This window comes from Chrysemys picta, chromosome 9 (genome assembly GCF_011386835.1).
Source record: "Chrysemys picta bellii isolate R12L10 chromosome 9, ASM1138683v2, whole genome shotgun sequence".
NCBI lineage: Eukaryota > Metazoa > Chordata > Testudines > Emydidae > Chrysemys > Chrysemys picta.
This window is the reverse complement of record NC_088799.1, coordinates 82,658,297-82,730,385: the sequence shown is the minus strand read 5'-3', so window position 1 is coordinate 82,730,385 and position 72,089 is coordinate 82,658,297. Positions and strand designations below refer to the sequence as shown.

Genomic DNA, 72,089 nt, shown 5'->3' with positions numbered 1-72,089 from the left:
TTCCACGGGGCAGGCAGCGCGGGGGGGGGTGTTGTTTCTGTGGGGTGGGCAGCGCTGGGAGGGGGTGTTGTGTTTCGGGGGTGGCTGGGTGTTGCTTGGGGGGGATTCGGTGGTGCTGGGGGGGGGGTTCGGCGGGGCCCGGGGGGTTTGGCCCTTAGCTGTTTTCTTTGGAGTAATATGGCCCTCGCCACTTTACGAGTTGTGCAGGCCTGCTCTAGCTATTATCTTTGGAAAATCATGGGAGACGGGAGAGATTCCAGAAGACTGGAAAAGGGCAAATATAGTGCCCATCTATAAAAAGGGAAATAAAAACAACCCAGGAAACTACAGACCAGTTAGCTTAACTTCTGTGCCAGGGAAGATAATGGAGCAAGTAATTAAGGAAATCATCTGCAAACACTTGGAAGGTGGTAAGGTGCTAGGGAACAACCAGCATGGATTTGTAAAGAACAAATCATGTCAAACCAATCTGATAGCTTTCTTTGATAGGATAACGAGTCTTGTAGATAAAGGAGAAGCTGTGGATGTGGTATACCTAGACTTTAGTAAGGCATTTGATACGGTCTCGCATGATATTCTTATCGTTAAACTAGGCAAATACAATTTAGATGGAGCTACTATAAGATGGGTGCATAAGTGGCTGGATAACCGTATTCAGAGAGTTGTTATCAATGGTTCCCAATCCTGCTGGAAAGGCATAACGAGTGGGGTTCCGCAGGGGTCTGTTTTGGGACCGGCTCTGTTCAATATCTTCATTAATGACTTAGATATTGGCATAGAAAGTACGCTTATTAAGTTTGCGGATGATACCAAACTGGGAGGGATTGCAACTGCTTTGGAGGACAGGGTCATAATTCAAAATGATCTGGACAAATTGGAGAAATGGTCTGAGGTAAACAGGATAAAGTTTAACAAAGACAAATGCAAAGTGCTCCACTTAGGAAGAAAAAATCAGTTTCACACATACAGAATGGGAAGAGACTGTCTAGGAAGGAGTACGGCAGAAAGGGATCTAGGGGTTATAGTGGACCACAAGCTAAATATGAGTCAACAGTGTGATGCTGTTGCAAAAAAAGCAAACATGATTCTGGGATGTATTAACAGGTGTGTTGTGAGCAAGACACGAGAAATCATTCTTCTGCTCTACTCTGCTCTGGTTAGGCCTCAGCTGGAGTATTGTGTCCAGTTCTGGGCACCGCATTTCAAGAAAGATGTGGAGAAATTGGAAAGGGTCCAGAGAAGAGCAACAAGAATGATTAAAGGTCTTGAGAACATGACCTATGAAGGAAGGCTGAAAGAATTGGGTTTGTTTAGTTTGGAAAAGAGAAGACTGAAAGGGGACATGATAGCAGTTTTCAGGTATCTAAAAGGGTGTCATAAGGAGGAAGGAGAAAACTTGTTCACCTTAGCCTCTAAGGATAGAACAAGAAGCAATGGACTTAAACTGCAGCAAGGGAGGTCTAGGTTGGACATTAGGAAAAAGTTCCTAACTGTCAGGGTGATTAAACACTGGAATAAATTGCCTAGGGAGGTTGTGGAATCTCCATCTCTGGAGACATTTAAGAGTAGGTTAGATAAATGTCTATCAGGGATGGTCTAGACAGTATTTGGTCCTGCCATGCGGGCAGGGGACTGGCCTTGATGACCTCTCGAGGTCCCTTCCAGTCCTAGAATCTATGAATCTATGAAAGTGCTTTTCATTTCAAAAGACCTCAAAGTGCTTCATAAGCTTCAGACACAGAGCACCGCTGAAATACTGCCACTGCTGGGGTGGAATGCAAGTACAACAGCTGTGGGGCTAGAGGGAGAGTTTCATCAAAAGAGGATATGGGGTCCACTAGTGGTTAGTTCAGAGAAAACTGGAGTTGGGACACCTAGATTCTGTTCTTGACTCTGTCACGACCACAAGGGATTATGGTGTGACTTTAGGCAAATCATGTAACCTCAATTTGCCAGAGTATCTACCTCACATGATTGCAGTACGGTTTAATTAATTAATGTTTGTAATGTGGCTTGAATTCCTTGGATGAAGCGGGCTGTATATAAATGCAAAATATTATTAGTTATTTTTAATGCAAAAGCAAACCTGCCTCTTACAAATCTGCCTCCTGGTATCTTTAATGTCCAAAGCCCCAATTCTGCGAACACTTAACACACACATGCTTTACTGTTGATTTACTCACAGTAGTAAAGTTAAGCATGTACATAAGTGTTTGTAGGATCACGGCCCACAACTATATGCTCTTTAGTGTAGGGGCCATGCCTTCAAATACAAAACCGAGCACAATGGGGCTTGATCTTGACAGATGCCACCGGCAGCCAAACTCCCCCACCCCCTCCTCCTCCCAGCTGTTTGGCAGCACTTAGGACTTTCCAGGAGGGAGTGGGAGGAGCAGGGACGCAGCACGCTCAGGGGAGGAGGCGGAGAAGAGGCAGGGCGGGGAGGGGACTTGGGGGAAAGGTGGTGGGACAAGGGCAATGCAGGGGCAGGGGCAGGGGGTGGGCGAGCACCCACCGGGCAGAGGGGAAGTCAGAAGCTATGCTCTCAGCTTTCATTTAAAAGAAAAAGAAGCAAAATAGGTTGTTTCTAGCTCTTATAGTTGCAAAGCAACACTTGAAAATATGAATCCTAAAGGTTCAAAAACCATAAAGCAAACAAAAAGAACTCAAATCATATTAATTTTAAAAATATCATTATTTTGGGGGACCTGACTCATGAGTTTGAACAGGTGAGGTTGGCAACATTATTGCCATCTGACAGCTCTTCAGGGATGTATGTGCAATGAGTTAGTGAGTCAAAAACCAGTTCTTTGTGGACAAGTGACACATCACAATTAGAATGAGTTGTTTTCCTTGTTGACAGTCTCAGTAGACAGGTCAAATATTTATAGTTCCATGGATACTGAACTCCGCTCCCAACCCTAGAAGTGGTCCCTTCAAGTCATGGCTGAGGCACATTGTCAGGGCAGGGTGTGAGAATTTTGAATGGCTGTTACCTGTCCTGTATAGATATTGTGGCTACATAGGAATGAAGCTCTCTGTTTATCCACAAAATCTATACAGCACAGGCAGTGGCTGTACAACTTCTTACATACTGTTGTTGTCCACTCCACCAGCCAAGGCCCAAATGTGAACATAACACATGACAAAGACTCGGAATGAAGGACACAGCAAATTATTTTTGCAAGAAATGTAAAATACAGTGAAACACCTTCCCTCGGTGTAAATAACGCTTTCATAACTTCAGTGTCATGATTCTCTATTTCTGAAGTAAATAATTTTCAACAATAAAAATCAAATTTTATATGGAACGTAGGTAGCTTTGGGACCGAAGTGAGGGACATTTGAGAGGCATGTCACCAATCCACAATAGTCATTCTTTCGAGAGGATGGATTGTCCAGTGGTTAGGGTGTAACCTGGGCAGATCTGAATTCAATTCCCTGCCCTGCCACAGACTTCCCATGTGACCTTTGGCAAGTCATTTGGTCTCTGTGCCTCAATTTCCCATTTGTAAAATGGGATTTTCCTATTTCCCTTCCTCACAAAAGTGTTGACAGTGGCCTTGTCGTCACTGCTGGAAAGAGGGATTTTTTTTTTGCCTCCATAATTAATGTGTGTGGTAAAAACACAGTGGAAGTCACAGAATGTATTAGGTAAGGCAGTGGTATGGTGCTGAGGTTGACTAGTTTACTTTGTGGTAAAACTAATATGCCTTGTCTTCACTGGGTTTTCACCTCGGGATAGTTCATGTGCATTAGTTACCCTGAGATAAAAACATACCTTTTGTTATCAGTTAAGACCTGAGAGATGCTCAGATGCTATGGCGATGGGAGCCATATAAGTACCTGAAATAAATGTGAGATATAATTAAATCAACATAAATACAAAAATAAAATACACGTTAATGGGGCAAAAATCACTTATGAACCCCAACTAAAAATGTATAAAAATGCAGCCTGTTTCTTAGCTTTTAATGAATAAATATAAATAGTAATGAGGGGTTTGTTTTGCATAGCTAGTCACATTAGTGGGAAAGATTGTATTGTTATGTTCTCATTTAAAGTAGGATATATGACTCAGAACTAAGAAAGATTTGAATAAATGATTTGAAATCATACTATTTTCCATTAACCATGCCTATTTTACCTGCCTCCGCCTATTACTGTTTTAAGATAATCATTTGCTTCATAACCATAGTTTCCATTATGTTCAGTAGATTAACTGTTTATAATTTAGTGTTTTCCTGCTGAAGCAGAATTACAGCTCAAATTCCCGGGTTAGTAATCTTAAGCAGTTCGGTGCTTAGTTCTGCCCAGCTGAACATCACTTCCCCTCCTCCTTTGATTATACAATCATGTTGGTTTTATGATTCCAGGACCTTCATTTTCATAGAGTACAGTAGTTTGTACCAATACTCCAGAATCACAAACTAGCTAGGGAGCAAGTCAGCAAGATAGAGGGACAAGAGAAAATTGTTCTTGATTAGCTTTGGAAGGACACCTAGTGGTTTTAGTTGGGTAACACCAAAGGACCCTGATCGAATCAATACGAGTTTTTTCATGAGGTTGATGGATTTCCACTCCATACGGCTAAATGCAGTGCCTTGCATAATGACAAGTTTCAGAGTAGTATCCGTGTTAGTCTGTATCCGCAAAAAGAACAGGAGTACTTGTGGCACCTTAGAGACTAACAAATTTATTAGAGCATAAGCTTTCGTGGACTACAGCCCACTTCTTCGGATGCATGCATTTGTGACGGAGCAGGGAGCAGGGCAGATTTGACCTGGGAATGTTGCAGGGGGGTTGCAGTGGGGATGTGGGACTTCCCTTGAAGGAAGCTACCTGAGCTGTAACCTGAGCCAGGAACGGGGGTGGGGAGAATTAACACCTTCTGCCCGGGAGACTGAACAAAGGAGAGGAGCAGCGGGAGGGGCTGGGAGTTTAGTTTCGGTTGGGGCTGGGTGGTGCAACGCAGGGAACCCCAAGCTGGGGTCTAAGCTCCCTGAACCTCCCAGAGGGACCTAATTGAGGGGGTCCGGTCGTACCTACACGCTCTGCTTGAGACTGTGTTCCTGTCCTTAAATAAACCTTCTGCTTTACTGGCTGGCTGAGAGTCGCAGTGAATCTCGGGAAGAGGGGTGCAGGGCCCTAACTCCCCCACAATCCGCTACAGCATTTACAGACCATTTTGCTGAGTGGTTGTTTGTAGGCTTAGTTCCATTGTGCTCCAGCTGGCTTTGATGTTTGTGCTCAAGAATAGAGATTTCAAAACCTGTTGGCAAGTTCCCCAGACTATCCAAAATATTTACCAAGCTGCTGACTTCTCATTGCTATTGTATTTTATGTCTTCATCATTTGTTATGTGTTGCCATACCAGGCTCTGAGTCCCTTTGCAGTGAGGGAGCCCTTTATAAATAAAATGTATTATTAGTAACCCTTAAGTATCAAACAAAACACCCGTTCTCAACCAATAGTACATCCCTGATTGATTTTTCCAGGTTCAAATCATTCAGTTCCGCTTACCAGACCTGTAAAATGCTCCAGCCACTTCCTTAGAGCTTTTTAGTCATTAAAAGAAATGCTCTGTCATATTTTCCCTGGAAAAAAAATGACGTGGAGGATGTTACAAGGACACAAGCTGTCACAGCCAACTTAGTCCTAGCAGGTTTTTCACAAAAGCTAAGATCAAAAGAAATCTTTATTTGATTGTTTTGAGCCAATCGAGAGTGCAGTTTTACAAATACAAACTCCTTCACAGTGCTCATCAATCCAGAATATCACAGCATCAAGACATGAAACAGACTTCCGTGATTTTTCCTGTCAAAGCTGAGAGAAAAAGTAAAGAGATGCACAAATGATGAAAATATGCTAGCTGGAGTCCTTAGATTCTTTCCATTTTAATAATCTGCTCTGTTATTAGTAACGTAGGAAGGAAATGTTTATGTACAATAAATCATTTTAAAGCGAATGTTGTTCATTTGCAAAAAAACAAGCCAATCTATTATAAGAACATAAGAAAGGCCGTACCGGGTCAGACCAAAGGTCCATCTAGCCCAGTATCCTGTCTACCGACAGTGGCCAATGCTAGGTGCCCCAGAGGGAGTGAACCTAACAGGCAATCATCAAGTGATCTCTCTCCTGCCATCCATCTCCATCCTCTGACAGACAGAGGCTAGGGACACCATTCCTTACCCTTATGGACAAGTACAGATCATGGTTGGAAGATGTTACTGACAGGTCATTTGCCATCAGCTTTTTGACTAAGTCTTTTTTCCAAATTATAAAGATTTATGTTCATTATGGTAACTTTAAGGCTATTTTATTTGCATTACTCTCATTTGTTGTAAACCCACCTAATCATTCTAATTTCCACAGGAGTAATCAAAGGTGCGTAGAGGCAGCGGGGACAAGAAGGGGGAGTGTGGGAAAGATCTGGGGGATGCAACAGAGACAGTAAGCAAGTAAATGAGTCAGTGTGTGGACGGAGGGTGTCTGAGAGCGGCTGAAACTTCATAGACGAGCTGAAGGCTGGGTACAGACATAAGCAGCATGAACCAGAAATTTGCACACAAGGACGGGGAATAAAATATTAAAATAGCTCAATGCAGTCACAGGAAAGAGACCCTCCTGGAGATGCAACTTGCCATCCACTTTGCTCAGCAGTAAAATGGGCCATCTCACAAAATAGTAGGCAATAGATAGCAGAGATTCCGAAAGGCTTTAAGTATCAGAGGGGTAGCCGTGTTAGTCTGGATCTGTAAAAAGCGAGAGATAATGAAGTTAGTTCAATCAGGGAGGATGAGGCCCTCTTCTAGCAGTTTGACAAATTTGACACCATCAGCTCAGGATTAAACAAAGACTGTGAATGGCTAGCCAACTACAAAAGCAGTTTCTCCTCCCTTGGTGTTCACACTTCAATTGCTAGAAGAGGGCCTCATCTTCCCTGATTGAACTAACCTCATTATCTCTAGACTGATTCTTGCCTGCATATTTATACCTGCCTCTGGAAATTTCCACTACATGCATCTGACGAAGTGGGTATTCACCCATGAAAGCTTATGCTCCAATACGTCTTTTAGTCTATAAGGTGCCACAGGACTCTGTCGCTTTTTACTAAAGGCTTCAGTGGGCCTGAAGGGTTCTCAGTGCCTCAGCCCTTCGTCAGGGTAGATATTATGCCTTCTCAGGTAACACAATGCATCAGAAGAAAAGGCCCCAAACAGTAGTGCAAAGGATGAACGTAGTGATCCAGAGACCAGGCTGCATGTGGTTGAGTAGGTACATGCGTATCTGTTCCAAAGGAGCAGCTTGCAGCATTCTGATCAGAACCACAGGAGTAGGGCAGAAGGCTTTGCTGTCTGTGCTCAAGAACAGAGATTTCAAAACCTGCCAGCAAGCTCCCCACGCTACCCAAACTCCACTCACCAAAAGTTTCCATACCTCCTCCTCTGGATGGTCAGGGTTCTGCTGTCTACAGTACAGATGACTACAGCTGGGCCAACTTTTTTCATCAAAACTTTTTTTTTTGTGGGGGGGGGGGACAAAAAATGGCTTCTTGACCAAAGCAAATACTGTCATGAAAACTCAGTCAGTGAACTGATCTCCATTGCGTTTTGAAGTGTGGCTACATAGTCCAAGCCAGAGACTGGGTGTCTGGACTCCTAGCTTTGACACTGCTTCACTGTGCGACTTCAGACCAATCACTCAACTGCCTATTCCTCAATTTCCCCCTTCTATAGAATGGGGCTAATAATACCTCGCAAGGGTGTTGTGAGGCTTACATCTGTTACGAAGCCCACTGAGATCTCCAAATGAAAGGTACAGGAGAAGGGGAAAGGATTATTGCTAGCTGAAAAGTGGCTTGCTTGTCTCTGAATGTGAAAGACTCTCAGTGCAAACCTCAAATACTGTAGTTTGTTTTAAGTTAAGATTTCTCCAAACCTCACTTGAACCTCTTAGAACCATAAAATCAGACTAGAAATCTCTGGAATAGGAACAGGAGTACTTGTGGCACCTTAGAGACTAACAAATTTATTAGAGCATAAGCTTTCGTGGACTACAGCCCACGAGATATCTAGTACTGCCAGTTGGACCAGAAATAGCAGAGAACAGCTTCTCTCATGGTAGCTCAGCCCTTGTATGATCGGAGCTGTCTAGAAACTGGATGTTCAAAAGCAGATGGAAGTGAAAAGTTCTCATCTTTCTGGGTTTGGGCTGGCTTTTCAGATCAGCTCCTATTTTATCCAAAATGGTTAGCACATTCCTCTGTAGCTCCTCTTGTCAGGTTTGGTACTGATTTGGCCTCTTTGTTTGAGTACAACTTATTGAACCCCCTGAATTAGTCCTTCCTTGCTGAAGAACCGCCTACAATAGTTCTCACTTGTTTACATACAAATTATTGTTTTCCCAGAGATTTGACTTCTTTAGATCCACACAGTTTGGAGCTAGGCCAAAAGAGTGAGAACTGCTCCTAATCATGAAACTCACATTAATTAACATATATGTGCAGCTGTTAGTGGAGCCACCAGCTGGTACTTGTTTGGTTTGATTACTTTGAAAATGAAATTTTTCATCCATTCAGGTATTAACAAATTACATTTCCCTTCATGTTCTAATCCAGCCCAGGTTAGCAGGGACTGAAAGTCATTATCCTCTGATTGGCCTTCAACACTGGTTCTCCACTTGTAAGGTAACCCCCTTCTTTTCATGTGCCAATATATATTTATGCCAGTATCTGTAATTTTCACTCCATGCATCTGAAGAAGTGTGTTTTTTACCCACGAAAGCTTATGCCCAAATGAATCTGTTAGTCTTTAAGGTGCCACCAGACTCCTCATTATTATTCTCTGATGGCTGTTCAGTGGCCTATGTGTTATGAGAGGATAGACACACAGGAAGGTGTCCACATCACAAAAAGCACCATAGTATGCACTCTTGTAGGCATTCTCCAGAGAGAAGCCAAGGACCCAGTGCGTGATGGAGACTCCACTATGGTTGCTTGTACATCTCAATAAGGAATGGACATAACTTTGCCCTCACATATTGTAATGATGCTGGTTCTGGCGGGACCCAACTGAGAGTGCCAATTCAGGACTAATTGCTTAAAGCTGGGCAGTTATAGCCCAAGGATGGGGGTTTTCCACCTCTAAGGCAAACCAAACCGGCCAGACAAAGAGGACTTTGGTCTCACCCCACTGGCTAACCACAAGTCACACAAGCAATTCCCGTAGACACTCCAGTTTCCCACTATTACCACCAGTGCCACTCATCATGGGGACGAATGGTTATGAAAACCAATACCCCAGTAAAAGAAAAAAGGTTCTCTCGATCCCAAAGGACCAAGCCCCAGACCCAGATCAGATCTTACCCACAAATCACGCAGTTGCCAATCCTTTAGAATCTAAAAACTAAAGGTTTATTCATAAAAGGAAAAAGATATAGATGGAAGCTAGAATTGGTTAAATGGAATCAATTACTGTACATACAGTAATGGCAAAGTTCTTGGTTCAGGCTTGTAGCAGTGATAGAATAAACTGCAGGTTCAAATCAAGTCTCTGGAGTACATCCATAGCTGGGATGGGTCATCAGTCCTTTGTGTAAAGCTTCCATTTGTAGTAAAGTCCCTCCAGAGGTATGAAGCAGGATTGAAGACCAGATGGAGATGAGGCATCAGCCTTTTATAGTCTTTTCCAGGTGTAAGAACACCTCTTTGTTCTTACTGTGGAAAATTACAGCAAAATGGAGTCTAGAGTCACATGGGTAAGTTCCTGCATACTTTGCTGAGTTACAAGGCATATCTGCCCTCTCTCAATGCGTCAATTGTATAGCTGATGGTTCATAATGGGCCATCAAGCAGGCTAGGCAGAGCTAACACCAACTTGTCTGGGATGTCACCCAGAAGCATAGCATAAGTTTGAAATACAGACAGTCTAGAGCCAATATTCATAACTTCAACTACAAAACTGATACACACATATAGACAGCATAATCATAACTAGCAAACCATAACCTTGTCTTAGACACCTCATTTGACCCCCTTTATACAAGATTTGGTGCCACTACAGGACCTTGGTTGCAACAATGATCTATATTATGTAAAATTTACATAAATGTTCAAGTCAATAACATGACACATATGTATGAACAGCTCCCCATGACTTCAGTGGGAGTTATGTGCCTGTATTGGACGCAAAATCGGGTTGTAGATGTGTAACATGTGTGTGCTGAAGCTAACTTCTTGACTTTTGAGTATTAAAAGTTGTAACCTTAACATTGGAGTAACATTTAGTATTTAATTTCCCTATTTAATTTTTAAAAAGAAGATGAAGACATCATGTTTTTTCCTGATTTCACTCTACACCTTCACACTTGCACAGCTGAGACCGCGTGGGACTCCCTAGTGAAAATGTAACACAAAACCATGCTCGTGAAACTACTGGTTGTATTAACATCAGTATGATCTAATCTATCTACCTATGGTATTGCTATCATGTCTGTCAAGGTGTTATCTAAGCCCCACTTAGTATGCATTTAAATGATTCCATAGTTTCAAATAGTATAATAGTAATATAACACCTGGATCTTTTATAGCACTTTTCATCAGTGGATCTCAAAGTGCTTTACCAAGATGTAAGTATAATTATCCCCATTTGTACAGATGGGGAAATGGAGGCACATAGCAGTGGAATGACTTGTCCAAGGCCACCCAGCAGGCCACTGGCAAATCCCAGGATAGGATCCAGGTCTCCTCAGTCCCTGCCAGTGTCTGTCCATTGGGCCACACTCTCTCCAGTATTCTTATAATACTGTTATTGTTGTTATTAGTTTCAATTATTTGTAACTCTACATTTATGTAAATTTTACTACTTGTGCATAAAGCTGATTTTACAGCTCTTCTATTTGTTTTCATGAGCCTAGAGACCAACCTTTAGTGGTGACTTAGAAACCTAGAAGGTCCCAACTTGTAAAGTTCAGCAACTTTTGAGTTATGTCCATGCAACTTAAAAAAAAAAAAAATAATGTCTTTGCAGCAGAAAAAGGCTATGTTATTCACACTCATACAATTCAGAATAATTTACTCAAACTCCCCCACCAAATTCACTTCTGGCTAAGACTAAACATGGAAAATTTCAGCTCAACCTTTTTTATTTGGAAAGTTCTGCTCACGTAGAGCAGAGAGGCTAGAATACTTCCTGGGGTTTTATACTTTGCCTGTCACTGTACAATCTGAGGGCCAACAAAAGTCTGAAGGAAATCACAGCACTAGATCCTCAGCTGCTGTAAATTGGCCCATGGCAGTCAACAGAGCAACGTTGACGTACAGTAACTCCTCACTTAAAGTCGTCCCGGTTAACATTGTTTCGTTGTTATGTTGCTGATCAGTTTAAAGTTGGGCAATGGTCCCTTCTAACGTCATTTGGCAGCCGCCTGCTTTGTCCACTGCTTGCAGAAAGAGCAGCCCATTGCAGCTAGCTGGTGGGGGCTTGGAACTAGGGTGGACCGGCAGCCCGCCTACTCTATCAGCTCCCCCTATCAGCTCCCTGCTCCCTTAAGTTCCCTGTGCTGCAACTGCCCAGCAGGCTAGCAATCGGCAGTTCAACTGTCCCTCCCCCACTGCCATGTACTGCTCCTGTCCTCTGCCTTAGAGCTACTCCCAGAGACTCCTGCTTGCAGGGGGGCAAAGGGGGACTAATGTCAGGGTGTCCTTCTCCCCCCTGCTCCTGCACCCCACTTACCCCTTCTCCATATAGAACAGGGAGGGGACACGAACGGAGAGAGACAGAAAGAACTTGGGGCAGCAGCTGCTGCCTCAACTTCCTGATCCACTTAAAAAGACAATGCACTTAAGAGTGGGTCAGCTTTCTTAAAGGGGCAATGTGCATCTCTCTCTCTCTCACACACAAGGTGTGTGTCTGTCTCTCTCTCCTATGCTGTCTCCCCTCCCTCGTGTTCATGCTGCCTTGTGTGAGAGGCTACATTAACAACAACGTGTTAACCCTTGAGGGCTCAGCCGAGTGCTAGTTCATCATTTAGCAGCAAGGCATTCCCTGGGAAATATCTCTCCCTCTTCCACCCTCTAACTTCACCACCTCAACCAAGTGTCACAATCATCATAGCTGTGAAGAGTATTAAATTGTTTGTTTAAAACATATACTGTGTGTATATCTATATAATATATAGTTTTTTGTCTGGTGAAAAAAATTTCCCTGGAACCTAACCCCCCATTTACATTAATTCTTATGGGGAAATTGGATTCACTTAACATTGTCTCGCTTAAAGTCGCATTTTTCAGGAACGTAACTACAACGTTAAGTGAGGAGTTACTGTACACTAAGGATCTGACTCTTAGTGTTTGCTGATGCTTATTTCAGTGCAAAAAGGGGACAAAACACAGCCACCTAGCATGATGCTAGGTTGAGTATTGACCATGCAAGTACCTGATGTGCAGCATGGGATTGCAAACTACTTCTTTCTATCTGCTCACCTGAAGCATTGTCCTGGAGAGAGCAAAACACAACAAGGTACTCTCAGTCCCCGATTCTAAAAGGTATATAGGCTCCTAACTTCCATCTTGTAAGGCCCTAATCTTCGAACTACCTGGCTACAACAAATATTATTGTAAGGGCCTACTGTCCCCTATGCAAGAAAATCCTGAATGTGAGAAAGGAAATGCAATGAATTCCTACTAGTAAAGTTTTCTTAAAATTGTCCTGTAAGTGGGATTGGACTCCCTTCTCCCCAAGGACATAGGCAGGGGTTTGACCCATTAAGGCCACAGGTCTCTTGCCATCTACCGAGGGCCTGTGCCTCCTTACTAACCTCCCAACCAACACCTTTCTTTGTTTTTCCTTACTGACCACTGTTCCTGAAACCACCACCACCTTCTTCATTAGGAGACGGAGCTGTCACTGGACACTGGTTCAGTCCCCACAAGGTAATACTGACAAAGTCAGCATTATCTTGTGCTGGGACACCCTATGGAGTTGAGGAGACAGAACAAAGTGCAAGACCAGATAGGAGCTTCTATACAGGTGAAATGGGTCCTGAGCTGCAGATGTATTGGGGACAATCCACCCTAGGGCATTGAGAAGAATGGGCAACTGCTTGTATGTGCTACTAAACCATGTAATTACAAAGTGACCACAAATTTAAAAATCCCCACTGTAAAATTAATCTTCCCAGGACATCAATAGGTATATTCACTCAGACTGAGATAACTCAATTCACAGTCTGAACAGCATTATTGCCCTCAATGACACCAATACATCACCAAGCCTATCAGAAGACTTAGCATCACAAAAGGATCACCATGCAGTTTGTGAGCACAGTGTGACAGTGTTACCTGCTACCAGCAGGTGGCCAAGAAACACGTCTCAGTAGGAATTTGTCTGGCCTTAACAGCAAGTTGAAAGATACTGCTGCCGGGTTTAGGGTGACCAGACAGCAAGTGAGAAAAATCGGGACAGGGGTGGGGAGTAATAGGAGCCTATACAAGAAAAAGACCCAAAAATCGGGACTGTCTCTATAAAATCGGGACAGCTGGTCACCCTAGCTGGGTTTCTCCTTGGCACTGGCAGCAATTGGTATTAACAGAGTACAGAATATGCACTCATCTATTTGAGTGGCTCTTTATGACGGCATGGCCGGGATTGGTTTACAGTGTGCAAAGAAAACAAATGGCAAATGGCACAGTAGTTAAGACCAGGACTTCAGTGTACAAACAAACTGAAGCCAGTAACTAGGTGAATAAGTTATATCTTAAGTCATTATCCCACTACTCAACAACAGACTGCTTCATAAAATCTAAAAATGGGCAAGACCTATTAGACCATCCAGCCCATATCCCAGACAACACACAATTGTTCCTTGCAGTATATTTTCTAGTGGGTTTTTTTGTCCAGTCTAATTTTAAATAGGCCAAGCTAGGAGGCTCCTATTGTTTCCCCTCGGAGATCCTTTCACAGCCTAATAGATGTTGAGTAATAGATTCCATAACCCTTGAAATAACAATTAGATTGTAAGCCTATAAATAATGCAAAACTTTGTTCTGTTCCTGTCTGTGTTTTGCAAACAAATATAATCTTACTGAAGCCCACACCAGAGGGACATTTTGCATAATATTTCAGTAAAGACTAGGAGCAAGTGAAGTTGTTTATATCTTACAGAAAACACAACTCAGGGAAACTGAAGAGAGCTGCTATACATCCTGAGGATCTGATGGCATCATAAACCACTCTTGCAGTTACCATGATGATTTGTATTGTAGGTATCTTGAGAGCTTTCCGTTGTGTCTATCTTACCCAGTACTTAATTAACAGTGAGGTTTGGGATACAAATATAATACAACACGAACATAAGAGATATCCTGCCAAATCCGGACACAGAATAAAAGCCCTAAAAGTCAAGACATTAAACTGCCAGGTAAGTGCACAAGCATCTGACTGTGAATGAAGAACAGTGACACCTTGTGGTTCTGAATCTACGGGGAGTGCCCCTTGCAGATTTGGCAGGGGTGTTCTGTCAGACTCTAGACCACTTAAGCAATAATATTTGTATTAAAACATAGCCCAGCATTTCCTAAACCCATTCACTCCTCAGTTCTTTGCTACTATGTGCATGATGTGCCACATACAGCATGCACCTCTCAAGGGTTAAATACAGCTTCACTGTACATATTTAAAGGCAGCAATACAAAATCAAGTGTATAGCAACCACCTGCTGTTTGCAACATCTGTTAAGAGTGTAATGGGTATCTGCATATAATGCCAGCTCTGAGCATTTACCTATTTAACACATTTCCAATAGCATCATTCACCGTCCCCACAGGAGGAACCAACCAGGCAACTTTCACTTATTTAGCTTATAAAGCAGTTAGGAAATCGCCTCATCACAACATTTTGCAACAATGATTTCTAACTCTGACATCTGGGAGCTGTTATTGTTAGTTCATGCACCAGGGAAGGTGCAGTTTGAGGCTAAGAAGTCTTCAGTGTTTGATTACACACACTGCAGAGCTGGAAGCCTCATGAAATAGGGCATATAGTGGATGATAGAGTTTACAACCAAACTGTAAGATCTTTGGGGTAGGGATTTTGTGTTCTGTGTTTGTACAGTGCCTAGCACAATGGGGTCCTGGGTGTTACAGCAATAAACAACAGTCTGCCAGGTAGTTTTCAGTTAGATCATTTAACCCACCTATGTCCTCTTTAAAATAAACATCTTTGTTCCATCATACAGTGTCTCACCAAGTAACTTTGTAATCTTATTGATATTCCCTGTTTCTTCCCCCTGCTATCCCCCTACTCTTTCATTACCCTGCCTTGTTGTGTCTGTCTACAGTTAGTTTGGGAGCTCACTGGAGCAGATACTCTGTTGTTTGGGAAGCACCCAGCACGTTTGGGCATGGTTAAAATCATTAATAATGTCTGGGCATCATATCATGGTTTTTTTGCTTGCGTGGGCTCCTAAGAGAAAGTATTCTTAACCAGAAAGCAAGCAATCCAAATGCATCACTGGCACAAATGTACACTCAAAGGAGCACTTTAATGTGGACATGCCAGTTGTATTACTGGTGTGCTGGAGATTAACATTCCAGCTTTCTCTTTTGCAGCCAAGGCCAGAGAGAACAGACTTTACTGTTGCGAGTTGTGATTACATCTACAGCGTGGTATAGCTCTGTGCACATAGCCAGTCTGTGCTAAAATATCCTTCTTATATTTGTGTCTCAATCCTCACCTCCTTCAACCCCTCCTGACTCACTTGTTTGTGTCATCCACCTATGGTGTCTTCTAGACTTTGGGGTATGGACTGTAATTGACTATGTTTTTGTACAGCCCCTAGCACAATGTGGCTTCAGACTAAGTGACTGGGTAATATAAAAGATGAAAGGCTTTACTGGTGGTGTCCAGCATCTAAGAATAATTGCATCACAGGGAACTGTAAGTACTTCCACCCATGAGCAAAACAGCTGTATGTTCATGTCAACAGAACTTCTGCCAGTCGTGATGGCTGGGCACTATGCGATGAATCCAGATAATGTTATAGGTGTCTGAGCTGATAACTTGTGGGGGGCGGGGGGTAGTTCAGTAGTTTTAGTTCCCTATTTCAGTCAGTTGTTGGCTTAGTAGCAGACCCAGCTTAAAGACAGCTACACTGGAAATTCCACTCAGATAGCTCAAAGCGCTGTTTCAGTTAGGATTCTGGGGTGTGGGGACACAAACTTTTTAAGTGGTGTCTCGGACTGTTTGCTAACATAGGTAACCACTTTCGCTATGCTTGACTTACACCGCATTTAGAAAGCAAGGCAAGGGTCTAACAAAATACCTCAGACAGATAGATCCACTCTTTGTGAGACGAGCGTTTGGTTTAAATATTGGTGACATTCGAGGTTTTCTCTGCAAGTAGAGAGGGATCTGAACTTCCCCAAACACTGCCACGGTTGCATCCAGGGTGTGAGCCTGGGCCCAGCTCACATTTTAAAGAGTGGGAATCAGGAAAGATAGGTGGAGGGGGGGTGGATAAGCACCCAGAAATCCAGGCACTGGGCTAAGACACCTGGATCTGCAGCACATTTGGGATAAAAGAGGCTCTCAGGAGATTTCAGGGCTTGTTTCTTCCACTCAAGCCGGAAGTAGCATGGAAGTGGCCGCTCGCCAGATAATCCAACATCTCCACTTTCCATTCTCAACCAGACCCTGGAAGTGCAGAGGCAGCATTGCAGCAAAAGTAGTGGCGGGGGGGGGGGGAAGAGTGTTAATATAATTGTTTCTAGCATCAGGAAAGGTTCCTTTTGGTCCAGGTCTGGTTTGAAGTGGAGCCAGCTTTTAATATTATCAGAACTGCTTGTCCAATGCCATGTACTCTGCACCGACCTCTCTCAGAGTACATCTACACTGGAGCTGGAGTAATTTCTAGCTACGGTAGGGTATCCATGCTAGCTCTGATAAAGCCAGCACCTAAAAACCGAAGTGTAGTCAAGGCAGCATAAGCGGTATAACAGGCTAGCCCCCCGAGTACGTATCTAAGGTTTCAGATGAAATTGTACTCAGGGTGGCTAGCCCACCCTACAGCTTGCACCATCACAGCGACGCTTCTATTTTTTTACTATGGTAGCTTAGTCAAAGCTAATTCAGGGATGTGTACCTGAGCTGGAAATTACATCCTCTGCTCCAGAGCAGACATCACCTCAATGAGTCATGGTGCACTGGTCTGCTTGGCACCTCTAATTATGAGGCTGGGTTAGGACATTATTCATAAGTCTCCATTTTCCAGCAGTTCAGTACTCAAGCATCAAAGTTCAATCAGAGCTGACACAGCATGTGGCCTGACTGTGAATTAAATCTAAGGCCTCGTCTACACTAGAAAAGCACAATTGAATGAAGTCAATTAAAATAGTAATGATAAAAAAAAAACTAGCTAAACTATTGCACTCTTCTATCATAGACAAAGCCTCATGAACTAAGGTTCACTAGAAATGGGAAGGAAAAGCTCCCCTCTCCCATGGTATTAGATGCTTTTGTTTTTCACAACACACATTTAATGGCTGTATTATCAAGTGGAATTTTGTAGGTCCTATTCTAAAGAGTTGCCCCTAGTTCATAACATTTAGAGATTTAATAGCTAAAGTTTTTATTGGTAAGTTGTTACTGCACATAGCACTTAGCACAAAGACAGCTTTTCATCTTAAAAGCATTACCCAATCCTCACAACCAGCCCTGCGAGGTAGGTAAGTAAAGGAAGCAGTGTTTCTAGTGGCTAGAGTACTGGACTATGACTCAGGAGACCGGGACAGGGCTACGCAAAGAGCACTTTGCTGGTATAGGTATACTAGACTGGCAAAGTACTCCTAGGGCGGACACCGCGCATATCATCCCCTTGCCAGCGTAGCTTATTCCAGTTTACCCACCCAAACGTAAAAAGCTCTACTGGTAAAAGTGCAGTTTGGCTGGTATAACTATGTTCACAATAGGGGCTTTTGACAGCAGAACGTGTAGGTCACAAATCACACCTCGTCACGCCCCTGGCCAACACAGCTATGCTAGCAGAAGTGAGTAGTGTAGACATGTCAATGGAGTCTCTTCTCGGCTCTGCCACTGCCTTGCCAAGTGACCTTGGGTAAGTCACTTCACCACTTTGTGCCCCGAGGATAATGATACTTACTGACTTTTGTAAAGCCCCTAGAGAGCTAAAATGTTGTACAAGAGCTAGGCAGGAATGACAGTCACGTGCCCAACTAATATAGTGCCAAATTTGGATTTACATACCGCACCAAGAGGGCTTCCAGTCTCTTCCACTAACAATGAAATAGTATTTTACCAAACAGGCCTGAATAATTTAATCACAACAATAACATACTTTTAAAAAAAATTGTAGATTCATATGCACACAACAGGTTGGACAAAAATTCTCTCCCCTTAATCCTGCCTTGAACCATCTTTAAGGAGAAGATTGAACGGTGTGTTTGAGTCTTTAAAAAGTTACATATGGGAGGGGAGGAGGGCTCAGGGGACTGCATATGAAACAGCCTTTTGCCTCTAGGTCACCATTTCAAATCCAGCCCAGGATTGGAAGGTATTACCAGTTGATGGCTGTTCTATGGACTATGATTACTGTCTATATTACTAATCATTTGCTCAGTGCTATACAGCTAGTGAAATAGTTGTCCTTATCAGGTACTGATTAGCCCCCTGTTTATCAGTCTCAGCAGAGACCAAAGATTGAATGGCCACCTTCTGACCCCCATGGGAATCACAAAGGGTATGTCTTCACGACCCGCCGGATCGGCGGGCAGTGATCGATCCAGCAGGGATCGATTTATTGTGTCTAGTCTAGACGCAATAAATCGACCCCCAAGCACTCTCCCGTTGACTCTACCTGTGCCTCTCGCGGTGCTGGAGTACAGGAGTCGACGGGAGAGCGCTTGGGGGTCGATTTATCACATCTAGACTAGATGCGATAAATCGATCCCTGCTGGATCAATCACTGCCCACCAATCCAGCGGGTAGTGAAGACATATCCTTTGTAGGGTGTTCCAAGGGCTCCAATCTCCAGCTCTGACAAACTTCACCAGCTCTGAATTCACCCACACACAATTCTGATGTAAATCACAAGTCTAGATGCAGCTTTTAGTCCCAGCTCGGAAAGGCTGAGGTGCACTTTTATAGCTTTCCAGGAAAGAGGTATTTAAAAAAAACCAAGACAGCTAACTATGTGCAACTAAAGCCACAACACAGAGCAAAGACCAACACTCTTTATCCTATTGTACCTCCTGTCCTCTCCCCCATAAAAATAGGAGAGAAAACCAGCCTTGCCTTTCAGGTTCTGACATAGACATACAGACATTTTTTGAATTTGATTGTAACAAATAAGGTGTAAGAGGATTAAGTTATGAGGGTATAACACCAAAATGATATAAAAAACTTAAACCAGATTTTTTTCAAACATTCTCTGGTCCATTCAATGCACTGCTAGAGGCAAGTTCTTTTCCATCTTCATCTATGTTATCACCTTTTACCATTTTGTCTGGTTTGTTCCAATAAAGCAAAGCTGCCTTTTGGAGACGTAATTTAAGCAAACACACACACACAGCAAGTAATGATGACTGAATCATTGCTACCATGTACTGCATAATTGCTACTCCACAATGGCTCTTTATTGAGGTGGTCAACTCATTACATAGAACTTTGTCTTCAAAACTGTTGCTCTGATCTTCCCTTAAGAGTGATGTTTGAGGTAGTTCACTAGCACAGGTGGGATCCCCAGTTGATCTATGGCACATGCGCTGTTGGTCAGTTTCAGAAGCTTCCTGACAGCCAGCCTCGACTGAGACATCAAGGATTTTGGATGAGCTGCACAAGAAGGGGGAAGGGGGGAAAAATGACTGTAAACTTTCAGGACATTCAAAACCTACCTTAAGCAAAGAGATCACCTAGAATGAGTCTCTCTCACAGCACACTCCTCATGCACTGTAATATATATTCTGCTTGGCTTTTGACCAGCCATAAAGGGGCTGACAACTGCAACATTTTAAATGAATAAATTGCATTGCAATGCCACCTGGCACCTGGGAGCCATATCGATGGGCGTATCATGGATGATGATAGATACTGTTTCACAGTGGCATTCCCGAAGGCAGATGGGCTTGTGTGGTTCAGGTTACATAATGCAAACTGGCTCCGTGTTGTGAATTTTAATAAACTAGAGCAATCTGATCGTCCGTGACAACGACATTTTGCTCTAGATGGGTAAAATTCAAATGCTGCTGGGATACATCCTTTGGCCACATTCTCTCCCCCCCATTCCCCCAGTCATATGGTCACACACCTATAAGCTCACTGAGGCGTCTGCCTGGCATTAAGGTACTGCATCTCCATTCCACTCTATACACAGGCGGCAACTTGTCTGGAAACCATCTTCTTGTTGTAGCTTTTCCCCTTTCAGTTTTTTCCTCAAAGGCAGGGGCATGGGACAAGCTCCTTGCTGTGACTGGGCTACTCAACATGTTAAATGATGAGTTTAGCTATGGGGGTTTCACAAGGGCTGTACCTATACTGACAATTTTAGGGCAGTCTCCCACTAGTACAAGTGCAGCTCTGTGGGATAAGCACAACAGTGGGAGAACCAGCCACTAGCACTACCACTGGCATCACCTAACTTTGCTGAGAGCATGTTAGGTTGGTAAAAGTACCAGAGCCCTGTCTACATGAGTCCTCCCACACTTGCTACCAATAGTGGAGCTGCACTGGTGGCAAATTCTGTTCAGAAGCACTTTGAGGAGAACATCAAGAGGATGAAGTTAATATGTCTAGCCATCCTCTTCTCCTCCACCCCCATCTTCCATCCCTCTCCTCCCACATTCTCTTTCAGATTCTGGAAGACCAAATACTAATTGTTCCTATGCATATTTCTACTCCTCCTGCTGCCCCCTCCACAAGACACTAATTGATCCAATGTCTGTACCAAACTGCTGATATCACCGTACCTGTTCCCCCACTTTGGCATCTGATAATAACAGGAGGTGGGAAGGAAGGAGAATCCCAAGTATCAGTTTGATTTGATTCCTGGCCATAGTGACTTTGATCATCTTTTCTTCCCTCAAGACTCACCCTTACTCCTTGCTGCGGTAACATTTTCTGCAGTCAACTCAGTTGGGTTGTGGCAGTGGAAATTTTCAGACCAGGCTATATTGATGAAGGAGAGGAAGGTAACCTTCCTTTGTTTTAGGTACTCCATGTACTGAAGATTTGGTGGTGGGAGAAGGAAGGGAGGGAGTTAAACAGCTTTGAATGCAGAGGAGTCTTGTGGTGAAGCTACTACAGGCTCATTAGCTCTTAATATGAAAACTCTAGGTCAGTGGCTCTCAAACTTTTTTACTGGTGACCCCTGTCACATAGCAAGCCTCTGTGTGCGACCCCCCTTATAAATTAAAAACACTTATTATATATTTAACACCATTATAAATGCTGGAGGCAAAGTGGGGTTTGGGGTGGAGGTTGACAGCTCGCGACCCCCTGAGGGGTCCCGACCCCCAGTTTGAGAACCCCTGCTCTAGGTGATGGTGAGATGGAGTCTTGTGTGATCTACACTGACAGCTATGTCACCAATGGCCTTATCTCTAAACCGTACCTTCTTTAGCAGCAGGGGAGGGATAGCTCAGTGGTTTGAGCATTGGCCTACTAAACCCAGGGTTGTGAGTTCAATCCTTGAGGGGGCCATTTAGGGATCTGGGGCAAAAATCTGTCTGGGGATTGGTCCTACTCTGAGCAGGGGGCTGGACTAAATGACCTCCTGAGGTCCCTTCCAACCCTGACATTCTATGAAGTTTCTGAGAAGCTCTTGGGAAAAGCAAGCAACATTGTATTTTAACCTGATCAACCAATAGGCAGCTAGTAGATTTAGCATCAGTTCATTTTTTTATCCTGAAGAATGCAACTACTTCTGGGGTGAAAAGTAGCAGTTACTAGCTGCCAGCAACACCACCCAACAGGTTAGGACAGGAAGTGAAAAAATACTGTGCCCAACTGAAACTCCAAGGACATTCAGGCTAGCAAAAAGCCCTTACTCAAACTGATCTCAAGTTGCTTTTTTGGAAATTGGCGTACTACCCAAGTGATGTACTATCAAAGCTGTAAGGCTAGTGCGAGTTTCCAAATCTATGGCAGTGCATACAAGTTACCTCTTTCCCTGATCAGCAGCGCCAATGCCTCACTATTCGGCGAGATCTTATCTCCTGCGATGTTTGGTAAGTACACATTGGCTCCAAAATCAATGAGCAGTTTTATGAATTCACTCCCACAACCATGTCTCAGGCAGATTTCAAGCACAGTCTTGGGCTGCTTGATTCGCGCGATCATTTTCTTATCAGTGCAGTTGTAATTGGGATCTGCTCCATAAAGCAGCAGTATTTTAAAACACTCCAGATGTCCATAGACCGCTGAGAGATATAAAGGGCCAGAACAAGCTGCAGAGTTGGCAGCCCACTCTGGGACTCTTGCTTTAACATTGACTTCTGCCCCATAGTCTAAGAGTTCTTGCAGAATGCTGACATCTCCATCTCTAGAGGCTGTGAGCAGTGGAGAACAGTTATTGTAGATGCTGCCGGAAGGACTGGCCCCTGCCTCCAATAGTGCTTTAACACAATCTAGGTGGCCATTACTAACAGCAGTGAATAGCGGAGTTTGCGCTTTCACATCTAGACTGTCCACTTCTGCTCCATGGGCCAAGAGAACTTCTAAACTTCTCAGATGGCCCTTTGAAGCTGCTAGGCGAAGTGGGGTCCCAGGTACCCCCCAACCACTTCTGCTGTTAATAAATGTTTTGTATCTGTCTTGGCACAAGAGTTCATCAAGAGTTTGATAATCATCCTGGGACACTGCTTGGTTCAGATCTTGTCTTTCTCCATTATCGTCTTCATTTTCTCTGGGCTGGAGCATGGAGAAGATTTTGGTTATATCCATTAGATTCATTTTTGATTTGTCTCTTAAGTATAACTCTCATCATGAACTGTGTAAAGCATGAGATCTATGGAACAAGAAACAGGATTAGGAACTAGTTCTAAAACCAGCTTCATTCTCCGCTCCGGGGAATCTCAGACTCAAGTGGAGAAGCATAAGGACAAAATAATTGATTACCTTATAGTCATTCCTTTCTCAGACAAACACTTACATTTATTCCCACACTGATAGGTCAGAGGAAAACCACAAAGTTTTACGACAAAAAGATCTGGACCAATGCTCCAATATGAGCATGGGCTATGAAACCTCAATCTACCTACACCCATGTAGGTATTCAGAAAGCAATAATCACTGTGGCACCTACTACTAATTCTTATCTTGGTTTTGTATGGATTTTTTGAGGGTGAAGGAAGAGGGTACTGGATTAGGCATGGAGCTAGGATTCACAAGACTTGGCTTCAGTACCCTCTTGTTGTATGGCTCTGGGGAAGTCACTTAAGGCTAGATTTTTGGAAGAGTTCAGCATCCAACTACTAAATGAGGCAGCTACATTTACAAAAGTGCTCAGAACTCACCAGCTCCCATTTTTCTTAATGGAAGTTGTTGGGTGCTGAACAATTTTGAAAATCTGCCCCTTAAGCTCATCGTGGCTCAGCAAAGACCATCTGTAAAATGGGAATAATAATGCTTAGCCAACAGCTACTTTTGCAAAGCACTTTGGGATCTAGATAATGTTCTCAAGAAAGCTTAGGAGCTGGCAGTGTTACTGACATTTACAGGTACACTAGACAACCAACCTGGACATTTTTTCTGTCTTGCAATTTTTAAGTGACTGGAATAGCCATGTTGTATTATTATTACTATTATTTAAAAGAGAATTGTAGCATTAATTAAAAATGAAATTCTAATTAAGCATTTTCAGAAAGGATAGTAAGGGATTTTCTGAATTAAATATACAAGCAGCTGAATCTCTTACAGCAGGGGTTCTCAACCTTTTTTTCCCTGAGGCCTCCCCAACATGCTATAAAAACTCCATGGCCCACTTGTGCCACAACAACTCATTTTCTGCATATAAAAGCCAGGGCCGGCGTTAAAAGGGTAGAAAGCAGGGCAATTTCCCGGGGCCCCACACCACAGGGCACACCATGAAACTAAGTTGCTCAGGCTTCAGCCCCAGGTGGCGGGGCTCAGGGTCCTGGGCTTCATCCCCATGCAATGGGACTTCAGCTTTCCGCCCACTAGGCCCCAGTGTGTCTAACACTGGTCCTGCTTGACAGACCCACAAAACTTGCTGGGGACCCTGGACCACTGTTTGAGAGCTACTGTTTTACAGAGCAGGTTTTTCCTATCCCTGAGCAGGGCAGCAGAACCAAGCTGCATTTACATTTGTCTTATGGGCAGGGGAAATATCTGACAATTGTTTCTATTACACAGAAGCGGTCATGGAATATGGAGATTTGCCATATGGGATCAGTCCATTGATCCAGTTAGTCTGGTATCTAGCCTCTGCCCTGGCCAATTCCTAATGCTTCTGAGGAATGTGAAATCCCCCACAATGCACCTGACCAGCTGTGAAATGCTATAACTTAGGGAAGGGCAGAAGGAATTCTTGACACATTCCAATCCAAAAGCATCTAGAATTTCCTCTAACAGAAGATGCGTCAGTAACAGCTCTATCCATTCCTTCTCCTAAATGATTCCTGCAAATACTTTTATTAGGAGCTGAAATTCTCTATTTGTCAAGTTAGCTGCATTATGCAACTAGTCTATTCCTGCAAACACATGACAAGAACGATGCTAACAATTGGATGATACCCACTAGCTTTGTATTAAGAAGTGTATCTACTTAGATGTAAACAACTGGAGACTGGGGGGGAAGGTTAGCACCCCCCAGCCAAATAATTAGGGATTGTAATAGTAAAGGAAATGCTGAGTTCGGAACAGAAGCTCATTTATCTCACTTTATTAAAAGCAGACAAACTTAGTTATGATCCAAAACTATGCATTAAAATGACATTCAACAGCTGTCATTTTATTATTTTTAACTAAAGCTCCAATAAAAAAAACTAGTCTATGCCCCGATCTAAGGAGGTTCCCATGTACCATTCCATCTTAGCAGCTACATTTTCTGATTTGGTTGAATAAGTTTTGTGGCAGTTTGTGAATACATGAATCTGTTGCGTCTGTATCTTCTAAACTTGTTTCAAACAAACAATTACCCTAAGTTAATACAGCAATGAAGCCTTGGCACTCTAGAGGAGAAACAGCATAAAATTATACACAACTGATTTTTTTAAACATAGGACTTGATTTGAAAGGAATGCACAGCTATACTTAAAGGAAAAGATATTGAAAACAAAGGATAGCTGTAATATTTACTAATAAATCAATGTATTAGAAGAGTGTGCAAAAGCATCCATGCAGTGACACTTTGATAGTGTAAATACTGTAGTGAGAAATATATATTTCATATAATTACTGATCAGAATAGCCAAAAATGAGATAATCGTCTATACATTGAAGCAAAACATGCGCATGTTTGATCTTCAGATAGAAAGAGTTCAGTCACAGTTAATAGAGTATAATACCAATACTACATATACTTACATATTTAAAGCTGTGGTTACCAAGTTACTTGAAAGTTGCCAAAGCTGCCTGGCCATTATTATGTTGCTGTCTTACCTCTGTGAGGTAGTTGATGCTCACCTAGTGCCGTGAAGCAGGCAGCTTGTCCCAGTGCTAATTCTCTTTCACCTTTGAAAAAAAGAGAGAAACGATCTTCCCAGGAGGAGAAACCTCACGCAGGAATGGGGCACCAGCTCTGTAGAACTGGAGCAACGCAGGTCGTCAGGCACACAGCTGAAATGCCACTAGCAGGGATAAAGGCCAGGGCTCGAGCTAATTTTAGCCCCACAGGCGTTTTATCTTACTACTTCCATTCTTGGAAAGTTCTCACTGAGAAGGGTAAATTTAGAGGGGTGGGATGGTGATGCTTTTAGGGGATGGGGGGACAATCAGGCAGATGCTGTGGAGGGTTGGAACCAAGATATGAGCACAGACCAGACACACACAATACATTTGTTTCATTACATCCCCTCCAAAGTCAGTAAATTTTATGCAGACTTACTTGAGTATATTTCTTAACAACTAGATTGCTGGTCAGTTTCCTGCCCTGGACTTACACCATACTTACTACTGTGTTAGTTACACCCACACTGGCAGTTTTTGCGATCTCTAAATCTTGCTCCATGCTTTCCTACCATTCAACCCTATGTTCTCTCAGCCTCTAATCTCCCCTCTCCCCCAACACCTTTTGCACCTTCAGAGCAACGTGCCACTGATTTCAAAGCTTTCAGTTTGTTTTATTATTAACCTGTGGAGAAACTGAGCTGACAATTGGCCTGCCCTCATTTCTAAAAGGAGAATGCTGTGGCTGTGTGTGTGTGTGTGTGTTTATAAGAGGAAGTTTTCATGATGCTTTACTGAAGATGGTTTTCAGACATATGGACCAGTATACACCCTCCTTCCCAACCACCTCTTTGGTATTACAAAATTAAGCAGCATACAACAAGGCAAAAATCTCCAGTACTTTGGGAGGAGGAGGATCAGCAGTGTTTGGACCGTGTTATCAAAAGCTGTCAGCAGGCAGGAGTGTAATTTTATCTTAGCCAGTTCATTTTAAACCTTTTGAGGTGGGGGAGTAATTGTCTGACAGTCTGAAGTAGCATTATCAGAGCTATGAGATAGCAAGAAAAAAAACAAATTATCCAGGAAAAAGATCTCCAATGCAAGAAGTAAATCAAGGGGTACTCTGATAAGGAAGGCTTTTTTTCTTTTAATCCTTCAACAAGCGGCATAGTCAGAATTAGTTTGTGCAACGCTTTGAAAATTGTTAAGTGCTATGCAACACTAAGAATTATTACTACAGGAAATTTGAAATTCACTGAAAAATTTGTAGACTTTCAGTCTATTTGGAATTTCACTAACTCCAAATATGATATAAAGCAGATTCTATTGCTTGGAAAGGACTACTTTCCCAAAGCTCAGGAATATTGTGAACAAAATTGATTGGGAGGAAAAATAGAAATAAAAATGTGAATGAAAATTGGGAGTTGTTTAAGAAGAGTTTCTTGTATGGCCAAGAAGCTATGATTCCACATCAGGAAAGAGGATAACTTGGGCTATAAGCATATCCTGGTTCAATGGTGAAGTAAAGTCAGAAATTAGAAATAAAAAAGCAACATAAATGGGAAAAAAGGGAAATGGATAGCAATCAATACAAATAAGTTATGAAGATTAGAAAATTGATAAGGAAAGCTAAAGAGATCAGGGGAAAAAACATATATAGCTGGCAGCACGAAGTACATCAAAGAGTTTAAGTATATAAGGAACAAAAGAAATTCTAGCAATGGTAGAGGCCCATTATAAGTAAAGATGATTAATTTTTAATATATCTTGGAATACTGGGAAAATTCCAGAAGACTGGAAGAGTGCTAATGTTGTGTCAATATGCAAAAAGGGCAAGTGGAATGACCTCGGTAATTATAGTCTCATTAGTCTGACATCATTCTAGGACAAAACAACAAAAAAGCTTATATAGGATTTAAATTGATAAAGAATTAAAGGATGGGAATATACTTAATGCCAGTCAACATGGTTTATGGAAAATAGTTTTTGTCAAACAAACCTGACTTCATTCATTGAAATTACAAGTTTATTTGATAAAGGTAACTGTGTAGATCTAATATACTTGGACTTTTTTAAGGTGTTTGACTTAGTACAGCACCACATTCTGATTAAAATATTAGCACCGTACTAAATCAATAAAGCAAATGTTAAAGGGATTAAGAACTGGCTAATTCACAGATCTCAAAAAGTAGCATCATTGGGGAATCATCACTGAATAGGAGTGTTTCTAATGGGGTTCTGCAGGAACTGGTACTACGCCTGATGCTGTTCACATTTCCACCAATGATCATGAGGTAAACATAAAAGCATTAATAAAATTTGCAGATGACACTAGTTCATTTATCCATACAAAATAAGAGTTGGTCTTGCTTGCACTGAAAGCAAGTGGAAAACTAACACACCTTAGCAATTCTACAGTCTTATTTCATACACTTCCCCATTTTCCCCTTGCCGGATATTAATTTTCCCCGTATCCTGCCTTTTTGATGCTCAACTTAGATTGCAAGTGCCTCGTCCCAGGGGCTGTCCTTAATTACCATATAAAGTACCATGCACCTATCACATTACATTTACATGTTAAATTATTATTTCAAGGGAGTGCTTGTGCCTATAGTGTGCACAAGTGTTCCATTTAAAGTACAGTTCTACTCTGAAGAGTAACTATATAAAAATAGGAGTACTTGTGGCACCTTAGAGACTAACAAATTTATTTGAGCATAAGCTTTCTTGGGCTACAGCCCATTTCATCGGATGCATGTAGTGGAAAATACAGTAGGAAGATATATAGATAGATATACACAGAGAACATGAAACAATGGGTGTTACCATACACACTATAAGGAGAGTGATCAGTTAAGGTGAGCTATAATCAGCAGGAGAGAAAAAGAACTGTTTGTAGTGGTAATGAAAATGGCCCATTTCCAGCCATTGACAAGGAGATGTGAGGAACTGTGGGGGACGGGGGCAAATAAGCATGGGGAAATAGTTTTACTTTGTGTAATGGCCCATTCACTCAGTCTTTATTCAAGCCTAATTTAATGGTGTCCAATTTGCAAATTAATTCCAATTCAGCAGTCTCTCATTGGAGTCTGTTTTTGAAGTTTTTTGTTGTTGTAATATTGTGACTTTTAGGTCTGTAATCGAGTGGCCAGGGAGATCGAAGTGTTCTCCAACTGGTTTTTGAATGTTATAATTCTTGACGTCTGATTTGTGTCCATTTATTCTTTTACGTAGAGACTGTCCAGTTTGGCCAATGTACATGGCAGAGGGGCATTGCTGGCCCATGATGGTATAGATCACATTGGTAGATGTGCAGGTGAACGAGCCTCTGATAGTGTGGCTGATGTGATTAGGTCCTATGATGGTATCCCCTGAATAGATATGTGGACAGAGTTGGCAACGGGCTTTGTTGCAAGGATAGGTTCCTGGGTTAGTGTTTTTGTTGTGTGGTTGCTAGTGAGTATTTGTTTCAAGTTTGGGGGCTGTCTGTAAGCAAGGACTGGCATGTATCCCAAGATCTGTGAGAGTGAGGGATCGTCCTTCAGGATAGGTTGTAGATCCTTGATGATGTGCTAGAGAGGTTTTAGTTGGGGGCTGAAGGTGATGGCTAGTGGCGTTCCGTTACTTCCTTTGTTGGGTCTGTCCTGTAGGAGGTGACTTCTGGGTACTCTTCTGGCTCTGTCAGTCTGTTTCTTCACTTCAGCAGGTGGGTATTGTAGTTGTAAGAACGCTTGATAGAGATCTTGTAGGTGTTTGTCTCTGTCTGAGGGGTTGGAGCAAATGCGATTGTATTATAGAGCTTGGCTGTAGACAATGGATCATGTGACATGGTCTGGATGAAAGCTGGAGGCATGTAGGTAAGTATAGCAGTCAGTAGGTTTCTGGTATAGGATGGTGTTTATGTGGCCATCATTTATTAGTACTGTAGTGTCCAAGAAGTAGATCTCTTGTGTGGACTAGTCCAGGCTGAGGTTGATGGTGGGGTGGAAACTAAACTAAAACCTCTCCAGTGCGTGGTAATACCCATTGTTTCATATTCTCTGTGTGACATACATATATCTTCCTACTGTATTTTGCACTACATGCATCCGATGAAGTGGGCTGTAGCCCACGAAAGCTTATGCTCAAATAAATTTGTTAGTCTCTAAGGTGCCACAAGTACTCCTGTTCTTTTTGCGGATACAGACTAACAGGGTTGCTACTCTGAAACCTATATAAAAATAAAACCACCTTATGCCACAGATCTGCTGACTTTAGTGACAAAAATAATTTTTAGTTCTTTACTTGTATCATCTCTGATGAGCCAACACAGCTATGGAAAAGTGAACTGAAATCTATTCTCTCTCATGTATCAATGCAATTCTTAAGTTGCACTCAGCTACATCTATGCAAACCCATTGAAGACAGGCAAGTGAGGATCTAATTTGGCCCATAGAACATGTGTTACTGGTGTTGACATATAAGGGGGGGGGGAGTTTTTTTAAACTGAAAAGCCCAGGTTCTCAGAAAAACATTTGAACTTGTAAACTGGGCAGATTTGATAGAAAAATTGAAACAGGATTTGTCAGTTTTAGAGAAGCACTGTTCAGAACAGAACTGCACTTTACTTGATGCTATGAACTCCTGAGCAAAGGAGTTTGTGACAAACCCCTTGTTCACTGATCCGGGAAGGTCCAAGTTGAGGATTCCGTGTTTCTCCTCCAAACAGCTGATAAGCTTCACTGAGAGCTCAATTCTGCTACCCCACCACGCATGGAACACAATGAGAGCGTTCAAAATATTTGTTTCTGTGCAATTTTATTCTGCATATAAATTCTATTACTAATCTGAGATCTTCAAACTTGCCAACCAAAAGATTTGTAGTTCAATCTTTAACACTGTATCAGTTTGTCATTTTATGTAGCCATGGAGTCTTAAAATTACACTTGTCATGTAGCTCTACTGCCCTATTAGTTAAATTTAAATCGAACACTGAATCCCTATAAAAATTATACTACCAGTAAGAGAGGTGGAATATTAAAGGCTCTAGGGCTGTGAAGACCACACAAAGAGAATTAAACAAAATGGGTCACAAGATTTTGGATACTTTATAGGCAAAAAAAATCTTCAGTAGAACTAAGAAGTGGTTTAACTTAATTGCTTCCCTCTCAAGTACTGGGTAGTTTTATCCTAACTCAGATTTAGTTAATGTGCTGTATTGACAGAAAACAGCAGATTTCATTTAAAAAATTAAGTTTCCATTAAGTTTACTAATTGCTGTACTTTTAGTTAATGCAAGGTATCTTCAGGAGAAATCAACTCACCCTAACAGCTGATAGGAAAAACAAGACTTTGACAACATACCTACATCATCTAAAAATGGTATCTGCCTCCTCAAAGTTTAAGATCACATTCAGTGGTGAAGGGAAATTATAAATCACCCACACCAAAGAAGTTGTCAAATAGACAATAAGCTTCCCTGACATGTAAATTAGAGCCTTGTAGACTCAATTCAACAAATCAGAAAAACCTAACACAGGCAAATGAAGAATTTCATTGACATTGTCAGGAATATTTAAGATTACTAAAATGAGAAAAATCTTAGAAGCCTGCAAGGATTTAGAACTCCCACTTGCCAGGAACATTTTTGCCTTAGGATACAGAAATAGAATTTGCACTTTCAAGTTCCATACAGCAGTTGATACCATTGATCAGGGGCTGGTTAACACAAAGTGACCTTAGGCACATTTCTGAGAAGCATCTACCTTTGACATTTTTCTTTAGCCAGCGTCTTTGATTGGGGTGGCAGGACTGTGTTGAGGCAATTCACACTCATACTTGTGTTTCTCTGAGGCATCATGATCTAGTTAGTGGCTAGAGTTCTGTCCCCAGCTCTGCTGATGACCTGATGTATATCCTTGGGCAAATCATTTCATATCTGTGCCTCAGTTTTCCCATCTGTAAAATGGGGATAAAATCACCTATCTTTGTAAGGTGCTTTGATATCTATAGCTGAAAAGCATTAAATAAGGGCTACAGCCCAGATTTTAAAAAGGTATTTATATGTTGGTGTGCTCATTAGGATTTAGGCTAAGTACTAAAATCCCTTTTGAAAATGAGGGTTAGGCTCCTCAATCAATTAGGTGCTGCAACTACCTTTAAAAATCTGGACTTACGTGATATATTGTTTCATCTTTCTCTGATTCTGATCCTGTTTTCCACATAAATTTAGGGGGCCATAATTATACTCACTAATGTAACATTTGTCAAGATTTTTTGATCAGCAAGTTAACTGAAAGTTCCACCTCATTTCCTTTGCATCTATTTCTGTTAAAGTTGAATAAACTATTTGAAAACTGTCAAATAAAATCGGAAAAATTCCAAAGGGGGTAGATTTTTAAATAGCATGAAAGACAAAATCCACTTTTTGAAGGGCAGGTTTTATAAACAAAGAAACAAAATACATTAGAGGCCAGCAATATTCTAAGGTTCCAGTCTTCTACTTAAAGAAAAAAAAAATCTATCTTTAAGTAGGATCCCACAATACACAAACTTTGCTGTTTCTTAACCATGCCCATTGGTTGTTACTACAATATATGTATGTTCTACTAATACGTGCCACAAATTTAACAAATTTTAACATGCCTGCAATAAAGTTTCCATGCTGGTGTGATTTTATTTATGACCTTCTGGAAGTTTCAATGCTCAAGTAATTTAAAACAATAGTGTACAAAACTCTGGAGGACGTTCTACAAAAAATAGTCCTGCACTGCCTTGCAGAATGTATGTGTATGAAAGAAAATACACTAACTGACTTAAGGCGTTTCTACTTATTTCTATGATTCTTGGAATTTAAGAAGGGCTGTTCAATTAAAGCAGCATCATTAGCGTCATCCACAGCAGCAGTTTAAGATTTAAATGCATCTTAGGTTTCAGAAAACCTAAGTTCAGAAATCTCTTTTCAGAAAGAAAATAGTAACCACTTGATAAGGAAAAACAGCAGGTTAAGAAGTGTGAATCTGCAGACAACGCAGTAGGGATGGAAAGAAAGCTGGTATCCTCAGAAAGCTACAGAAGCTTACACAACTACGGAGAGAATCGAAAAGGCACTGGCTATGATACAGGATTCTTGCCTAGAACAGCAAGGCAAAAATTGTGGGCTGGACACTTAGGATGGAAAAAGCCCTAGAGCCCATACTGGATTTGAGATTTAAAAAGGAGTCGATATAATTATCTTTAAATAGCACCTCCACCAGAAGGATTCCAAATGTTATACACAAATTGATGTCCAAATCTATCCAAATAAACCAGTTCAGCTATCACTGAACAGTGGCCACTAGGGCAACACACTGCAACTGACAGAATAACTGTTATTCAGAGATACAGGCCCTGTGGAACTGGGAATGCTGACTCCAGTTGTTGCAGGATCAAACCTAGAGTGCTTTGAACAGAAATACAACATTTCTTAAAGAGGCCTGTTGTTTTACAATGAGATCTAGGGAAATGAGCTGCCAGGATGGGACAAGACCAGAGTTTAGAGAGCTGCTACTAAAAATTTGCTGAAAGTCATCCAAATGCCATTTTCTAGGGAGTCATTTGTGTCAAGGGAAGGTTGTATTTGATGAAGGAAAAGAAATCATTGTGTTTCCTTCTAATATATAGAAAGGAAAGCTGAGCATCACTCTGGGATAGCATGAAAATATGGACAGCATGTATTGTGATGGCTAATGGTGCTTCATTAGTATCATTCACCACAGATCAGACTGAGACCTCTATTGACATTGAGCAGCACCTTATTCTGCAAGTAAGTGCCACTGAAACCAGTGGGACTGCTTGTGGAGTAACGTACTAGTCAGCATGAGCGGGGGTGGGTGGTAGGGAGGGAAAAATCACTCTGTGATTTCTAGTAGTCTTCATTGATTTGGCATTTTAATATTTTAAATTTTAACCCACGGTAGGAATTCACAAGCTAAAAAAACTGACCAAAGAGAAACATCTCACAAACCTCTTTACCTTAAAAATGCAAATACTTTAATTTTTGTAGGAAATAAAAATAAAATTGTAATACAAATGAAGTGTCTTGAGCCAACCAAATTCATTTTGAGAAAAAAACACAGTGCTCCTGTAGACATGGTACAAAAAATGTTCAGCAGTGAATCAACTAAACCGATAACACATATGCAGCTTCAAGGAAAACAGCAAATGGGCTTTAATCAGACACATTTTTATACAACTGTCCCTCAAGAAGTACATTAAAGACAAAGTACCAACAGACTTACAGAAATAGCAAAAACATTTCAAGTTTTGAGCTGAGTACAACACAGAATTTTAGAGAAGTTCCTACAAAGACCAAATCATGGCTAGTATAAGAAAAAAGTACTTGTGCTCTGTTTACAGATGACTAGATCCAGTGCTACAAAGTACACCATTAGTACACTACTACAGTAATACAGATGCATATGTACACATGAATGAATGTTATGAGAAAAGACAAAGGCCTAACATTTTAACCTAGTCTTTCTGCATTGCTTTTACAGTTTGAAGACACCAATGGATGCAGCAGCATGTGTGGTTTTAATACTTAACCTAACAAATCACATTGACTGCAATTGGCACTGAGCTGAGTACCATTAATGCTAGATATTTAGGAAAACAAGGGTTTTAACACTGCCTGTTGTGAGAATTTGCTTAATTGTGTTAATCAAGTGATGTATAAAGTATTTTAATTAAAACAAAACTACTATATTCGGAAAGGGCTTCCCCCACAGAACATGTGCCTGCATGTGATGGGAACAGAACGTAAAAAAGGACCGGCTTCAGATTCACAATTTGCATTAGTCATTTCCACATAAAGAATCTGGTCACTCATTGCAAATTGGGGAGTGGAGGGGAGAGAAGAGATTAAAAATGGAAAAAAAATTTTTTTTTTGCTTCCGGCCCCACTATAATGGTCACCCCCATATATTTCTTATTGAATAGTATCAAGAACCATATTTTTAATTTATTTATTGCATAACTCACCAGCTCTAAAACTTGAATGGAAGACTAATTGTACCTGAATGGGGTCTGATCCTGCAAGGTGGACAATGCCCAATGACCTCAGTGGGAACTGGAAGTACTAAGCACTTCAGAGGACTGGGTCCAAAGTGTATCTCCATCTGTGACTGAGAATCAGTTCAAATGCAAAAAGGCAATTGTATAGGTCATGATTCTCCAATGTGCCAAACTCACTCAGCTCCCTGTGGATTTCATTAGGCATTGAAGGTAATCCAGGAGGCACTCTACACCTTGTGGAATTGGACCTATACAAATTAAAAACCACAACAAAAATGTCCATGTATTACTAGCAGTCTCCTTCCCTAGTCAGGAGGGCTGGAGAGCAAAACCAGCAAGCACTCATTCACCCTCTTCCCACTAGAAGAGTGTTTTTTCCTATGCATTTTATGGATGGAATTTCCAACAGCGGAAATACACTGCAGCTAGACAATGCCATGGGAAAGAGTGTATACATTATGTTTTGTTTACTCTAAAAAGGGCCAACTAGAACTTACGGCAGCTGTGACCCAATTAAATATTCCTTTTTTTCTGCCAAGCAGTGATGAGAGTAGCACTCTACTTCTACTTGCACTGTAGAGAAGAATTGCAAGACAAAGCATAATTTAAGATTCCAGCATTATGAAGCTCATTCAAATATTCTGAAGAATGTGAAAAAAATAAAGCCATATTGCACCTCTTCCATCTCAACCTCTAAAGCATGTTAGAGTATCAACAGCAACAGCTTCCTTAAGACTAATACATTTTACAACCAGATACCCACACACATTGTAACACTATCAATTTGTAGCATGTGAAGTGAGAGACTATATACAAATGTGCAACCATTAGAATTTCTAATTCAAACACAAAAAACCCCCAGGAGAGAAAACATTTATACAAACAAGAAACCACCTACTCTAAATGGCGTATTTTCCAGTTATACAAGTCAGAATGGAAAGAGGCATGTAACACTGTTCCTTTTACAGCTCCGTATAAAAGTAGTCTTGACTCAGTGGCCTGCATGTTATTAACTCTGGATAAATAAGTTACAGTAGTTTGTCTCCTATAAGATGTGTTTAAGACAACTGCTTAGTAACAGTTTTTAAGATTTCCTGTTACACTAGTAGTGGCCATATAATCAAATCACTCAACAGCTTATCAGCAGGCAGGATGTTATAAACAGAACATAGGCTTCTACAACCATTTTGAAAGCCACAGTAGGAAGCCAATGCTAGTCGATAGGAGTCCAGAGGACATGCTGCAGTGCTTTAAACTGCCTTTTATTTCTGAATCAGAAAATCTTCCTCTTGAATGAAAAGTTTCTAACTAGCTGGTCTTCAGGTAGTCCAACAATTTTATGGTATCCCAAGAAACTATGGAATCATTCCCATGACTACTACTTTACAGCACTCTGATTAGCACTATATTACAAATGATTTCTGATATACACTCTAATTGTACAAACATACATCTTGACAAGATGAACTTTGCTGTAAACTGTTGCCCTTTTTAGTTGAGTTTTACATTTTGAAGATTTACAGCCATGCACCGTTTTGTTACTGAAATAAAAAACAAGATTAAATGCCAAGATCACTATCAGTATGTAGAGTAATCCTACCAGAGCTGCATGCACATACTAATAGTCAAGCCAAGAATACAAGGGATTTGCAGAGATGTCAAAATGTCAGATTGTTCTAGATATTATACTTAAAGGTCACAAGGTATCTTTAAAAAATAAATCTATGGGTGGTTTAGAAGACAAGGTACTGTATGAAGACTTTATAAAAACATTTTGCAAAATGCTTTTGTACAAAGATTAACGGTATGGCTAAATCCAACAGTAGTCAGTGGAAATTGTTTTAGTACATACAGCATTTAATTTTCATTAAAGATCACATAGAAGAGTGTTGAAGTTTAAAATAATTGGTCCTGAAAAGTACCTCTACTGGCCTCATTTGCAATTTAAAAGTTCTCAGTTTCAGGAAGGCTTGTTTAGGGTTTGATACACTTCTGCTCCTGTCCAGAAAGGAAAGCCAAGCTACACCTATTGGTCCTTTTGAGAAGGGCTCAACCAGCAAAAAGTGCCAGTGTGAAATTGATCTCTTACGGAAACTGTTGTGGAGAGGCAGAGGGAAAAGAAGTTCCCATTAAAATACAGTTTTCCATGGAATCTAAAGAAGTATTTGAGTCACGCGTACACTTAGAATTCTGGACCAACAGACTAAGATTAAAGGTGTCACCTTTTAACATGAGACAATTATGTTAGCACAGCAAGCATGAAAAAGAGAGTTTAGCATACAGGTTAGTTTTGATTTTAGGAGTTGGGCAGAGCCCTTTTCTCTTTAAGGCAGAGGGATTCAAGAGTGGATTTTCTTCTCTTGAGATGTGGGATTCATTGCCACAGAAATAATGCATTTAGAAGTATTAAACTAACACCAAGATATTAAATGCATATTCATTTAAATGATGCAATATTTCTGGTGTATACCATAACTTAACATGTGTAAAAGAGTGGCTTTTTTTTGTCCCTAACAGATCTTTTCACCAGAGTTCTGTATTCGATGTGCTTATTACAGTGTTTAAGCTGTTTAGATACTATGCAATTATCTCCCTCATATCCTGAAAACAAAGGTTTTTATTTTGAAATCAGACTAAAAATAGCTTGCTTTAAAAACTGAATAATCCACTAATGAAGAAAAAAGACGTAAAAAGCCTTGTCCTCATTGCCATTTTAGACACTATAAATACTCTGCAATTCATCTTTTTGTATTACGTATATTGTGATCAAACCCATAACAGGATATTTTCTTGCCCATATCTGCAAATGAGATACTGAGAGTAATACAGTCAGCATAAAACCAGAGCTAGTTTCCTTCTTACTATTTACATAGTTTTTCTCCCCCAGTCTCCACACACTGATCAGTTTGAACACTACAAACAGCCTGTAGTCAGTTTCACATTCAGGGTTGTATGCTCTACAACAAAGGCTGCTGCATTTCATATTACCACAGGGGAAAGTTTGAACTATTTATTGAAATAATATATTTTTTAAAACTTTGAAAACATTCCTATTTGAATTAGTTTTCCATAAATCTAAAACTAGGTTTTAAGACCAGATAGTCTCTAGTATAAACTCTAAAACTTGAACCAGAGGAAGCAGAAATATTTTCAGGACGACTATACACAAAAGGCCATTGGAAACCTCAGAGATATTTTCCTTTTCGTAATATATTTCCCCAGAAAAGTTCAGTACTGATGGAACACCTGTTTGTTCTTCTTGTTGGATTTTTTGTTTGTTTTTACCCAATTTCTCCAGCTGAATTTACTGAGATTTAAGGAAGTCAAGTACTTGGCAAACACCACAGTGAGTCCATGACTCAGCCAGAATTATAACCCAGGGAGATTTCCTTTCCTTCCCCCCCTCATTCCCCCAAACAACAAGATGACAATCCCCAATAAAGTTTTTCACCTTTTTAACAAAATCAAAAAGCCCACTGTCATGAGAGGTGCTGCTTATTATCATGGTCTAAAGCAAATATCTTTTTAAAAAGTTGCCTATCTGAATGCAAATTACTGAAAGGTATGCCAATAAAAATGGAGACTATGAGCAGTAGGGTCATCCCTCTTTGGCTTTACCAGAATGGGAGCTGCTACATGGTATTTTGTGTATAATGGACCTGATCATGAGAGATGTTGAGCACCTGCAACTGTTACTGAAATTAATGGAATGTTTGTTTTGTTTTAAAGGAGGGGGGGAAATGAGCTTGAATGTCTTCACTGGAAATGGAATGCAAAGTCAGCATTAATGTTTTAAGATCAATGATAACATTCTCAATTGGCACTTAAGATGTGCTATGAGGCAATCATTTTTAGCCTTTGTTTTTAACAACAGAAATACATTGCATTTGTTGTTTCTGCCTTGATTCTAGGTTTGAGAGAAAGCACATTTCTAGGTCAGAACAAAAAGTTATCCCCTTGTTGCAAGACCCACGTTGGCAGGATAAAACAAGAAAAGTTCTGGGGTAAATTTAAACATTTCCCTCCTTTCTGGTTTGTAACTCGCAGGATTTTAGAGAAAACTTCTTCACCACTGGCAAATGCAAATACTGCAGTATGTTTTTGTGTGGCTCAAGAACATTAAATCGGAATAGGGTATTCTTAGACATGTTGCAGAAAAGAAAAGCTAGGGACTCAGGTGACCATCTGAGACCCTAGGGAAGTTGGCAGCAGTGTATTCTTAGACATGTTGCAGAAAAGAAAAGCTAGGGACTCAGGTGACCATCTGAGACCCTAGGGAAGTTGGCAGCAGTGACATATACAAAACAGTTTTAAAAACAGTGACCACAAAAGAATCACATACTACAGCTGCATATTACAATAAAAAAAATTACACTGCCATGGTTGGATATTAAGATGGTCTCAATAAAAAAAAGGCACAGTTCCTTACAAATGTGCATAGGAAATGAAAATAATTAATCAGCCTCTGCTACAGTGTAGGATTCCATGCAGAGCATCATTAAACAGCTAAGAAAAGCCTTTTCAGCATATCCACATTTTAAGGTGAACTAAAATGGCATTTACATCCTTTCATTGCCAAAACACAAATCACATCTCTCCTACCCGTTATAAATACTGTGTGGCTTTTAACCCTCCATATCAAAGTGACCAAAAGCATCTTTATACTCTGAAAACCCAGTAATAGAAGTCATCTTTAAAACCTGGTAGGAGAGACCACAATTTCACTGGAAAATGAGGTTTATACTCTCAGTCAAGGTAGCCTTCTAGGCAGCTCTGCATGCACATTCATCTTTTAATCTGTGGTGATGCAACCCAAACTAAAGGTAAAATCCCTTCTCTAGATTGTTCGCACACCTCACAAAGAACAGCCCCTCCACACACACACACTAACACTTGGTTGTACACGGTCAGGGCAGCTATGCCTTCACAGGGCACAGATTTTGCATACCTTACTACCACATTTGAATGGCTCACACAGAGTACACTATAAGAGATAATCACTGGTACTGCAGCTTTTCTTTTTTAGCGTCTGATTCTATAACTTCCATGGTGCTGTGAAGGTCAGGAAGGTCATGATGATTAACAAAGTTCTCTTTGTTCTTTTGGTCCCGACTAGGCATGATGTCGACTTCCTCCACTATGGCACCATTGGTCAACAGAGCAGGTGGTTCACTTTCATAATCCTGGGGAGTGTTCAGCATTGGGGTTTTCGAAGACTCAACTGAGGCATTTACAATTTTAGATAAGGAGCAAACTTCATCTGGCAGGGGACCATCTAGGAAGGGCAGCTTCTATACCAGCAGAAAGGAAGTAGCGAAAAAGATTAACAAAAGATGAGACACCAGGGCCTTATGTTGAACAAATGTTAATAGTCTTGAAAACGCTCTCTCATCCACCAGTTCCTGAGCACTGCATCTCCCAGGTCAATGCCTCTTTTGCAATAAGCACTATAATATTTTATGCATAATCTGTATGCAACATAGCATTTATAAGAGTATCAGGAAAATGGCTTTTCTTAAAACAGTGTGTTTGAGGTAGCAAATCTACAATTTTCAGTGTTCATACTAATCTAGCAAAAGACTCAAACACCTCCTCACTAGTCCATTTTTAGATGTCTAGTCATGTGCATAGAAAGGAAATCATAAGCAGAGAATTTTGGTAGCAATTAAAAGCCACGCTGCTCTTTTCTGCAGGCTGAATAGAACAGAGATACTCATGTACAAAGCTACAGATCTTAAAAAGTGGATCTACACTATTTTTGCTGCCTTATGAATTTGCATCCTCATTTTTCTGTGTAAAACAGGTCAAATTAAAGCAAACACTTCTATATTTAGCAAAATTTTCTTTTGTTACTGGTGAAAGGAGATGGATTAATTATACTAGAGATTTAAGTGCTTTGTTCTCCGGGGTGGCACAGCACACGCAGCAACAGTGCTAGCTTCTCCCATGTACCTCAACCCTGTTCGGGCAACTCTACCGGGGAGAGAATGTGACCTATTTACTCTTTGGTCCCTCTGATATGAGGGAGTCAATTGTAATTGGGTTGTAAATGCCAAGTAAACAGATTACCTAGATATAGTCAAACAAATGTTGGGATTCCAACCTGCGCTGGATTTGCACCAGTCACCTACAGATATATGGCTCCACTATCCTAGTCTCAGGCATATTTGCTCAAATCATCATACAGTTTTGTACATTATCCATGTGCAGGACTCACGTTTTCCAGGTCAGTTGCACTGTCCTCCAACTTCATCTTCTGGCTCATGCAGTTGAGGAGATGGTCCAACACACACTGCTTTGGATGCATCCCTTTGTCAAAGCGGTTATACATTCCACACCAGAACCTCAAGGACAGAAGGAAAGGGAATTAAAAGATCTGCTGTACTTTGTTGGTTGTGACAGGGAGCAATTGTTGTTCCTGTTTAAAGAAGAGATTTTCCACTAGTTCCACGTTTATTTAAAAACCTAAAATCCTAGGTTTTATAAAACCTAACATGAATAGACAAGTTTTCATGAAGCTTTAGAAGGATTAAATGAAAAGTTCTGAGGATCTATATATTCTTTGCCATGCCCAACATGGTCCAGAGGATAGGGTACCAGATAAGGAGGAGACCCAAGTTTGCTCTGCAATGGATTTGTGAGCTTTGACCATTCAATTAACGTATGTGCCTTTAACTTTTCCCATCTACACCCTCATTTCCCAAGTACCTTAACTCTGCAGTAACACTTAGCACTTTGAGATCTATAGACTGAAACAGCATTGTGCACTAGTGACTGAGAAACAGGAGGTGAAATTGACCAATTCAGTTGTACAGTAGTGTTCCAAGGCAAATAAAGATGAAAAACAAACAGCATAAATAATAAATCCATTCAATTTTATAATAATTTCAGCAGCAACAGCATACTTCTGTGTATCAGCAGCACTTTAACACAAGAATATCCCTGTTTAAAAAAAAATATATATATAAGGAGGCACTATCTTTAACAATAATGTGTCCACTCTCTCTAAGGAAAGCTCTAAGAATTGAAGTGACAAGGAATTTGGAAAACTACTCTGCATATATTTTAAATTATTCTTATTTTTTCCTGTAACAGGGAGGCAGCTAGTTGCAGATCAAATATTTAAAAGAATAGTACTTGCACTTATTTAGTGGTTACCTGTCAATTTCAAACTGCTTTACTAGTTGGAAAGCATGATTGTTCTCATTATACAGATGAGGAAATAGAGGCACACAGAAGTCAAGTGATTCACCCCAGGACACACGGCAAGGCATTTTAGTGATCACTTCCATTCCTGTGAAAAAAAGTGTCCCTCCTCCAATAAGTGACTTACTGGAAACTGAAAGGTAGAGTGTTTGGCTTAAGCTCCTTGTAAGCGGTGAATCCCTTATACAGAGGATTCCTGAACTCCTGCTTCTTCTGTAATAGGAAAGGCCACAGGGAATGGGTCTTCTCAAAAATCCTGTCAATTACAAAAAAAAAAAAAAAAATCTAATCACGAACAGTGTTAGTATAATTCTAGCTGCACTGTTCAGGATTTGAGTAGGGCTGCATAGAAGATATTTATCCTTTCTATGGTGCAATTAGTGTGCCTTACAACCACAGACACACACTCCAGTCCAAGCCCTGGGTAGCTGATAATTTAAATTAGATAATGGATGGAGTAAAGTGAAGGGGAATAAATTGACACCTGCAAGTTACTGTAGAGTTGCTATTTAAAACATGGAGTTTTTGGGATACATTCTTCTCTATACATGAGATTAAGTCTTTCACATTGCAGAGCATGTGCAAGAATTAAGAGAATTTATCCCTAACCTTGATTACCTTTCCAATTACATTTTAAAAGAGTTTGAAGAGACTTCCAGACCTTTGCCCCATGAACTGCCAACTCACTTCAGAGCCTCCCGTTCCCTATGGCAAGTCCCAAGGAAGTTGCCAAACTGGCAGGAGTAGACGTGGTCATGGATTTCGAGAAGGAACCGCTCATTGAATTCAAATGCACAGGGAAACTGCTGCATGAGCTGCCAGACACATTCAGTGAACTGAGTGAAGACAGGGGACACTTCCTTTAGGTCACCATCCAGATGGCCACACCTGGAGAGTTAGAAAGAAAGCTACAAGGTTGCATCCTATAACATTCAACAATAAGAGAAACTCTCTGACTATCATGTGACCTGAATATTTACTCTCTCTCAAGGAGAGGTGACCCCAGTGCTGGGCCTCCAGTAAGTCACTCTATATCAGGGGTGCTCAAACTGGGGGTTGTGACCCCTCAGAGGCTCACAAGGTTTTTACGGGGAAGGTTGCGAGCTGTCAGGCTCCACCCCAAACCCCGCTTTGCCTCCAGCATTTATAATGGTGTTAAATATATTTAAAAGTGTTTTTAATTTATAAGGGGGGGGTCACACTCAGAGGCTTGTTGTGTGAAAGGGGTCACCAATACAAAAGTTTGAGAACCACTGCTCTATATCATGTATGGTTTAGGTTCCGAGATAGCAGACGCTGAAGTAGAGAATACTATTGAGGTAATCAGTACTGAGGTTGGAAGGTTCTGGGGCACATAACTGAGGCATTTGGTACTGAGGACAGCACAGTCCACCAATTTAGTGGGAATCACATGTCCTATCTTGGAGGTTGATACCAGTACACTGGAAGGATCTTGACAAATGAGTCTGTATTGTGAATCTGATGACATGTCTCAGTTTGCTAGGTGCCAAGGATGGTGATCTGTGCCTTGGCTCATCTCTGGAGTGGTCGTGGTAGACAAATGGGGCCTCTAGGTACAGGTGGCCCAGGAGCTCAAGGTGCAATCTCCGGTCACCAGGACACTAACAGAGAGAGACTGACCAGATGGCTGAGGCCTAGCTACAACCCTCCTCTCAGTGTCTGAGAATCTTGTATCAATCTCACGGAAGAACAGCTTCAGACAGGCTTCCCTTACTCTGAGTGCATTTGGAGAAAGTGTGTCAAATAGAACACTGTTCTCTGATGTGTCCATCTCCAATGCAGAACAGGCACTGGGAGAACCCATCATTAATAGGCATCAAAGAGTCACACAAAGGACCAATCTTAAATACTGGTGATTTAGTTTCTGCCATGAAGCTAGTACCACCCCCATCCTTCCATACTCTGTACTAACAAAGTTATTTAATTAAAAGATATATTTTGCCAATGGGTGACTAGCCATGTAAAAAACTTAACTACCACAGTGCACAGGGAAAGGGCAGATACTGCATAGGTTCCATCTTGCTGCCATGGGTGGTAAGAAAGAACTGAGGGGTGGCTGGGCCTGTTCCGCACTTTATGCCCTTGGATGGAGGGTGCGTAGAACCTAGGGCACAGGCAGGGGCTTCAACAGACATTGCTGGCCAAAATAATCTAATTTGCACACAAAGACTGGAATCCATATGGACTATCATCCAAAGAACATTATAGCTTAGATGATGCTCAGAACACCTCATATCATTTTGCAAAATGTTTGCTAGCTAAGGAAGGATTTATTTTTCCTTTTAATATATCCAGAAACAAAAGGACCAGAACAAAGGAGGGATCACAACAGTTTAGCAAAGCAGGTAATTCTCCTCCTATCGCACTAAACATTCCACACTGCCAGGAAAGCCAGTGGTTTGGAAAGGGACACTACCTTCAAATATACAGAAACAAGTAGTGATTTTTGCAAGTTTGCTTGGGGCAAACAAAATTGTTCAATACTATTTTTTCCAAGCTAATGGCAACATGGTCTCTCTTGCTACAGAGAGCAAGCTGAACACATACAGAGGATAAAATCACAGCCTGAACTCCTTCATTCCATCTACAGTATCATGCAGCTAGCCAAATCACAAAGGGGAAATTCACCTTCCCATGAAACATCATGCACCAGCCACTACTAGAGGCAGAATAACTCTCTCATCCTTTGTTCCTAGGCAATGATGAAATTTCACTCTTTCCTAAGAACTTGACAAAGTGTGCAAAAAGTAATTTACATTTCATGCTGTCCTTCCTTTATAATACTGGTGAAAGGCACATTTAGTTTCCGGTCTTAGAAAAACAAAAGGTGAAAACAGTCCTTTCCACAGAGGGAATAACTGTGGGATGTGCTTGTTTGGGCTGCAATTCATCTTTGGATAAGTCCTTCTAAAAAACGTTATGTGGATCTCTAAATGGGCTTTTCTTCCAGTGTCTCTCACTTTAAGAAAAAATATTTATTGACTACAGTATTAAATAAGAGTATTTTCATATTGAGACAATCATTAAACAAAGTTCAGTTCAGTACAGAACTTCAGTTCTTCACCATTTAATGTTATAGAAGACGACGACTATTTCTTCCTAGTGTTAGTCTGGACCAAGTAAATCTCTGTATTTTCCATTTGTTAATTAAATTACCATGCAGTGCAAATGGACTATCAATTAGAGAGAGTAACATTTTTATAAGACCATGGAATGCAAGTCTTAAGTCGGTTAGTACTAGCATTGTGGGCTGAAGTTAAAGCTGCAAATAATCTGTAAATGTTTGTTGGGATTTGCCCCCAACCCTGGTCAACACAGAAGGGCATCAGAGGCAAAAAGTCCCTCCAAAACGTGACTGTTTCACACACAGTATCAATGTAATATCAACCCATTGTATGGATGGAGAAATGGAAGCATAGAGGTTAAATAATTTGTTCACCATTTTGTAAATCAATGGAAGAATATAGGAAAACATGCACAAAACCCAAGAGTTGATGAATCCCCCTAAGGATTCCAATGGAAAAAGAGCAAATGCCCCTTATGCTAAACACATACAGGTTGCATTTTACCATCAAGCCTTCTCTCTTGTTACACCCTGAGTATAATCTGCTTTTACCTGTGTGAGAACTTGTGGCCCATCGCAATCCATTCCTTTTCTATTAGAACCTTCAGTTTCAAAGAGAGAAAGCAAATGAAAAACTATTAAGTTGCTTGGAAAAAAGTGAAATGATGCCTTAATACCACAGAATTCTTGTAGCTAGGCTTAGTTGATAGTATCTGTCATACCCTGCATATTTATTAATAAAAGGTTGATGAAAATTATAGGATGATTTATGGAATTGGAACTATGCTCCATCACCAGTAGTATTATTGCTGGGATGGGATGTTATTCTGAATCTTAATAGTCCTGTGAGAATCTTTGTGCTGTCACTTTGTTGGTGATTTTGCTTTAGCAACAAGAATTAATTTCAATAAATACATTACTACCCCCAGGAGACAAGTAAACCCTTTCAAAACATAACCCCACAGACCAGACATCTGTACATTTTTTCTTGAGGTATATGCTAAAACCATCACTGTTTATTCCACTACACAGCTACTTCATTCTGAAGAGACCCAAAAATACCTTGATACTCAGTGCAGCAAACCAAAATTAAGAAAATTTTATTTTTAAGAACATATACATGGGAATGTAAGGAGTATTCTATCAAATGGTAAAGGCCTTAATTTCTGGCCTTAAATGTAGCTAGTTTACTTCTGTTAGTCTTAAAGGTGCCACAGGACCCTCTGTTGCTTTTTACTGGATTTTTTTGTTTACTTAATTGAGACGTTTCTATTTTACCTAAGTATGAACCTGCATAAAACCCTTATCAAAGAAAATGTATGGGAGCAGCTTAGCAAGGACAGGTACAGCAATGCACTGAATAAATGAATTGGTGCCTTAAAGGCATATCTTTTTAGACTGTATTACGTAGTCAGCCAGAAGTAATCATCCAGGGATTTAAAGAGCAGAAGATACCCATAAACTTACATGTGGTGTTTCTTTGGCAAATACATTATTTTGTTTGTTTTAATGGTTTCGGGATCTTTTTCAGGTATTTATTATATTCACCTAGGAATGACTAGTTTTATGATTCGTAAGGTACACTTTAGATGTTACAAAAATGACAACAAGTCTTTTATATTATATTAGCACCTGATTCTGATCAGGACCCACTGTCACTGCAATATTGTGTACCAGGCTGATCATGCTGAGGTCTCATGTTCCAATAGAAACTTGACAGTTATTTATTATTTGTAGTAGCATAGCACACAGGAGCCCTAGACCTGGATCAAGACCCCATTGTACAGATAAAAGAATGTTGCAGCAGAATTTAGCAGCAAAAAAAGTTAGCAATTGACCTGAGGTAACAATCTTCTCAGTGCAGCACAGTTGCATCTGTCCAGGAGAAGACAAACAAAAGTTGCAGTGTTTTGCATTGCTTTCAGTTTCTTTTCAAGGGGCTAATGAGCAGCAGCCCATTTCTAATGGGTTTGTAACAAACGCAGGCGGGCAGAGATGCAGCGCACCAAGTAAAGTTACATTTTACATTGACAATTTAGCACAAAAAACAAGGCAACTAATTTGTTAAAAGCAAACGGATGAAATTCACGACCGTGCAGAGGGCTTTAAGACAGTGATGCATGGGCTTCATGCTGACCCTCTGCACAGGGTGAATTTCACCCGAACAGATAGTTTTATAATGGGTCTTAAACCACAAGCTTCCCTCCCAGGCTCTTTGTAAGCCTTCACATCCTATACCAGAGGTGGGCAAACTACGGCCTGCGGGCCACATCCAGCCCATGGGACCGTCCTGCCCAGCCCCCGAGCTCCTGGCCCAGGAGGCTAGCTCCAGCCCCTCCCCCACAGCCTCAGCTCACTAGCTGCGCTGCCAGCGCAATGCTTTGGGCAGCGGGGCTGTGAGCTCCTGGGGCAGCACAGCTGCAGAGCCCAGCCTGACCCGGTCTCTGCTGTGTGGTGGTGGTGGCGGCAGCATGGCCCAGCTCCAGCCAGGTGGCACAGGTGTTGTTCCGCCAGCCACCGTGCTCCAGGCAGCGCAATAAAGGGGCACAGAGCAGGGAAGGTTGGCTAGAGGGCAGGGAAGTTCGGGGTGGTGGTCAGGGGGCAGGGGAATAGAGGGTTAAATGGGGGCAGGGGTCCCGGGGGGGGCAGTGTCACGGAGTCCCCGGGCGATGCTCTGGAACTGCTCCCCACAAAGCCAGTCAGGACTTTGGGGAGCCTCCTCTCCCATGGAGCAGACTGTCTTCAGGGCAAGAAGCTCACATGGCTTCACCTCCTGGGTCTGACCTTGGAGCATTCAGCATATGTCCCTCCGTGCGCTTCCCAGAGCGAGTCCGCCCAGGCAGGGTACTGGGGAAGCCAGAGGGTCCTGCATGCACCCCCAACTTCACGCTCAGAATTGACTCTCAGCCAGTCAGTAAAACAGAGGTTTATTAGATGACAGGAACACGGTCTAAAACAGAGCTTGTAGGTACAGAGAACGGGATCCCTCAGCCGGATCCATTCTGGAGCCCAGCGAGCCAGACCACCCCGTCTGCCCTCACTTCCTGTCCCCAGCCAGCTCCAAACTGAAACCCCCTCCAGCCTCTCCTTTGTGGCTTTTGTCTCTTTCCCAGGCCAGGAAGTCACCTGATCTCTTTGGTCACCTTTAGCTAACCCCTTGCAAGGGGGAAGGGCCCTGGCCATTTGTTGCTAGGAGACAGATTGTCGGCCATATATGCACACTGGAGACTTAAGAAATGCATAGGGGAAACTGAGGCACCCACACAGTATTCAGAGGAAACATTAAGAACTGTCCTACTTCGTCACAGGCAGTCAGGAAGGAGCGGGGGTGTTGGATGGAGGAGTGGGGGGCAGTCAGGGGCAGGGTTCCAGGGGCAGTCAGGGAACAGGGAGAAGGGTGGTTGGATGAAACAGGAGTCCCGGGGGGGCCATCAAGGGGTTGGATGGGGCAGTGGGGGTCCGGGGGCGGTCAGGTGACAGGGCGCAGGGGAGTGTGGATGGGGCAGGAGTCCCGGGGGCCGTCAGGGAACAGGGGGGTTGGATAGGGGGAGCAGATAGGAGGTGGGGGCCGGGCCACAACCCCCTCCCCTAACCAGCCCTCCATACAATTTACGAAACCCGATGTGTCCCTCAGGTCAAAAAGTTTGCCCACCCCGTCCTATACTCATGCACATCTTGCTAAGATGCTTCATTAGCGGTTCTCTTATGGATGTGCAGGGATATAGAGATTTGAGTCATAAATCATGTACTAGCTTTTTGTACCCATGCTACTCAGAGCAATTATAACTTAATATATAAATAACTTTGCTTCTGTAGGTTACTGACACTCTAAAAAAGTTTGCTGCTCAAAGTGATCTAAAGTGCTTAATCGGGGCTTGTTTACATTCCAAACCACTTCAAAGTTACAATGCATATTTCATTTTTAAAACCCAAAGCATTTCTGTTCTTACCATGAGTCCTTTAAATGTTCTATAAAACGGATCTAAGAGGAGGCTAGCCAGTGAACAGACTTGAGCTGTACGATCCCACCCATCTGAGCAGTGGACTAAGACACTGGCTTTTTCTTCTTTCACTGCCTGCCAAGAGGAGAATAAATCAGAACGCAATTTAACAGTTGGTAGTTGTGGTAGCTAAACATAACCCCCTTCATCTCACAAAGTCTGATTTACCTTTAATAGAGTTACCAATAGGAACATTACAGAACAAATACAGAAACATGGCCCTCACCTCTAAGAGTTTTCAATTTAACTTTAAATGTTACACAGTCCAGGGGGAGGAGGGAGAACAAACAGCAAGGAAGAGTTGGGATGAGGAAGGACAGAGATTTCAGCAATATGAACATGCAATTACTCAGCATTTGTATATTCATATCCATATCATCTATATTTGTATTTGTTGCTGACACTTCTTGTGGGCACTATGAGCGAAGAAATCTTAAGGAAGGATGTAAATGAGGAAAGTTCACCCTGTCACTACCCTGGGACTGGGAATTTATCAAGGAAAATGAGGGAACAGAGGAAGATCATCACACAAAATTCCTCCCATATTTGTCTCTCTTCCTTTGTACTGGTAGCAGAAGAAGAATACAAAATCATTTCTCTAAAAAAAAAATCAAGAGAAAGGAATTCACAATGGAGCAACCCAGAGATGAGAGAATATTTATGCAAGGCAATTGATTTCTACCAATCATTTCCTGCATTCCCTTTGAGGTTAATGAAGAACTGTTTGCTGCAGCAAATTTGCTCCTTCTACTTGATCTGCAGACAAGTCATGCACCTTACAATAGCCCATGGAAAAAAGAGACCTGTGTTAAAAGTTCAAAATTATGCCATCCCTGTAGCATATAGTGACAGAAGATGACAAACGCACTCAGAAAATCCCTCACTTAAAGCACCACAGTTGTTAAGAAAAGTTATGAGTTATTTGCAATATTAACTACACATCAGGACACGTAGGCATCTTTTTAAATTATTCAGATTGAAGTAAAATAAAATTAATGAGGACAAATGAACAGTAGGCAGTGTTGCTCGTTAGAATATACTGGATAGGTCACAGTTTCAATCCATGTAGGAAATCACTATATTACAATCACAGGACACACACAGACACAATTAGGTCTCCCAGTTCTGTCTTTTTACCATTGCAGGCTCATTTTCTAAATTTTCTGGTGTTAAGTCCAATCTAGTGTTAAGTGTCCAAACAATGGGGCTTCCCCCATTTCTCTTGGGTTTCTATTGGGGAAAGTTATACCTTAGCAAGAAAGACTCCAGCATCCATTACAGCTTTAATGTGCCGTAACCAGCCTGAGTTCTCCAGGCCAGTAAGGAAGTCACTCATTGAGGGAGATTTTGTTTCACACACTGAAAACACAAACAAAAGAATTAGCTGAGATTTCTCAAATGAAATGCACAGTAACCATGATTTTCTCAACCCCTCCTGTCCATCAATGCTAATCCTCCTCCCGTCCTCTCCTGAACAACAGTGACAAAGCTTGGTTGATCATGAAAGCTAATGTTCTCTGAATATTGAAATACAGGAATCAATTTTCTCTCTTTAAAGAGATCACACACTATAGATATTGTGTGTGTATATACACACAATTAAAATTCTTTAGCTTGCAGAGGGTTCTAGCATTTAAGCCTGGAGTATTTTTCCTCCTCCTTTCACCACTATAATCAAAATCTCATTTCAAAAGCGCTCTCTCCAACCAAGGCAAGTGATTAAGGTGTTATGTGTTTACCCATCCCTTCATTATAGGACATCATCACACACATTCAGACACCACCAGCATATAATCACTATAAGAAACTGACTAGAGAAAGACGTGGAGTTCTAATTTCTAGAGGTAAATGACTTATCTAACCTTGAAGAGGGCTCAGATAATATGTTGAAAAGCATACTAGAAAATGCTTATAATGTTATAGTTCAATAGTTCCTGAGCACCTGTGAGAGACACTATCATTGTCAAGGCCTTCTAGCCAAGGGGATAAAATAGGAATAAACTAGCAGTTATTCTGCCTTTTCACCCACTCCAAAATAAGTCATCCAGCATGGGGTTCTCGAGAGTAGAGCAGTATTTTTGCATATGCCAAACCCTCTGTCCTATCTAGCCTAATTTTTCCCCAAGGCCACTATCAAACCCTGGATCCTACCAGACCAGGTGACCTGGGCATCAGTTATTCGATCAGTCCATAACATTACATTGCCAACTCAAATATTAGCCTCCTATAAATTTTGAATGACCGTGTTTGTACTATATGCCTCCTGATACTAGGCAATGGGACAAGAGAGAAGGACTTATAGTATCAGCTTCACAATGTTCCCCAGCCTCTGCCTGCAGAAGGATGTTAATACTGTAGTTAATAAACCAGCAGGAAGTACTGTATCAATACTCTCACTCTTCTCTTTCATCACTTAGGGTCCGAGTCCCTTTTCAGTTTTACACCAGAACAGCTCCATCAGCTTCAGTGGCATGGCTCCCAGTTTACACCAGTGTAAACAAGAGGAGACTCAGGCCCCTAATCTCCACTGGTCCAGAAGAGTGTCCCCTCAAATTCATCCCAAATCCCACATAGCAGTGCAACGCTCTAAGAAGGCGCACTCACATTTAAGAACAAAATTTGACTGAAGAAGTTAAAAACAAATGAAAAAATAAAAATTACGTAGGGCAAGTTGTTAACTCTCCTGCAGGAGAGTTCTGAAACCGTCTCTCTCACATCACACAGATTGCTCATACCAAAATAACCCAAATAAAAATACCTTATTTCAGTATTTCATAAATTAACTATAATCATCTGAATGGTTAAACAAGATCATAACCACATACAAAAATAAAAACAATAAAAGGCTAAGAGATTGTTTACTTTTGATTACATAAAATTTGCTAAATATTAGTTTCTATTTTAGATGCATGGTAAAACTGAACACAATGCCTCTTATCAGATCCTTTTTTAAAGTATGCAGTATTGTTGCAGTCATGTCAGTCCCAGGATATTAGAGAGACAAGGTGGGTGAGCTAATATCTTTTATTAGACTAACTTCTGTTGGTGAGAGAGACAAGCTTTTGAGCCTACCTAGACCTCTTCTTCGAAAGCTTGTCTCTTTCGCCAACAAGTTTTTAAAGAACATTTTAACATCAGATAAAATACTGTAACACTTTCAGCCTTTTCTATAAACCGAGCACAAAGCCAGGTATTTACTCTCCTAATCGGTTTTCCATCCCATGCCCCAAAGTGCACCCGCAGTTGTGTACACAGGATTTGTCTATTGTGGAGTGCGAGTTATGTTAATAGGTGGCAACCAACAACACACGGACCAGTCAAAGGCACGTGTCATACCTTCCAAGAGTTTCTGCAAGCTGCTCCGCATCACGTGGATGTTCTCTATGCCGATGAATTTAAAGCGAATGTTGTCATAGTTATCTTCATTCTCATAACCCTTACCAGCAGCTCGGTTTGCCATGGCATTTAACTGTAGAAATCAAGTGAAAAAAATGCATAAGCAAACCTGGCTCACAAATGCTTTTGATCTTCCAGAACAGCAGATATCAAGCAAAGCAAGTTCACAAGAGTGTGCATGGTGGGGAATGCTGTTATTTTTGCCCATGAATTGTTTCCAATAGTTTTACTAAAATTATGTGTGTGCAGTCAACTAACACTAGGCACAGGCCAAAGAAGAACTTGGATGCCAATTTCAAGCTGCCTAACACAAGGTAGTATCAAAAGCTTGTTTAACTACAGAAGTTTGTTATCACAACTGAGATTCATTTTCTTTTTAATTGAGATGCTAGCAAAAAAGCAACAGATAAAAGCAATAGTTACATATGAACACATCTCTTTCATCTAGCAGAATATTTTTATAAAGCACCATAAATGTACATGGTGCTGCATAAAATAAAAGGATTCCAAAGCATTTTACAAACATACAGTTTGTTTAATCTCTCACTAAAATGCAGCCAAATCAAAGATGGAACATGGCAGCTGTTTATCAGCAAACAGCAACCATGTGTAAGTTTACAACAGCAAGAATACAGTATTCAATTGAAGTTGCAGGAAGAAGTAAAGGAAAAGGGATGTTGATTACCCAGAATGGAATTGAGTCAGGCCCATACAAAAGTTACCATAAGATCTAGAATGGCCACAAGTAGACAGGATCTCAGTTTTAACTCTCAATCCCAAATCCATGGATTTTGGAAGTGGAGTATTTTGCCTCCATGGAAAGGAATGAGGTAGAGAGATTCAAATACACAAGCCTAGTAGCACAGAGTGAAAATAAATCTAGGTTATTTCATTCTACTTAAACAGGTTAGACACTGGTGGGATGGAGAAATAGGGCTAATTATAATCTCCTCCCTTGCCATCGAGTAGATTATCACTAAATAGCCATTAATTTAATCATAAATGTCGATGGAACACCTATCAAAGTACACAAGAGCAACACAAATGCCAGATTAATGGATTATGATCAATGTTACAACAAACAAATGATTATGGAACAAATAGCACAACAGAATTAGCTCTAGGAAACACCATACTCAGCAGCCGAAGACTTGATGAAATATCCTCCGTGTTTACCTGGAGGCGACACCTGATTTGCACCCCTTTTGTCCCATTTCCAGTCTAATACAGGTAATGCCAATACCCCTAATAGTAGATGAGCTCACTATTTCAGATTCAAAATGGCCAGCAGTATATTAGCTTTTTTTTTTTTTTTTTTTTTTGTAGTTGTAGAATATGCAAATCCCTACATTCCAATTTCCTTATGCCTAGAACTCCTCATGAATAGGTCCACAGACGCAGACATCTCACCTTGTTTTCAAGCTATTTATGTCTCAAGATGTAATCATTAGATGTTTCAGTGCAACTTCATGCAAACGTTTCCCGATCCCCTAGGTCAGAACTATTACTGAGCAAACATCCCAGCATTGAAATTTTAGCCCTGAATTGCCATTACTGAGGTAAAACTAACTCCATATACTGTAATGGCAGGGTTCACAGTGCACTAGCAACTGTTATTCTCACCAATGCAATATTAATTAAAATTACTTCTATGTCAGAAAATTGCAGGAACTGCACTTTTTCAGACTTTATGAAACCAGATAACCCTAAAATGCCACTGTGCCTCCCAACCATACCAATACTGGCACTTCAGACTTGTGCAACCAGTACTTTAAACTCCCCTCTCCATCTCAATGATAAACTCAGGGCCTAACCTCTGTACTGGAACCCATTCCACTGCCTCAGTCAACCACTAAGGGTCATTAGACTTGGGCTACTCTTAACTATAACTTCAGATAATCAGATAATCTAGGAACGAGTGCCCTTATGGTCACCACAGTTTGATCACACACAAATGAACGGGAGGAGGTGAGACATTAGGTCCAAGTACAGCAGCTGGACGCTGAGTTTATCATTAAGGAGTGGTGAGCTGGACACCAGTCTCATGGGGAAGGAAGGAGTGGCCTCTGATGTCCCCCACCATAATTTGAGCAGAGCTTCCTCATACTATACTAGGTTAGAGATCTGAAAACCATGATCCATTGGAAGCAGTGTTGACATAACAGATGTGAACTTTAGGAACATCCACAAATCCCATTAAGTGATACCTTTGGCCTTGTGTCTACAACATACATGAAGGGACTCCCCGGGTTGGCTTGTCTAATTGCCTGCAGCATCTGTTCATCCTCCAGACAGCGAGCACTGAACCCAGAGAGAGGCTGGCTACAGCGACATATGGCAGCCTGAAACACACAATAGTTTACTGTAGAGAAAAGATCAAAATCAGGAATATTTATTGCTCCGAGGGACACACTAAAATTTGATGGAGATGCTTCTAAGCCTGGTGTCTGTTTCACTGTAAAACTTCCGTCAAGTGGACAAATTAATGAAAAATTTCAGCTCATGCTTCTAATCTTTTCAAGAGCTTTGTGAATCTGAAGTAGGTTGTGCTTCTATGGAGACAATTATCCACCTCTTCTCAAATGCATTGCTCTTCTGCCTAATGACTTCTATCTGTTGTAATAATTGGGCCCCAAATTTACCTTAATTTTGCACTCAACTGTTAAAAGTATGTGGAAGTTCATAAAATGTCATCATAACCTATAACAAATGTTGATGGGGGAAAAATGCAAAAGGGAGATAGAACAACTGAATTAGTCTAAACAAAAAGGCCAACTTGATATGATCCAAGGACTGTGTTGAAATTATGCTTGCTAAAAACAGAAGATGTGGAGCTGGAAGTTAATGAGCCACAGCTTGTATGTTGGATATTAGGCCTAATTGGTGGACAAAATAATGAGGGCATGACATATTATACCTTGGGAAAGTATCTGTATATAATTGCGATATTGCATATAAAGCATGCCATGTGAGGTAGCAGGGGAAAGGTTATGATCAGCTGAAAGACATTGTTCTATCTAAATATGTGTATCACCAATGCATATGAAATTATAAGAATTGTGTTGTATAGTTTTCACTAAAATATGCTGTGGGTTTGGGAGGCACCCAAATACCAACTATACAGAGACAATGACAAGGGAGGTAACCAACACCCGGGTGGGTGCTGTTGAACAGACATCACCAACCATTGTCTAGCAAGGGAGCTACAATGCAATGACTCACATGCACTGATGAAGTGGTGAACCAATTAATAAATCTGCACTGCTCACCTTCAGCAGTGCAAGACGGTATATTCCTGAGGTACAGTGCTGGGAGGAATTTTGCTAATGCCTTTCTCTATGTGATTCCTGAGTGGCTTGTGGACCATTCACGCAATCTAGCGGAGCGTGGGGCTCCACATGCGGTTGTTCTGCTGAGTGATAGCAGCGCCTGGAGGGGCTTGCTGCTTGTCACTAGGCAAGGCATTGTGAGAGACAGCCCAGGCTGGAGAGATAAAGGGGCACAGCGGTCCCACTGTCCCAGGCTGCACTCTGGGGATTTCGTCAGAGGGGATGGGCTATTCCATCTATCACTCCCATTTTGGGTCCTTAAAACAAAGATCCTGTGGGGAAAGTACCAAAGGACTAAAAATGAAGAACAACAGATGGAAAGAACAGAAGAGGCTACTGGAGCGAGCTTCATATCATGGATGCCACTCCCACCATTTCCTGGGACTCCAGGCCTTCACCATCCTGATCCTGAGAGGTGTCCTGATCAGAAGAGGCCGGAAAGAGAGGGACTCAGATGACATTACCATCTCTACCAGCTCCAACTGAATCCCAACTAACACTTGCAAAGACAGTTATTACACCTCTACCCCGATATAACACGAATTCAGATATAATGCGGTAAAGCAGCGTTCGGGGGGGGGGGGGGGGGGGGGGAGGGCTGCGCACTCCAGTAGATCAAAGCAAGTTCGATATAACGCGGTTTCACCTATAACGCAGTACGATTTTTTTGGCTCCCGAGGACAGCGTTATATCAGGGTAGAGGTGTACCATCTTCAATACCATCTAAGAGACTGTCAAACAAGGGGACATTTCTTTCTAAGCCTGGACTTTAACAACAACAGCATCTCCAGCCCATCTCAACTAACTTCTCTTTTCCCCAAAAAGACAGTTACCACCACCTTTGATTCCATTTAAGAGACTGTCAAACAGGGTTTTTCCTTTTAAAAACTCTCTCCAGCTAAAGGGAAGAAGGGATGCTGTTAAAATTAAAGCCTTATTTAATACTTCAAATTTCAAATGCTTTAACTGTTTTTCCTTCTTTTCTGTATCTTTAAGAAAAGGTTAAAAATTTTTAATGGTGTGTTTGCCATGCTACCAAGCAAGCTGAGGTCTCCAATATAAAAGCCCAGACATTGTTTAATGTTGGACAGTGACTGGTTTATTTGGCCCATTTAGTCTAATACATACAACATATCCCAACTGTTGCTGTCCCCCTTCCCCTTATCTACTCCCCTTCTCTTGCTCTGACTTCCTCTCTTCATGACTTTAGTTAGCTGTTATTGATCCACACTTGTAGCAATGCTGAACTTGACTGTACACTTCAGTAGTTTCTGACAACACAACTCCATGCAATTGTTGGGTCAAGGCAAGCTTCCTTCGGAAAGCACCTCGAGCCTAACAATTTAACTGTGACAGTATTTTGCTAATCTCTGTGCCTGAAACAATGCTGAAACAACAAAGCTAAAAAGGCTGCATTCTACTCTTCAGTTAGAACAAACTTCACTTATTCTGAGCTAATACAAAAAAAATAGGGATTTGTTCCAAGCTACTTCCTCCTGTTCAAAAGTCAGAAAATTTAGCTGAGTTAAGTTGCAACTTGTTAAAGATTGTCCATTGTAACTAACTTAATCATTTACAAACCCCAAAAGGCATTTCTTACAATTGGTCAAAGTGAGATTTCAAAGAGGAGGTTTGAAAGGATCATGCTTTTTTTATGCTGGTTTAGAGGACAACCTTTGCCAAGTCATTGTTTTATTTGGGGAAAAGGGGAAAGTAACAAAAAGGGTCTCAACTTCTGATAGCTGAAGTTGTGTTTGTTTAGAAATTTCTTCAAAAGTATAAAACAATAGTTACACTTGCATATCCATTGCTCATAGAAGGATCTCAAGTGCTTCAAAAAACAATTAAGCCTCAACTCCTTATGAAATAGGTCAGCATTACCCATATCTCACAGATTATACCAGGTCATCTAGCAAGTTAGTGGCAGAGATACAATTCCGGGCTTCTGTTCTAACAACTTGATCACATTCTTTCCCTATATTAAAGCTGGGTGGGCAGCAAGAAAAATAACGAGAAGAGTAGAATGTGCATAACTAACATTGTTTTCTTTGTAAAGATAGGAAAGCACTGGGATGCGCCCTCTGCTTCTGAACTTTGAACTTCCAAGCACAGTTGCTTTATTAGCAGCCTTTGGCACCACTATTTCTGGAGGGTACGTGTTGCAGACCTAGAGTACAAAGGGGGGGAAAAATCCAATAATTATTTGCCAGCTTGATATTAAGATGCCTGAATAATCATTGAAGATTTGTTGTTACTTAGCTTTAATAAACAGCAACCATGGATCAGCTTGATATACAACCAAAATTAATCTTTCAAAAGATTGAAATAATTAATGCTGTTTTTCAGATATGTGAAACACTATCATTAATATGGATGCACGAAACTAAGTATACATATGATATATTAATTCCAATTCGTCCTTGAAGAAACAAGACAACAGCAATGCATAAAATAGTAAGGTTATACTAATAAACTGCATCTTCTGAGGGTCGTGGCTCATGTAGGAGCAAAGACTAGAAGTGAAGAAAGGTTGTTAAATTAAATAAAATAATTTCCCCCCTCCAATGCCCTGTGCATCTTGGAATGAGCTCCAACCACACAGGGTGTATACTCACAGCCTGGTGTTACCACGATACGCGAATAATTTTCAGCACCCAAAAATGTTAAGGCTTGGAGTCTTTTCAGTGTACACTTCAGACACAAACTATTCTCAAAGCTAGTCTTTACTTAGATTTTGTTGTTTTTAAACCTAAACTGGGAAACCTTAGAGGAATTAAAAATAAAAAGATCCCAAATGAGAGTTACACACTGAAGCCTAAATTTCAAAAGTGACTAATGATTTTGGGTGATCAACTTCAGATGGCTGAAGAGACTTAATTTTCAGGAAGTGCTGGGAGCAACCTTTCAGCGGCCCCAAGTTGGGCGTTCAAAAAACTGAGGCACCAAAAATTACTGGTCACTTCTGAAAATGTATGTCTGTGGTCCTTGGTGGATATCCATTGCCTGGTGGCAGAAGTATATACACAATACAATTTAATAGACTGCCACCTTTCTCAGATTTGACTGCTTTGTCTTTTAGTCAGGAAAGGAATCTTTTCATGTACAATTTCCAAAGAAATATAGAGAACATTTTAAAGCAGGTGTCTGAACAACTGATGCTTAAAATCTTTCTTGGCATAAAGCTTGTTGGGTTTAACTGAGCTTAAAGAGAGGAGAGAAGAAGGCAACTGGCAAGAGCAGCTCAGTAGGAGTGGAAGAATCAGGGATTTAGGCCCGTTTTTTCTGAGAGAGGATTGAAACCAAGTAGAGAATAAGCCAGTTTTACTGCTTTTGTTCTTTTCCCTTTACTCCCAACCTGAGAAGGCAGAGTGGTTCCACTGCTCTTCCACACAGCAGATACCCACCTGGGTATGTAGATATGGGAAGGGGGATTAGGGAGGTTCCATTCTACCTAGGGAAGCTAAAGGAATCTTAGTTTCCTGGTGAGTTTGTTTGATGCTTCTCTAGAAAATGAATATCTGGTATTTTCCCAGTGGGATCATGCAAATCAAGCAGAGACTGCAGCTCTCTGCTCTTTTACAGTATCATTATCTCTGGCTTCATATCAAGAAGATGATGCTTTAGATAGTCTGAGCTCACTTCTCCCAAGGCATCAGTTACGCAGCAGAAGAAGGGCTGTTGCATGTCATTAGTACAAATAAAAGGATGTTACACTGAGTGGCTACTTTGCACAATAAATTACCTCATAGTCTTTATTAGCATCTGTTATTTCCCAGAAGTCATTTGGAATTCCCATACGCTGATAATCTACTTTTAAATCAATCAACTTCCATCCAATCTCCCGGTTATCTTTTGGCATTTTGGGGTTATAAGAAAATGCATAAAGTTCTTCAGGTTTCACTGGGGAGAGGAAATTTAAAAATTAAGTCAAGAGAAAAATTTAATACACATGCAAAAGAAAGTGAAATGTTCAACACTTTCTCCTAAAGATTGTCCCTGGAGTCAGGCACACAGGGAAAAAAATCACCATTTTGCAGTTAGATTACCACTAAATGAAAACTAGTAGAACCAAACCTTTTCCGGTTCTTTGGCATATCATTATACCAAACATTTAAAGAAGTCAGTAAAGAATGATTGGGAAACCTAGAAACATACATATGTTATTATACCATACCAGGGGACTGAAGAAAAAAATACAGCAAGTTACTTGTACTTTTCTAACATGACCAACCAACTATACTAATAGTGTTGTTAGTAGTTTGTTATGCACTTCTTCCCCATTCTCTTTAGAGGAAACCTTTGCATGCATGCTATTAGAGACTGAATACACGTTGTCAATAACTCAGGATTATGAAAAACCTGTAAACATTGTCCATCAGAAGGTATTGTCTAAATTACCACCTTATGACTTAAGATATCATATATGTTGTACGGATTCTTTACCTTTGTTACTAACAACATCACAGATGAAAACTGGCACAACTTGAAGTATCTATTTTAATTTTCACCATTTTTGTTTGTTCACTTGTGGAACTTTATTCAGCCTGAAAAAGATATCTAGTCTGCTTCTTGTGCACTAGCAAAATGTTGCTGTTCAGGGCATACTGAGAGCACAGAGGTATGGTTTAAATTAAAAAAAAAAAAAAAGTTAGTGAAAAACATTTCTAATCATATTAGATGATATATGATAGAGTGCCTAATGACAAAAATATGAGTTCCAACACCTCTCAGGATCAAGGACTATATTTATGAAGGGCAATATGTTAAGGGCCAAAATTGTACATGTAATGTTCATTCATATGTACATATATGATCCTGAGATGCATTCAAATTCATATTTTAATCATTGGCAATTGCTTCTGCTCAGGACCCAACCGGATCAGGTCCACACATAGCACCTGTACCCTGTATCATGATGCTAAACAGAATACAAACATCCACCATAAAACCAAGTAAGCACTAAAATAAGTGTTTTAAAATGAATAACCTTAAAAGTTTTAATTTTAGACTTAAAGCAATTTATTTCCTACTTAACAGGTTTCTTTAAGAATACATTGGCCTTTTCCAGCAATGCATGAAGAGTTAATCCATAAACAGCAGAGAGCAACTAAAACTTACAGATTCTGCAAAGAGTTCACACAACACAGTTCTTATCAGCCTGTAGCTTCCCATTTCAATAGTGTGCTCTCCTTCCTGCAGGAAAACTCGATAGATCTCTTGAGTATTACTGTCAGCCCAACAAGGGCTTCAGGCTGAGTCTGACAAATGGTAATTCCTCCAGCCCCTCCACACCACGCCTCCAATTTCCTTCCTTCTCTTAAAAAAAATGCAAATCCTGTCAATAACTCACTCAGCTGATACTCAAGACAGCAAGCTCTCCTGAGACAGACGGAGTCCTGACAGAGTCTGATAAAGTACCCAGTTTGCCGAACAGGTAACCCTCAACTGTCAATCACATACTAGCAAATAATGAATGATTATTTGCTCTGCCAGACCAGATGAAGCAGGCATACAAACAGAAATCTTAAACTGACAAGAGTAAACTGTGAGAACCCACGAATAGGACAGAATAGTTACATAAGTTACATATGCAGTCACAGGGCAATAGAAACCAACTAATTTTTCATCTCCTGCAAGTGATAGTTACCATAGTACCTGTAATATTTCATAGCTATAGGAACAGTAATAGCCATTAACAGAGCACCAGGAACTTATGTATGATCATATGCCAGATTACAAAGTTTTAATTCTAATACTGTAATAAGGAGACTGAATAGCTCAGGAGATTAAATGAGGGTTTGTATCATATTGTAGTCCTCTAAGTCATCAGTTCAAACCTAGTCCAGGGTTCAAGCACTTTGCTGGGACAGCATGGGCAAGGTCTGCACTGCGCCTGTATAAAGGATTTCATTTTACCAGGCTGTCAGTTTAGCATCTTTCACCAATACTAAAAGAGAATCATAAGAAAGTTCTTCTGGAATAGCAGACTAGAAACATTTCAGAGGGCATGAACAATTCTGCCTTAAGACTCTCCCAACCATCTCATTTACACAGTAATAAATACAAGGGCTGTTGATTAATCACAGTTAACTCAGACGATTAACTCAAAAAAAAATTAATTGCAATTTTAATCGCACCATTAAACTTCAGAGCCTACAAGTCCACTCGGTCCTACTTCTTGTTTAGCCAATCGCTAAGACAAACAAGTTTGTTTACATTTACAGCAGATAATGCTGCCTGCTTCTTATTTACGTCACCAGAAAGTGGGAACAGGCATTTCCATGGCACTTTTGTAGCTGGCATTGCAAGGTATTTATGTGCCAGATACGCTAAACATCCGTATGCCTCTTTATGCTTCAGCCACCAACTGCCCCCCAGGACTCCACCCCCTACCTAAGCCTCCCTGCCTCTTGTCCCCTGACTGCCCCCTCCTGAGACCATCCCCCCATCCTAACTGGCCCCCTAGGACCCTACCCCCTACCTGTACCCTGACTGCCCCAACCCTTAGCCACACCCCCACCCCCAGACAGACCCCTGGGACTCCCACGCCCCATCCAACCACTCCCCACCCCCTGACAGCCCGCCCCAGAACTCCTGACCCATCTAAACCCCTCCGCTCACTGTCCCCTCACTGCTCCGATCCCTCTCCCCACTCCTGCCTCCTGACAGCCCCGCCCCCAGAACTCCCAACACACACACCCCCGCTCCTTGTCCCCTGACTGCCCCCTCCTGGGACCCCTGCTCCTAACTGCCCTCCAGAATCCCACCCCCTACCTAAGCCTCCCTGTTCCTTGTCCCCTAACTGCCCCCTCCTAAGACCCCCCCCCCTAACTGCCCCCAGGACCCTCCCCCCTACCTGTACCCTGACTGCCCAGAACCTTATCCACACCCACACCCCCAGAAAGCCCCCCCCCGAACTCCCGACCCCCCCCCTCCCATCTCTGGACTGCCCCCTCCAGAACTTCCCTGCTCCTTCTCCGACCCCCTGACCCCCCTTGTTGTTGGTCTTCGCCTAATGTCTCTGTGAGCTTGCTCAGGAACGGCCTGAGCCGTTCGTCCCGGCAGGCTGGGCAGCAGTGGGGGAGGAGCTCCAGGCTGCCGGAGGCGATCTGCAAATGCAGGGAGGGAGGGAGGGATCTCTGCTGCAGGGGAAGCGGAGGAGGGGCTCTCTCTGGCTGTCGGAGCCCCATGTAAGTGGCACCATCCGTCCGGCTGCCCTGTTAGCCGCGCGTGCTCTGCATGGGGGGGGTGGGGGGGAGAAGGGAGTCCGGACATTTACAAATTCCCCCCGGACGCTATTTTTAGCTCAAAAAACCGGACATGCCCAGGGGAATCCGGACAAATGGTAACCCTATAAAAGAGCAACATTCAGATGCGGAATCTACAGAACCCAAACCACCAAAAACGAAAATCAACCTTCTGCTGGTGGCATCTGACTCAAATAATGAAAATGAACATGCATCAGTCCACACTGCTTTGGATTGTTATTGAGCAGAACCCATCATCGGCATGGACGCATGTCCCCTGGAATGGTAGTTGAAGCATGAAGGGACATATGAATCTTTAGCACATCCGGCACGTACATATCTTGCGATGCCAACTACAACAGTGCCATGTGAATGCCTATTCTCACTTTCAGGTGACATTGTAAACAAGAAACGGGCAGCATTATCTCCTGCAAATGTAAACAAACTTGTTTGTCTGAGCACTTGTCTGAACGAGAAGCAGGACTGAGTGGACTTGCAGGATTTAAAATTTTAGATCGTTTTATTTTTGAATGCATTTTTTTGGTACATAATTCTACATTTGTAAGTTCAACTTTCATGATACAAGTACTGTAGTGCAATCTCTATTAGGTGAATTGAAAAATACTATTTATTTTGTTTTTTACAGTGCAAATACTTGTAAAAAAATATAATGTGAGCACTGTACACTTATTATTCTGTGTTGTAATTGAAATCAATATATTAGAAAAGGTAGAAAACCTCCAAATACATTTAAATAAAACAAAAATAGAATACCATTATCTATGCTATTAATTGCATGGTTAATCTTTTTAATTGGTTGACAGCCCTAGTAAATACTGCATTTGCTTGCAAGCTACCAGCCCTCTTCTGAGGGCCAGAATTTTGTGCTTCAACAGTGCGCTAAGTAAACAGCAGCTCAACAGTGCGTTAGGTAAACAGCAGCTCAACAGTGGTGGAAATGGCTTAAGATTTCAAATCCTTTCAAATCCTTCCTTCCTGTGCTGATTGAGGAAAGCCAACAGCCCGATAACCACAGTTTTCCCCATTGCACAAACATACTTGCCAATTAGTTGCCTTTAGATTTCAAAACAGACTCACTCCTGAGTACCTGGCTGTGAAAGTTTAAGCAAGGATGTATACACTTCATGGCAATCCCGTTCATGTCCAATGACAAAGTGTGCCACACGGAAGTTCTTGCAGTGAATAAGCAATGGGCATCCAGATGTGGTCAGAGGCAACTTCTCCACAGTAGCTATATGATGATGTAGAATCTGAAAAACAGGAAGGGAGACTAAATCTTTCTGCACCAGCTGACAAGTGAGAATTATAATCAGATATGAATGATTCTGCAACAACATTGTGAGCAGTTTCTGCTTAGCTAATCATTTCCTTACAGCACCTAGTCCAACACCACAAGCTCCTTCTTTGCTAATTAGTGACAAATTACCTAGCAAACATGAAAAATCCAAATAGCCCCTCAAGTTGGGTTATTTAATTAAGGGGTGGGCAACAAAAAATGTATTTCCTTTGCATGGTCAAATTGCACAAAGGAAAATGAGAGCTTTTCAATTATAATAGCTATTGATCAGTCTATTTTTGGTGTTGGAAACTACCTACGTTTGGGGGGAAATCATGGACACACTTGCATTGCTTAATGCCAACATTAACTAGGATGGAAATGATACAGTAGTCACTGAATTGCAGTCATTTATTAAAAAAGATGACTCAAGATACTGAATCTTATTCTCAAATGAAAACAGTTATGCTAGCAAACACAAGAAACAAGTTCCTGGAGATTTAAAAGTTCTGCAGATACACAGTGTAAGTCTGCTAGACCACATAGCACATCTTCACCAGATACACGACATTGGCACAGCTGTATCAGTGCAGCTGCACCAAGGTAGCATGGTAATGTAGACTTGCCCTCAGGCTGAAGTACAGCTGCCTTCAACTCTTCATACATCCAAATGCTGTAAATTAAGATATTGTGGTCTAGCATATTGAACTTGGGGGACGGAGGTCAAGCAAGCTGGGTTCTGTTCCTGAATCTAACACTGTCTAAAAGATAAGAACTCTATTTTTGTAAGACACTTTCATGTAAAGTGCTATAAAAGTTTATTATTATAACCTCCGAATTAATGGAACCACAATTACACACAACCAAAATCAGACATTTAACTTTATATTTTTACAAGTTCCACACATTACAATATACCCAGGTTTCTTTTCGGACTTCAGCTGAAGCATCCACATAGATCAGATGGGTAGCTGTCAGGTATAACGTCCCATTTGCTGGCTTCCTATTGGTATAACGATCTAGTAATTTGACATTTTCTACCTGCAATATGGAAAAGGGAAGAAAAGCAAATCAACTTACAGCTAAAAGGTCTGTAATTTACATCTGAAGTACAGCATGTATAAATGTTCAATGCACAGCTCAGAAAGGATGCTTGAGTAAAGGTTTCTCCTGCAACATTAACTCAGCCACATTGAACATCCTGTATGTTTTATGCTACAGATAAATAAAATATAGCCTTGAAAGATTCTATTCACCTCAAATGATTAATTTTTGACAGGTAACTAACATTTTAATTCTCTCTTTATCAAGCTTTATGGTAACTGATGAAAGACAGACAAGTAGATTTTGTGCCTGAGATGGTCATAAAAGTTTGCCATTTTGCAAGGTTGCAGAGATATTTTAAGGTTTAAGAAAATACAGGAAGGAAAAGATGCTGCATGTGTAACATGAATAAGTTAACAATGCGGTAGAAACAGCCCTCTGGAATTTCCTATACTTCTGGATGCTTGATTTCTCAATTCTAACTTTGCATTAACGTTGGTTTTTATACTTAGTTTACAGGTATGTAGTTTCTTTAAGAGAAGGAGAAAGTACGAGTAACTGTCTATATAGCAGAGTTCTTAAATGTGAACACCCATTTTTCTAAGCCACACTAAGATAACCAGTAGAGTCAACAGAAAGTTACAATGCTGTGAAAAATATGAACTTATGTTTAAAGTTTAAAATTATTGAACTGATTTTCTTCAGGCTCATGTCCTTTTTCAATGAGGACGATAAGTAGTTAATTTCATTTTAGCAGATGAGCAAAAACTTAGTTGGAATGTATATAGGAAGTATCTCTCTCTCACACACACACTTCAATAAAAATCAAAAGTAAAAAGTCACTGTTGGACTGAGAGAAAGCATGGAACAAGAAAGCATGGAACATTTCAGGCCAAAAATAAATGTAAGAAAATTCTAAGCAACTGGAAGTGGAGGGTTAGAACGCAAGCCTCATTTCAACATTATATATTTTACATCTATAGCAATAAGCACCATAGTGGCCCTTTATCAGTCCAATGAGGAATAGCTGTATGGACATTAAAGTGCCTAGTGCAAGTGTACTCAATTATCCCTCTCAATACATACTAGACCTAGTGTTTAAAAATACACTTTATAACTAAAGAGTAAAAAAATTGCTAACTTTACTGAAAGGGCCACAGCAATGAATTAACAGCTGGCAGGATATGCTTAGCAAGCAAATGTAACATGTCACTTGCAAGATTACCCACTATTTTGAAAGTTATTTATATTTTGTTTTATTAAGTTGCCCTCTGATTTCAGCCACACACACACACTGGTGTGGTGGAGTATTTGCACATTCTGGAACATGGCAGAGTTAAAATGTACAAGAGCCCTACTCTAACCACTTCATGGACCAGTATGCTTGAAAAATTCCACTTGCTACAACCAGTTATAGTGGGGAAGCATCAAATGTCAGTGACTGAAAATACACAACAGTTGTATCAAGTAGTTTACCATACCAAACTTGTTAGTGACATCTTAAACAAATGTGAGGATGTTCAAATATATGCATTCTTTAAATGAAGGCAAAAAACACAGAACACTAATTGGAAGAAAATTATGTTTTAACCGTGAATCAATCCTGGCAAAACATACCAGGCTGAAAGTAGAGCTAGTCAAAAGTAATGCCTTTTAATTTTTTGGTGTTTTCTGTTTTCAATTAAAACCCAAAGAATCCCATGAACTTTTTTTGATTACAATTAAAGTGTTTATCTTAGATTCTTTTTGTGGGAAATAAAATACATTTCCCAAACAGCTCTATTTGACTGTGCCTAGGTCTGAAGTTCTAGTCACAATGACTTCAACATGGGAAACAGCAGTTCAAGCTCACCCACATCATCCCACCAATGTGGCTCAATTTTCATCTTAGGCTTCGTCTACACTGCGTATCACAGCAGCACAGCTATGCCACTGTAAGGTCTCCCATGTAGCCGCTCTTTGCGGGCAGAAGAGAGCTCTCCCGCCAGCGAAATAGAACCACCCCAACAAGCAGCGGTAGTTTCATCCACACTGGCACTTTTCACCAGTAAATCTTTTGTCGGTGAGGAGTATGTTTTTTTCACACCCGACTGACAAAAGTTTTACCAACAGACGTGCTAGTGTAGACATAGCCTAAATGGACCACCTATAGAACTGTAAAGCGTCAATTAGCACCAATCGGAGGCCATGTGCATGATATCATCAATTAGAACCTGATTGATATAGTTACATTTACTTCTTAGGTCACCGAATAGCTAGGTGGCAACTTTGTTACTAGCAACTTGAGTTTGATTTAAACAAGTGGAATAGCTGTTTAGTTGCCAATCCTCAAGTCATCCCAAAATGAACAGTTTAATTAAAAATCAACCATGACTTGTGGTCACTAATGGCCTAAATAAGATGTTTAAAAAAAGAAAAAAAAAGAAAGAAAAAGAAAACCACAACCCAATGTATTCCCCCTTCTTTTAAACATAAGCAAAATACTTCTAGGGATGTTTCATAAACACTACTCACCTTTAAGGAAGTTACAAGGTAGCAGCATCACATATTTTAGAGCAGCCTGCGAAACTAATTTGTAATCTTTTACTCGCTCCCAGGAGCTGATTACCAATGGAAGGGATGGCACGTTCAGTTTTCATCTAAAGCTATTCATTTTAAGCACAATGTGAACAGTTTGTAAACAATTAGAAAAGCTTTTCAGCATTCAGAATAGTATTCTAAGTCGAACAGACAAAGCCTTTTAAGCTACTATAACTCCTCCAAAGCTTTATCTATACTGGAGAAATTAACTAGCGTAGCTAGCATCCAATAACTCCCCTGTATGGAAACTATTAGTGATTTTATTCTGGAACAATTAGCCCACTTTATGATTGGAGTAATTATTTCAAAATAAGGTGTCCATACAGGGAGTTATGGCAGAATAGCTTAGTCTGCAATAAGTATGCTGGTCAATTTCCTTGTGTAGACAAGCTTTAAGGTTACGTTTACACTTCTACTTATGTCGGCAAAACTTATGTCGCCCAAGGGTAAGTGGTAAGGTGCACAGCACTCTGTCGGTGGGAGAGCTTCTCCTGCCAACATAGCTACTGCCACTCATTGGGGGTGGATTAATTATGTCAACAGGAGAGCTCTCTCCCTTTAGCACAGAGCAGCTACAGGAGAGATCTTACACCAGCACAGCTGAATCAGTACAATTGCACCACTGCAAGCTCTCAGAGTTTTTGCGCTGTCAGTTTCAGCGGTCATCGTGAACCGGGTGAAAGAAAAGCACTGGTTTGTGTACTGACTCACTTCCACAGGCATCAGAGAATGTTGCAGCACTTCCATTGCTGCTCGCACTGAGGGCAGCTATCCCATGGTGCAGCTCTCTCCACTTTGACGACAGGTTTTGTGGGAAGGGGGGGGAGATTGCAGGGCACCTTGGGTCCCTGCACAGCCTCCTCTCCCCAAACACTGATCAGCTCCAGTAGCTCAGCATTGCTCCAAGCAGGGGATCGTTTGCTTTGTGGAACAGGCATTGTCACCTGGCCGGATGAGAAGTGAGCACTTGCCAAGAAAACAGGAAGGGGAGTTTCAAAGTTCCCGGGGCTTTACAGGGGGAGGGGTGGATGTCTGTTTACCTAGCGTCAGAGCAGCAGAGCTGCTGGCCAGAGTGGTCACCTAGGCACTGGGATATCCTGAAGAAGCTAAAAGCTCTGTAAATAGGAAGAACGTGCCTTCACTTGCACATCACCACAGAAGCATCACCAATAAGAACTGCATGCTTCTTGTGGAGGTGGTCTTCTTTCTGCGGAGAAACTTCTGAGTTTCACCACAAAAAGTCATTGGCAAGTGTAGCACGGTTTTTGTACACACACACAAAGGACTTTTTCCCACTTTAAATGGCAAGTGTGGACATACCCCAAGTAACATACTGTATCGGATAATAAGTACTGTTCATGAGTAGCAAAAACCAAAATTCTAAAGCAAAAATACACAATGCTCATAACAGTCCACAAACAAGGCCACTAACATAACTTTTGATGTAATGAAAAGAAGTTCTTGTTTAAACACACTGGAGACTACAACAAAATCAAACTAGTTAGTCTAGTTGTCTGAATCCAAGACACTTGGTAGCTCTCAACCATAACTCACCTGTTTGTCCAACACATCAGAACAACTCAAGAGCCAATGGAAAAATCCTGGATAGGGATACTCACCTCATCCCTAAAAAACTGAAAATGTAATGAGTGAGTTATTTCATCTCACCTTGAATCACATGTTCATTAGTATTTTTAAAGGCATCTGCTCTCACTGAAGCAATTTCAGACCTTGAAAGTAGCAATAAAATACACTTAAAAGATCAGTAAAAACACCTGTGGGCACACAGCATCCCGTCATCTAGTGCAAATAAAACTTTCATTATGGGTTTTATTTTAAAGATCACAACAGAAAAGTGCAGTAAGCACAGATTATAAGAGCCATGTTCAAGTTCCCACATATGTAACTCAAGAGCGAACAGATACTCTAACCTCATAATTAAACAATAAAACCATAACACAGAAAATCATGTTCTTTACACCAAGGGTTTAATCCCACACATCCTATTAATATGAGCCCTCCAGATTGCAATTTAAGATTTGTTAACCCTTCAGGTTATTTTATGCATTCATAGAACATCCGTCAATGTAGTACTCAGATACAGTTTTGACCGGCAAACAAGAATTCACCGAAGTAGAGGACATATACAGATCTTTAGATCATATACAATATACAATCTTTATTATTTTTACTACACTTGGAACAGGGAATCTTGACTGATTAATAATATAGAGAATTTTCACTGTTGCTGCTAGGTATCTGTCACAACCCTGGTAAGAAAAATGGGGCATGTCAGAAAACAGAAGCTTCAGAATCCCAAATCTATAGTCCGGGCCCAAAGACAGAAATGATCAGACCTGGGACTAAAAGCAACCGAGAAGAAGAGAAGTGGAAAAGCTGTCTTAGGGAGACTGTCACAAAGAAGACAGCTGGAGTGCGGGGGAAATGATTTAGAGTGTTTCAGGGACCAGAGGTTAGGAAGTAACAGGGGGAGGTTTTAGAAAGCTGGGAAATGGGGTTTCGGAAGCTAAGGAGAGGATGAGAGGTTTTCAGGGACACTGAGGAAGCTGTAGGGGGAAGAACAGTTACAGATATATTTGAAAGGCAGGGAGGGTACTGGGAAAGCCAGAGGGTCGGAGTCAGACGGGATGCCGGGGCAGGAGACAGGGAGGGAAGCAGCTGAGCCCTAGGGGATGGAGGAGCACTGGGGAAGCCAGGAAGGTGGTTGAAGATAGGGAGGAAAGGGGGGAGAGCCAGATGGGATTGGGGAGGGGGGCACTGGGGAAGCTGGGGCAGGAGGTTGGAGACAGGGAGGGAAGTGGGGGAGGGGAGCCAAATGGGATGGGGGGCCCACTAGAGAAGCGATGGGAATGGGGTGGGGGCTGGAAAAGCAGAGAGAAGGGCACAGGGAAAGCAGAGGTGGGGGCAGAAGCTGGGTTGGGGGGCAGTGGGGAAGGTGGGGGAAATGGGGGGCGGAAGCTGGGTTGGGGGGGCACTGGGGAAGCCGAGGAGGGAGGAATGGGGGGAGCGGGGAAAGCAGAGGTAGGGGGCGGAAGCTGGGTTGGGGGGCAGTGGGGAAGGCGAAGGGAATGGGGGGGCGGAAGCTGGGTTGGGGGGCAGTGGGGAAGCCGAGGAGGGAGGAATGGGGGAGCGGGGAAAGCAGAGGTAGGGGGCAGAAGCTGGGTTGGGGGGCAGTAGGAAAGGCGGAGGGAATGGGGGGGCGGAAGCTGGGTTGGGGAGCAATGGGGAAGCCGAGGAGGAAGGAATGGGGGAGCGGGGAAAGCAGAGGTAGGGGGCGGAAGCTGGATTGGGAAGGCAGGGGGAATGGGAGCCGGGAAGGCAGAGGTAGGGGGCGGATGCTGGGTTGGGGGGCAGTGGGAAAGGCGGAGGGAATGGGGGGGCGGAAGCTGGGTTGGGGGGCAGTGGGGAAGGCGGAGGGAATGGGGGGGGGCGGAAGCTGGGTTGTGGGGCAGCGAGCACTGGCGGGGCCTGTATCGGCGGAGTCCCCGGAAGAGGCGGGGACGCTGGAGCTGGCTGTCCTACCTTCGGGGTGGTGATGTGCTCCATGGCCCCGACCCGACCTGCCCGCTCCCCTCCTCACTCAGGAGCCACCATGGGTCACAACCCGGCCTCCTCCTCCGCCATCTGCACAGGCCTGGTCCCGCACCTCTCGCTCAAACATCGCGAGACTCTGTCGCGAATCCGGCGTGAAGCCCCTGCCGCCATCTTGGCAGAGGGCAACTTGCCCATACATGTGCTGCTGGGGGCCCATTACACAAGCTGTAGGTCTTAGGCCAAAGGGCCTAGAGAGGACCCCAGCCAGGCCAGAGAGGTCTGGGCAGAGACATAGCTAGGGCTACAAGGGCTCATACACAGGAGGGTTAACAATGCCCATAACTTTAGAGCAGTTCTAAAGGGATCCTGTGATGGCCTCAGTGGTCATTTTAAACAGGCTCCAGCCCTCCTCGTGGTAGAGATGGGGCTGCCAACCTCCAGGATTGGCCTGGAGTCTCCAGGAATTAAAGATTAATCTGTAATTAAAATTATGTAATGTGAGGAAATCTCCAGGAATACATCCAACCAAAGTTGGCAACCGTAGGTAGAGAACAGCTCAAAACCAGGCACTCTCAACACCAGAACCAGGAGTCCATGTGTTATTGTTGTTAAAGTCTTGTACCAGTCTCATGGTTTTTGAGGTTCCAACTCATGATTTGTTAACACAGTATTGGTT

General features: G+C 41.6%; 3 protein-coding genes across 17 annotated transcripts in view; all 3 read right to left on the bottom strand.

The window, feature by feature from the left end:
* AMER1 (APC membrane recruitment protein 1) overlaps positions 1-25,838 on the bottom strand; it is a 57,568-nt gene extending 31,730 nt beyond the window's left edge. The window contains exon 1 of the mRNA XM_042851024.2: positions 25,560-25,838. The gene's annotated coding sequence lies outside the window, so the exon portion shown is untranslated. The remainder of the gene's footprint in view (positions 1-25,559) is intronic.
* On the bottom strand, positions 19,620-22,995 carry ASB12 (ankyrin repeat and SOCS box containing 12). Its single transcript, XM_024112463.3, is given in 3 exon segments — positions 19,620-19,847; positions 22,175-22,971; positions 22,973-22,995. Coding segments are annotated over 3 exon segments (954 nt in total). The 3' UTR covers positions 19,620-19,713.
* A 7,789-nt stretch (positions 25,839-33,627) lies between the features above and the next one.
* On the bottom strand, positions 33,628-71,556 carry MTMR8 (myotubularin related protein 8). 15 transcript variants are annotated; one of them, XR_010590418.1, is made up of 15 exons: positions 71,402-71,556; positions 65,153-65,275; positions 64,046-64,208; positions 59,433-59,590; positions 57,729-57,857; positions 54,569-54,703; positions 52,302-52,434; positions 50,215-50,324; positions 48,915-49,040; positions 45,517-45,566; positions 42,567-42,767; positions 42,007-42,135; positions 40,891-41,017; positions 38,945-39,964; positions 33,628-38,866 (listed from the first exon to the last, which is right to left on the bottom strand). XR_010590418.1 is itself a non-coding variant. In XM_008175953.4 (14 exons), exons 1-14 carry the CDS (start codon positions 71,423-71,425, stop codon positions 39,671-39,673), a joined length of 1,914 nt encoding a protein of 637 aa, XP_008174175.2. In that variant the 5' UTR covers positions 71,426-71,556; the 3' UTR covers positions 33,628-39,670. The 15 variants fall into 15 exon arrangements, 9 of the variants coding, with proteins under 9 accessions (XP_008174175.2, XP_005295733.1, XP_023968230.1 ...); XR_010590420.1 differs by having other exon boundaries at positions 64,036-64,208; positions 71,402-71,532; XR_010590421.1 differs by having other exon boundaries at positions 64,001-64,208; positions 71,402-71,500.
* Between the last annotated feature and the right edge of the window lie 533 nt (positions 71,557-72,089).

Coding starts and splice junctions, on each gene's coding strand:
- MTMR8 (XM_008175953.4), bottom strand. CDS start 71,425: ATGGAGCACATCACCACCCCGAAG. Junction 59,591..64,045: donor GCTTAAACTTTCACAGCCAG/GTACTCAGGAGT, acceptor TCCTCTCCCCAG/TGAAACCTGAAGAACTTTAT. Junction 45,567..48,914: donor GAACATTTAAAGGACTCATG/GTAAGAACAGAA, acceptor TTGAAACTGAAG/GTTCTAATAGAAAAGGAATG.